Source organism: Echeneis naucrates, chromosome 11 (genome assembly GCF_900963305.1).
Source record: "Echeneis naucrates chromosome 11, fEcheNa1.1, whole genome shotgun sequence".
In the NCBI taxonomy this organism is placed as follows: Eukaryota; Metazoa; Chordata; class Actinopteri; order Carangiformes; family Echeneidae; genus Echeneis; species Echeneis naucrates.
The window spans coordinates 6408369-6478986 of record NC_042521.1 but is presented as its reverse complement, the minus strand read 5'-3'; the positions used below and the strand labels follow the sequence as shown (position 1 = coordinate 6478986).

Below are 70618 nucleotides of genomic sequence, written 5' to 3'. Positions count from 1 at the left end.
GTCTCTCCCTCTCTCTAGCACCTCCCTCCCCCTTCTTGGCCAGGTTCCCTTTTCAACTTGGTTATGTGGCCTCCAGTTCTGTAAAGCTGTTAACTGTTTCATTGCCTGCTGACACACATATCCCTTTAATCCACCATTTATTTGAACAACATCGTCATCATCACCTTCTCTGTAATCATTATAACATTTTTCAGCTAATCCAATTCGACTCAGAAGTCCTTGCCTTCTAATCAGCTCTTTGATTTTGGTATAACAGCACACCTTTCCAGATTGTTTCAGCCAGATTGCTGTTGCTGGCTCAGTGCTTTAATTTAATTGAACATGCTTTTTCGTGCCACATTGGCTCAAATCAGAGAATTATTTAAAGTATGTTTCACCCACATGAATGATTATCTTGGTATTTATCCAATCAGTATGGGTGTTTTTGTGATGCCTCCCATACAAATTGGGGAAGGGTCTTCACAGCGAGCCACAGAAAGAGAATAGTAACTGGTGTGACTGATTACGGGTCAGAGTTCGCTATGTGATGAAGTGGCACAGCCTCTATCAGTCTGTCAGTCATTCTGTCATAGCGGTGGTCCCTGAATACTGGCTGCCATTCAGGCCGGCCCCTCTTCACATTGCCATGGCTCAGCCTCTGGGAAACTCTCATTCTTCCCCCTCCTGTCTTTTCGGTCCCGTTCGCTCCTTCACCAGCTTTTATCTCAACTTTACAAGCTGTCCCTTTTCAGTCTATTATTTCCTCACCTCCAACTCTGGCTCTGGGAAAAGGGGGGAAGGAGGGAAGCATGCTAAGAGGTGTGGAATTTTTCTTTTTTTTTTTTTTTTATCATACTTGGCACCCATGGCAATCCGTCACAAGGCACTTTGCCCTTTCCTTCATGCTCCCCCCCCTCCTCCTTCAGTTGTTTCCTTTAAAGCTTGCTTCTTCTACCTCCTTGTGAAAGGCCACTCTAGTCTTTCTACCAAACCTGTTTCTTTTTCTTCCTCTCTTCCTGGTCCTTTCAACTGTCTGTCCATGTATTCGTCCCTCCTCTTGAGTGTCTTTCTGGAGCAGGGGAAGTGGTCGAACCAATGTGAAAACTTGGGCCATGAAAGGAGAGGAATTTAATTGAGAGGAAAAACAAGCAAACATGTATGTCGGTTAAAGTGTCTGTATGAAGCTCCATGTATGTTCACGTGTATGAAAAATAACATTTGGATAGTCAAATCAGCGGGTGTGATTAGTTGGGTGAAATAAATAAGGGATTTCTGTGATTTTCCAAGTACTCTGAACCGTAGTTACTTTCCAAGAAAAACATTCAAGTTTCTTCACTTCCTAATCCAGCCTTTGCGCTAAACTCCCCCCTACTTGGTCTTTATTCTCTTCTGTAAAGTCTCTTTCCATCGTTCTTCATCGCTTCATCTGTCCATCTTCCCTACTGCCACACTTAATCTGTTTTTGTAATCTGTCTGGTGAATTCAATCTGGGGAAAATACTCCGAGATTGTCAAGCGGATGGTAATCGCTCTTATAGGCTCAATGATCATAGAAGTGTGTCATTGTTTCCTGCCTGTCTGTAAGAGGACTTTAAATCAGTGACAATATTGACAATCTCATTCTCTGCATGCTCAATATTCCCGCTTGTTGTTGCCGTGACAGAGGCAAGGGGGGGTTGTTATTATTGACTGGACTCAATAGTGAATCAGGGCAAAAGTTTGAACTTCCCGAAGGCTTGCTGTTGGTGTTACCAAAGTCTGCACGCTGTCTGCTTTGTGTTTTTCTGTGAAGTGCTGTACTTCCTGGCTATGGCTTTTCCCGGGAAAACAGCGTATCCTGTCTGCACAATAAACAATACAGTTCTCACACACCAACACACGCAAGACCATAAAAGCGTGGACTTGGGGTTTGATTGAATTTCCCAAGCTCATTTGAGAAACGAGTACAATTGAACCCGTAGAATAAGTAGATCAGAGGTGATTAGTAGTAAATGGTTATTTCTATGAGGGATGCACTAACTGTTGAGCCTCTGGGATGATTTGGGCTCCGCCTGTTCGGTTGTCAGATGTCTCCAACTTTATTTAGGATTCTCCCTAGATCAGTGTCGCCCAGGTCAACCCTAATGTGTCCCCTGCCCATCATCTGGCCTCTTCCTTATCTACGCAGCAGACTTCCCCTGTGCCTTCCCACTCTGCACCGCCTCGATCCCACTCTAAAATCATAGAGGAAGAAAAGCTTCATTAGTACACAGATTTTTTTGATGCTAAGTGGAGCTTACATTTTCTCTCATGGCTTGTGTGGGTGAGAGCTACAGTCGTGCACTCCAGACTTCCTTGTCGAACCTTGGTGAAATTCAGCAAACCAGCATCGTACGTGTGTTTGGCCGAGGAAGAATTTTCAACAAAGAGTCAGATATTATCTCTGAAAATGAGCCATTGTGTTTGTTTTGTTGTTTAAATAAGGTTCATTGTGGAACATTTGTGTTTCTCTTGCCCTTTTTTTGTCCAGTTTGTTGAAAGGCTGGATAGTGTGTAAACATGTTTCCACAGGTAGGACTGCTACCCCCTAGAGGTCAGTCTTGTTAGTACCACATGCACTCCCCATCTATCTGTAAGCAACTAATGCTGCTGCTTCCATACTGAAAAATCAAAAAGTGTGGCCTGTATGCACATAAAATATATTCCCAGAGGAATTCATTAAGATAGAAACCTAGACGATATTTGCAGAAAAATAAAATGCAGAGCATGAAAGCTAAATCCAGCTAAATTGATTTTCTTGCGCAGGTATTTGCCTCCTGAGAGATGGGATGTTGTTGGTGACCTTTCTGCTGTGGCCCTTATAAGATACAAATGGCTCAGGGGACAGCATGAGACAGTTGTAAAGAGCATATGTCTTTATCTAAGCCTCCTTTAGTGCAGCGGAATCAGCCAATTATTTTACTGCTGGATTTAAGGCTTTGTCATTTTGCTGTGTGGCCAAAGGAGTTGAGCAAGTTTAGCCAGGAACGCTGACAGAATGACCAATGATTCAGACAGACAAAGGTTGAATGGCAGACATGAGAAAGCTGATTGAGATGGATGACAAAAAAGTCACATGATGCAAAGAATGAAGGCTGGAATATGATGTCAAAGGGGAGGAGCTGAAAGATGGTGATCATATTTGTTTCTATGACGACCACAGTATACCCACGCTGCATTGTGCTCGTAGTTGCATATTTGGAATACCACAAAGACATGTTGTGATTGGTGCAGCAGGTCTGGGTTTGGTGGGGGGGGGGGTGACACAAGGATCTGGTTTGCTTATTGAGTGATGAAAGACAGACAGCGAGTGGGAGGGCACGTCTGACACTGATAGATGAACACACAGACAGATGACACAAAAAGAGTTTAAATCACAACATTAAACAGTCGTGCTTAACCAAATTCATCATGCAGCTCACATTTGCAGTGATGTGCCACCTCCGTCGTGGTGTCACAGGGATTTCATACATATATCTTAAAAGAAACGGCTCCCTTGTGTCTTTCATTACACTGTTAACACCTTTCACTTTCCCCGCTGCAACAATAGACACACTTACACTTACATTCATGGTCAGTGTGTCTTTTTTTTTTTTTCAACTCTGAAACTCCAGTGTAAAGCAATAATACCCCTTCTCTGTGGGACAACAATGGAGAGTAAAAAAAAAAAAAGCTCCACCCTGGCTGTTTCACCCTTTGCTCTGTACCCAGGACCTCGGCCCCTGCTCCGGGCCTCACTGTCCACTCTAAGCCCCTGTATTAAGCAGGGTCTGGTGCTGTTGAATAGACCTCGGCTCAGCCTCTGCTCAACTCAATAATCCAGGCTTCGAAGAGCCGATTAGGTGGTCCCCGCATTCCGGTTCACTCATCTGTGACGTAGGCCAGTTCCCCTTTGGGTCACATCAGCGGTGTGAGTAAAACCTGGGAGGAATATAATAATGTTTATGTGCTTGGGGTGACTGCATGGGCATTTAAAAACTGGCTCAGGTTAAGACTGGAGGTCCTGTTTTCAGTTGGAGTAGTCATACGTGCATAGTTTTTCTCGCTGTCTTTCAAAAGAGTGATTCGTGGCGTCCAACTACAGATTTAAGCATGCACAAGGCTGCTGCTTCTCGCTGACTCTCCGGTGCTGACTTGGCGATTGTCCGACCTTTGATCCACATCGCAGCCTTTTTGCCTCTGAGGTCCGGCATTCCACAGAGCGATAGAGTGCAGACATGAGAGGGTGATGGATGGATGAAAGAAGGGGGTAGAGATGGAGAAGAAAGCAAAACGCTGGTCAGAGAGATTAAAGAAGAGAGATTAGACCCTTGCTCCTGAAGAGGCTCCAATAAATCAGGAATTCCTTCTTATGTGAGAAGGGAGTGTAGCCTGTCTATAGCCTATTTTTCACCAAACTCACTCACACCACTTGGTAGTCCTTAATTGCTATCATCATCATCATCATTCATTATTGGCATTAATTATTTTCCTTATCACAACTGAAACAGACTCCCAGATTCCTCAGCACTCTTCAGAGACACACACATCCAACACAAACAATCGCATGTTTAAATACCAAAGGCTGACGCAGGCACACATGCGCACAACTCTTGCTACATGTCCACCATAACTCCACAAATCATCCTTAACTAGAGAATACAACAACACCTCCACGCTGCTACTTCTGCAGAGGCTCCAAATGTCGCTGTCAAGAGAGCATCATGACACAAAACAATGGGAATAAACCAGCCTATTGACACATAGAGGGAAATAGTCAGCAAGAGAGAAAGAACAGGAGACACACACTGGGTGAGACAAAGGAAAAGTGGATTGTGTCTGCTGAAGTGAAGGTGGCATGATTTGACTTTGTTAGCTAAACCTTTTCACACCGAGACCAAAGCTGTTTTTAAAGTGCGTTCCGCCAATTGGTTAATTAAGTTAATGATCTGGAACGTTTCAATGCTGAGGCGTTTGGGGGGTGCAAAAGGCAGCGGCATTATTAAAACTATTTGCCATCAATAAAAGGTGCTAGCCAGCCTCCCCGGGAGCGTATTCAGCCACAGTCATTTCTGCTAAGTGAGGTATTCCATCAACGCAGGCACAATGTGAATAGAGACACTGTATGAATCAGTGGCATTGATAAAGTAACTGTAGCACTCACACAGAAATACTTAGTGAAAGAAACTTCAAAAGCCATTCCCAACTCAAGCCCTTTGACTCCCCCCCACCCCTCCTCTCCCATGCCTATTCATGCTCCTTGTCTCCCCCCAAGCTCTCAGCCTAAAGGCACGGGGAAGTGGGGAGCAGGAGGGCATAATTACACCCCTCCCGCCCAACTTTAATACCCTTTTTTGTGTTTTAATCGTACCCCCCTTTGACCCTCTTTTGGTGAACACATTGAGACCATACCACAACCGGTTTGTAATCAGGGCTCGGGGTGAGGGTAGGATTGGGTGTAGGGAGTTTGTTTGTGTGTGTTTTCGGTGTTTGCAAGGGGATGATAACTCTGTCAGCCAAAAGCAGACAACAGTGTTTGTTCAATAGTGTTATCGATTCGACTGGAATTGAAAGTGGCAGGGGGAAAAAACACTTTAGCCCCAATCTGGTAAACAGAGCGTGGCAGGCAAACTGCAGATAAGCATTAAGCTGTCTGGACCATGGCAAAATGATAATTATTGCTCTCTGCCCGTAAAAGTTGGCTGCAGCACACTATTATCAGCACAGTTAGATGGAAGTTTCATCAGTATACTAAAAGGTGCCTGTTTTCCAACGACCCCGAGTTGCTGTCGTGATGGTGTTGCCGACTAATCTGTTCATCAGTATTGAGGGAATGCAGTCAGGCGGAGAGGGGGAAATGGGTATGGGGGAGGAGGGAGCAGGAGTTGGGGCCCGGGGTTTGGAGCCACAGTGGCTGTCCTTTTACCAGAGGGTACCAGGGAGACCCCTGGCAACAAACAACAACACCAACTAATGAGCAACGGGGGTCTGTGTCTGTGCACTTTGATCATTAGTCACACACATGGACCTCGTCACCTAAAGTCAAACTCCCCAAATGCTACTTGTTAGATTTAGGGAGCTTTTATGAGAAAACACCAGCTTTCTCAAAGAAAAATCCACTCAAGCTTTTTTTTTTTTTCCCAGGCTAAAGTTGTCAGTTTAGCACCCAGTAGGCCTTGTAAGAACTAAAAACTCCTTGAGATGTGTAGATCTGATTAAATAACAGCCAGCAACTTAACTCACACACTCTGGCTGCCTCTTCTTTAAGCTGCTGAAAGCCAGCCGAGCCATGCAAGTATTCATTGCAAAAGCAACAAAACCCTATATTAGATACACATTCTCCCTCTGTGTTGTGAAAATACTTGGGTCTGTTGAATTTCATCCTTTCTCAGGGAACCCCCTGGTGATCCAGAACAGTAGGAGACAGTAAACTGATAGGCATCACCGGGAAGCTCAGTACCAAGGGAGGAGGAGGTGTGTGTGTTTGTGTTTGTGTTTGTGTGTGTTAGAAGGTTTGGTGGGTGCAAATAGTGGGTAGCTATTGCTTTAGGTTGTTGATAGATGGGAATTACTGGGAAGTGTGTGTGAGTTTGTGTGTGTTGCCAGCGGCCAGCTACCGCTCCGGGCCGGTGATAGATGGCTTTGGCTGAGAAGAGAGCATTAGCTGTGAGCCGCCTTTTGAGAAGTCGCTCAGTCAGGGGGAAAAGGGACAAAGCTGAAATGCCTTTAGTGATGATTCGCTGGAGATAAACTCATAATATGTTTGAAAGAAATTTCAGAAGGGGGAAGAAATTATGGACAGTTGGGATGAGGCCAATTTAGCTTGCCTCAGGGTTGGCAAAACTGTTATTGAAATCATTTTAACTTGGCCTGTGAACTGTGTGTGTGGACTTTGGAAACGGGCTTCAATGCCAAAATCTTTTCCCTGGGTGCTCCTTGACTCAGTCTTAAGAGGAGTAGGAGGACATTTGGTTTACTTAAAGACCATCGTAAAGAGGGTGGAGAGGGCGGAGGAGGGAAGGCAGGGACGTGTGGAGGAATGGAGGGGAGTCAGACAGTCTGACTGTGTCTCTCAGTATTTTGTAATGAGAGGGAATGTGGTGGGAGACGGTTACAGGCCGTCACCAGTCTCATGTAGTATCCGTCTGCCTGTCTGTGTAATGGTGATTGACAGGTCAAAACGTGTGACACGAATTTTTGACCTCGATCCAGTGCTGAGTGTTGAGTTGCATCTGTTCAGGTGAATTAGTAGTTCTGGGCTCTGTAGCTCTGTTTGTGGTGGGTGTGTGTTGTGTGTTCCCCTGCAGATGTCGATACCCATCTCCTGTCTTGGCGGCGTAACTGACTGCTAATGTTTCTCTGTAAACATCATCCAACTCCTGTGGGACATGGGATCAATGTGCACTCAGTGCTAACTCTCAACACAGCAGCCAGAAGCAGCAGCTACACTGGCCTTCCGTTCATCCATATTTATGCACATGTTCTCTGCAAATCACTCTTCCCCTTATTGCGTTTTCCCTCTTCCACTCAATACACACGTACATTTTCGCACACAAACACTCTCACTCTTTCCTGCTCTCTATCTCTCATTCCCAGACCTCTAAGTCTTTCCTCTGATTTCCCTGTTGTACACTGTGAAGCCGATCAATATATAATCACAGGTTTTGAGGCTTATATTTATTACTGCTCCGATGCCATAGCCACAGTTATCAGTCTCCTGCCACTTCCCTAACTGTTCTGCTCTGCCTCGTCCCTGCAGGTTTTTATGGGACGACTACGCTGTGGAGGTGAAGCTCAACGACTATTTGGACATCGTCTGCCCCCATTACCCAGAGGGCGAGGTGCCGTTGCTAGATGCCGAACGATATGTGCTCTACATGGTGGAGCGCGAGGACTACGACACTTGCAAGCCCCAGTCATATGACCAGATGCGTTGGGAGTGTGGCCACCCATTTGCCCCTCATGCCCCCGAGAAGTTCTCTGAAAAGTTCCAGCGTTTCACTCCATTTACTCTGGGAAAAGAGTTTCGTCAGGGAGAAAGCTACTATTATATCTGTAAGTTTCCCCTAAGTGTTCTCTCAGATTTGTTGCTGCTAAGAGTCTGCAGCCACACAGCAGCTCTGAACTAATGTCAAAAATCTAAACGTCTCATTTTAGCACATACACATGCTAACATTTGTGAGTATCAGACACAAAATAGAGACTGACAGCAGTGTCATTCATTTTGTATGCTGGTATATGAACAAATTAAAAGCTGTAGCATGATGATGTCGCTAAATGTAAAGTCAGGTGATCAAGGTGATCAAGAAAGTAGTTACACTCAATGAAAAAGAGGGCATCAAATTTTTCAATTCATAATTTGGGAAGTGTAAATGTGAATAGCTTTCCATCCAATAATGTTTAAGTGTCGGTCCTGGTCAAAGTGACCAACATGTTGTCGTTCCCATCCCCAGAGCCATGTCGTGGCATGAATTAAGCCTCTAAATTTAAAGATGTCAGACTGTGGCTTTTGTGTACTTGTGTATTGTCAATACGGTGGAGTTTGGTGATCAGCCCTCTGAGGCTTTACATGGACCCGAACGAAGGTGTCTGTTCAGTTTGCCAAGTTTACACATTTTCTGCTAGAGTGCGACCGAAAAAAGAAAGCAATGCTGTCACCCTGACCATGGCTGTAATTAGCTAAACGGCAGGACAAGACACACTTTGCCTGGTCACAGATGGCTTCCTAAAGCTTTGTCCCAGGGTCTGTCTGCTGCCAAGTGTTTGTGTCTTTCTGTGTGTGTGTGGGTGTATGTGCGGGTGCGCATGCATGAAGGTAGATTAAGGGGCCAGAATAGGATAAGTGCATTAGTTAAGATGTTGACACCTTTGTTTTGACTTCCCTCTTCCCTGCAGCCAAACCTTTGCACCACCACGGACAGGAGTGCCTCAGGCTCAGGGTGGACGTCGTAGCCGCTGATGGTGAGTTTAACCGCCTCCTGACTCCAAGATGAGCGACACAATCACCTCTAATAGTTGTATTAGACTAATGCAAGTCCCAACACACTAACTGATGGTATTTTTCTTTTCCCTCAGGCTCTCAAGAGGCCAGAGTGTCTAAAGGAGGCACAGGTGGGGCTGGAGTTGGAGCTGGGGGTGGGGCTCACAACCCATCCAACAGACTGCCAGCAGGTATGTTGACCAACCCTGCGTCCTCTCTAATTATCCCTGACCTTAAAACAATTCAGGTACATTCAGGATTACTATGGGGTTTGTGGTAGTAATGTGCCCTCTTTATCTCCCATTTTCAAGCAGATGACCCGGTGGTAATCCTGCCAGAGGTCCAGAAGAGTGTACGGACGAACTCCGCAGTGGCTGCTACATCGCTCTTTATCCTCTCATTGCTCGTGCCGTTTTCGTTACTGCTGCTGTTGTAGTGAGAACATATGAAAGGACTGATGTCGGTCGGAGGTTGTTTTTTTTTTTTTTTTTTTTTTTCTCTTTCTTTCTTTCCCAGAGACCATAATGAAGACAGTCTGTGGAGATAAGACCACTGACTCAAAAAGACATGCCCAGTGCTGGCCACAGGGAGCAAGTTTTGAAGCTTGCGCAGTACAGATGGACTTGCACAACACGTGCTAAGTAAGTTTGGACGAGGTTTGTGTGCTTCGGCCTTTCTTTTTCCTTGGAAAGAGAAAACTCTCCTAGATTTGTATTTTTGCAGCCTTTCTCTAAAACAAATAAAAAACCTGAAGTGGCTGAAGAGAAATGAAAAGCAAAGACACCAACTCTGATTAAAATAATAAAGATACAAATTTAGACGGAATCAATCAGCATGGAAAAGTAATCTCTTACCTTCTGAGCCAAAGATCAGTCATCTCTCCAACTTGTACACTATTCCACCCTTGAGTATTGTGTACTACTTGTTGTATTGTTAAAGTAATGGTATCGAGTGACATTGATGTCCCAACTGATTACTTTGTCTAAATGTAGCAATGACAAACACGGGAGTCGTTCTCATCACATCCATTCCTTTGCAAACGTCACCATGTGCTTATATACTGTAGCACTAATGCACAGTACAGCGACACATCAGTCACACACAGACACACACTTCAGTATGAAACCACACAATACATTGTTACCTGTACATTCTGTGAAGATAATTTATGAAATTTGCAGCTGAGACGTTTTACTGTATATACCATGTGCGTATGAAAGGAAACATTGACTGTTGACAACGGGTAGAGTTAATACTTCTGTTAAAAGAAAAGTGTGTGTGCGTGTTGAAGTGAGAGGGTTCAAAGGATTGCATGCGGCTAAGGAGCGATTGGTTGAAAACACGAGGGGACAAAATGTTTTTCTGCCAAAAGCAAACACTGAGATGTTGTGAGTTTTTGCAGAGAGGCGGGACTTCTCTGTTTGTTGGATCTTGCCCTTATATTGGTTAAACTGTCTTGACATGAAGATCTGGTATCAATTCTTTTTTTACAGCAGCATCCACCCCTGTGTATCATGACGCTTTTATTTTATGTTTCAAATCTGAGGCAGAAAACACACAAAGCAAAAAAAAAAAAAAATCAAAACAAGAAAAAACATTGGATCACAACGTGAAGTAATCGGCTATTCAGGCTTTCAGAAAAACCATCACAGTTGTGGATTTGAAAATGTTTTAATCGCCAGTTTACAAAAGACTAGACACAGCATCAAAGCGAGTTGCCAAGCACATCTTCACCTGACAGGCTGGCTTGATCAACAAGGCACAACAGTTTATGACCATTAAAGTCAAGTCTTTTTTTTTTTTTATTGGAATTATTGTTACCTAATTTTGTACATGTGTAAGTAATAGAAGTGTATAATATGTATATATATGTATAGAAGATTATATAAAACCTGTTTGATAAATATGCTAAATGTGAACATTTCATGTGAAATAAAAAAAAAGATATTTTTGGAAAACCAGAACAGCTCTCTTGTGATTTCAACCTTAAGATGGCTGCCGTGGGTCAAACAAGGCGTAGCCCAGCAACATTGTCAGCATGCCCATCACCAATGGGATCATCTTTTCCTGTTTTTTTTTTTTTTTTTTTTTTTTTTTTTTGTGAGCATAACTTCTCCTGTATTGTGCAATGCCGAAGTCATTTGTGTAGGCAGAGCTATCCGGTGTGTTGGAAGGTTTGGATCAAATTCAGATTTGCCAGTCTGAACAAAGAGGCTTAAAATGAAAGAAAGTTAAATGCAGCTTTTAACCAACAGAAACACTTAAAAAGCAAGTTGTTTTCATGAGTGGATGCATTCAGATTTTCATGGTCACTAAAGGATTTATTCTAATATTTGTTGGCCCACTGACTTTTCCTCTGCTGAACTGCCTCCACGGTTCAGCTCCTCATGATGAATTGATGAATGACACAGGTCCTTTAACTTTCCACATATTGTCCAATATTTTAATACAGCATCTTGAAAAACAGTTTACAAAGTGAATTTACAGATCAGTCAGAGCACACGAGGATGTTTCATAGGAGGAGAAAGCAACATACTCAAAATAATTACTCAAAAAGGAGCATATTCCTATATATATATGCATACACACACACAGACGCAGTCAGGGGAATACAGGGACTATTTAAATAGTATAATAATGATACTAAGATCAGGGGATAAAGGATAACATGGCAAAAAGTAAAAAGAGGGGCTAAAACTAGTATAAAGACAACACCAAATAAAAACAAGTCTATAAAACTTCTTTCAAGAAGTAATTTAGAATGAATCACTGATTCTGCTCACCTTATCTCCTTAGGCAAGTCATTCCAGAGTTAGGGGTCTAATGGAAAAAGTTTGGTCTCCCCTAGATTTAAATTCTGCCCAAGGATCCAAAGCTGCATCGGCACAAACAAGCTTAGTAGTTCAGTAATGAAACTTGGAGCCAGGCCGTGTTAGCTTAAGCATTTAACTCAGGTGTCTGCAATCTGCAGCTCTTCGCACCCTCTGCAGCGGCTCTTTGGCCCCTCTGCAGCGGCTCTTTGGCCCCTCTGCAGCAGCTCTTTGGCCCCTCTGCAGCAGCTCTTTAGCCCCTCTTTAGCCCCTCTGCAGCAGCTCTTTAGCCCCTCTTTGGCCCCTCTGCAGCGGCTCTTTAGCCCCTCTTTGGCCCCTCTGCAGCAGCTCTTTAGCCCCTCTTTGGCCCCTCTGCAGCAGCTCTTTAGCCCCTCTTTGGCCCCTCTTTAGCCCCTCTGCAGCAGCTCTTTAGACCCTCTTTGGCCCCTATGCAGCAGCTCTTTAGCCCCTCTTTGGCCCCTCTGCAGCGGCTCTTTAGCCCCTCTGCAGCAGCTCTTTAGCCCCTCTTTGGCCCCTCTGCAGTGGCTCTTTGGCCCCTCTGCAGTGGCTCTTTAGCCCCTCTGCAGTGGCTCTTTAGACCCTCTGCAGCAGCTCTTTAGCCCCTCTGCAGTGGCTCTTTAGACCCTCTGCAGCGGCTCTTTGGCCCCTCTTTGGCCCCTCTGCAGCAGCTCTTTAGCCCCTCTTTGGCCCCTCTGCAGTGGCTCTTTAGACCCTCTGCAGCAGCTCTTTAGCCCCTCTGCAGTGGCTCTTTAGCCCCTCTGCAGTGGCTCTTTAGACCCTCTGCAGCGGCTCTTTAGCCCTTCGTCAGCCCTTCTGCAGCAGCTCTTTGACCCTTCTTCAGCCCTTCTGCAGCGGCACAAACATGCTTAGTGCTTCAGTAATGAAACTTGGAGCCAGGCTGTGTTAGTTTAAGCATTTAGCTCATGTGTCTGCAACTGGTGGTTTCCTTGCCCCTCTGGAGTGGCTCCTTGGCCCTTCTTCAGTAGCTCTTCAGCCCTTCTGCAGCCACTTTTCAGCCCCTCCGCAGTGGCTCTTTGGCCCCTCTGCAGTGGCTCTTTGGCCCCTCTGCAGTGGCTCTTTAGCCCCTCTGCAGTGTCATTGGTGGCACTAATGACACTTGGAGCCAGGCCATGTTAGCCTAAATATTTAACTCAGGGCCAGACTCCTGATTTAGCTCATTGCAACTTAACACAACGTACAGATTCTTGTTGCCTTCCTAACTTAAATATAACCTTTTCCTTTGCACGTGAAGTGACTGTGCTGCTAAAAAAGTTTTTGGAAAGCCCAACCCATCTCTCATTTTCTCTACAATAGAAACATCCCCACAGAGGAGCCATTAACACAAATAATAGCTCTCACACACTAATGTGACAGGAGTTTAACCGAATCAAGGCCAAGGTGGCCAGAGCCAAGAAAATGCTGCAATGCAAAGATAAAGAGAAAACAAGGAGATGGTTGTGTCTTTTGTGACCATTAGGTTTGCCTTTTGGCATGAAGACTAAGTACGCAGGTGTGATGCCATACTATCTTTACTACCCCCCAACCACCTGCCAAACATCACAAACATGCATGCCCTCTTTCCTCTAACTATGATTCTTTGCTCATCTGCAAGCTGCATGACGAGCCATTGTTCTCCTCTCTCCTTTACTTGTCTGTCTCTTCCCAGGGGAGCTTTACAGCCGTGACAGTAACAACAGCTGTAACACCAAAAACTGGTGCCACAGGGATGGTTGTAAATTAGAAGTGGCAGACAGGCCCCTTTAACCGCCCGACCCTAAGAAGAAACTCCAGAGACAATTCTTTTTATTTACTTGCTTGTTCTGCATACCAGCCTGAGTAAATGTGAGGAGCAAGTGTGAAACCTTTAACACCGGAGTAAATGTTAAGGGCAGTCAGGAGATAACTGGAATGTGGAAATAAAGAACATTTTCTGGACAAAATTTTCTCCAGCCCAAGAAAATGAAAAAGAAAAAAATATGTACATGCTATTTTAAGGTGTCCTTTCATAGCCGGGACAGAGATCATGAATCAAAATCTGTGAATATTGAGATGATTGTTGAAGATGAATGATTCCCTGAGCACAGTCTGCATCACATCTCGTTTCGCTTTGGGCTTCTCATGTATAACTATTACTTTTGAGTCACAGTATTCGATTTTTGAAAAACACAGACAATTGATTTACAACACCCACTACTTCTCTGACTCTGTCTAACCATCTGCAGGAAGAGAACATTTCATCTAGAGCATGATAGAAAAGAATTTAAAACAGCTTCCCGAGTTGGAGTGTATTTTCTTTCCAGGTGAGAATGACATATCTCTTCACTGAACCCCATTCTTATCTCCAGCAGGGAGCTATGTTCCATAAAAATTACTGGATTGATTGGTGCTGGCCTTGAGTGGGACATGGAGGAAGAGGAAAGTACACTTTGAGACCGATTTGGATCATTTACTATGATTTGGATCTTTTCTCTATGATGTGTGGTCTGTGCTGTTTTACATTGGCAGAAGTTTGCATTCTCTGAATGTTCTTCAAGTTCTGCTGGTTTCTCAGCAGGATTGCACAGAAAGTACTGAACCTCTTTGCACCAAAGTTGGTAGATGGATGCAACACGGGGCCAGATAAGAGCCCATTAAATTCTGGTGTGATTCCAGTCAAAGAGGTGATTCAGGAATGTTAAAATTGTAAGCTAGGGCATTTTTCCATCTGGCCTTGATCAAGGTATGCCTTTTCTGCACATTTTGCTTTTATCTATTCAGAACACCAGCCTTATCTAGGGATCATCTGGGTCTTTTAAAGAGTTTTTATTTATGAATTTTTTGAAGCGATATGTCTGTTAGATTAAGGTAATGTCAGACATGAGATGTGAACTGGGGCTATATGATAAATCAAAAATTTTTCAATTTATCAGTTGTTTAACAGGGCAAGAGCTAGGCCAACAGCGTGCTATTCTACAAACTGGGAGGACGCCAAGAGACGCAGCACGAAAAATCCACAGTTCAGAGTAGGTTTGGCATGAGCAGCTGGTCTATCTCTGCATCTCTGGACCGAGTCAGGCATCACTATCAGCAGGATTCATGATTACCAGTCTGTCTGCCTACAAGCGTATGCTCCACTCAGAAGAGCCAGGAGTATCCGTTTTACATTGCCTCTGGGAGGTTACCTAATGTTATGGTAGCTATTTGTAGCATTTATAAGCTTCCATGTCGTCCTTGTATGGGGACCCGGTGTCCCTTTAAGTATCAAAGCAGCTGTTTATTAGCAACAAAATAACAATAGGCTGACCCACGACTGACTTCTGGCCTCTGTTCACATCATTATTATACAGTGATGAGGCACTGCATGTTTGGATTAAACATCATTCCAATGTAACAGCATGTTGGGAAGCCTTTTAACTCCCTCTTCTGCCTTAGTGCCTGTGAAAGCTTTGGAAGACAGCAAGGTCAGACTGGGCTGATGGGAAGGAAACACCTTGGTCATACAGTATAAGTTGGAACCTCTGGACCAGTCGGGGTGCACGTTGGTCCCCTGCCATCACCAGCGGTCGGGGTGTGGTCTTCCCTTCCCTTCCCGAAAGAAGTCTTGTCACACACTCTCAGCCGTCGCCACTGCCAGGGTCATCTGTGTTGTTCCAGCTCATGAGTTGGTTTCCTGTCTGTGTCCGCTTACTCACTGACTTTTTTCAGTTCATTTCTACTTCCTCGCCTTTTTTTGTTCTGCTCCTTTTCTTCATTCACTGTCCCCCCTGTGTTGATATGTGCTCACACCGCTCCGTCTCAAGATGCCATTGCGGTTTAACCTTTCTGTATCTGTATCAAATCTCCATTTCTGGACGTCGATGACCAGCTCCATCTGTCTTTCTGTTGGCTTCCAGATAGGTTTGAGGTTTTGCTGTGAGATGTGTGGGTGGGAAAAAAAGTCTTTTCTGTGCAGAAAAATGATAACCTATCATTTTACAGTCTTGGTTCTCAGCCTGTTGCAATGGATTTGCTCTCAGCAGTGTCACTGTGTGTCTCTAGGAATGGTTTTTTATAGTGTCTCAAGGTCTCAGTGGGGCCATACTGCGGGCACAACCTCATGATCTGCCCAGCTCACTGTCACAATACCCCTTCGGTTTTTTTCTCCTGATTTTTGGCTCTTCTCCCAATTCAATTGTCGTATCTCACCTTTTCACTTTGGAGCAAGAAGTGAGGAACATTCTGTGCACATTCATTATCTTTCTCAGCCACCCTCACTGTCAAAACCCTCCCTTGTTGTAGACAAGCAGACCAATTATGAAATGCTAGGAAGTGTCTCTCACCCCTAAACCCCTGCCAAGAAAAGAATAAATGGGTAGAAATCTTGAGACCAGAAGTAACCACTTAGACATGTTACTTTGCTGAGAGGTTTAAGATTACTTTGAAGTGTGAACTTCCCTTGGCATGACACAAGAAAGAATAGCCATGCCAAAACCATCGCCACATCTTTGACATGAAAAACAACTGATCCTCAGCTGTGGTTTTGTATTTTTTCAGATAAAATACAGGTCACATATTAGCCCTTATTAACCTTTCATCAATTATTTATTCTTTTACTAGTTGAGATGGTCTTCTATACACAACGTACAATATCAGCCAACTTAAATTTAGAAGGGACTCAAATGTACTTTTAATATAACTATTACAACTATCTGCAAAGTTTTCTGAGAAAGAAAAAAAAAAAACAAGAAAGGGCCTGAACCGATAAAGTCACTGAATTTTAAAGCAATGTTAGAAAGTAATCATTGCTTAATTTAAGTTTATTCCCTCCTGTCATTTGGCAGTTAGAATGCAAAAACTCCAGGCTTGTTGCTTCTGTACTGCCAAAATTATGCATCATAATAACAGCTCTTAAAGTCGACGAACCAGGCTCTTTAAATTGTCCATTGAAATGCAAAGCCTGCTCTTTGCAGCTTCCTCACCTCTGGGCCACAAGAGTAGGCAGGCGCAAATAATAAATTAGTTTTCAGTCACTATTATGGATTTTTCTTAGTGTTTCAGGTTACTGTACTCCATTAGGTCCATCTTCTCTTGTGAGTGCTGGCACCAGCCAATCAAAATACAGCGAGGGTGGTATAAGTCACCGCACCTTCACAGCGGTTTAATGCACATGGAGGTTTTGAGATCACCCGTGATGGGTTGACTTTTATATAGATGTCTGTACATCAGATTGCATTCACTTGCATTTGCTCTTATGTAAATGTGATGTATATTATGTAAATGTGACGGGGAATGTCTGGGATGGAGTTTATGTTCTGTAGGTTGGAAATAAGGGATTAAGGGAGAATAATAAGAAAGTAAAAGCAGAGAATGCTTCCACTTTATACGGCAACTTAGATGTTCAGCCTAATCTGATATATACTTGTCTGATATTTCACTCAAAAAACAAGAAACAGATGGATGTCTTCAAAGTTTGATTTGGGAAGAATGATGACAAAGAAAGTGTTCAACTACTTCACATGTGGGTATGTGCAAGGGAGTAAATGTCTACAGTGGGAAGCCTTTGGTGTAATTGCCAAAGTAGAAGACTGGTGAATAACAGGTTGCCTTTCATCCAGTCTGCTCTAGCAACAGCTTGCAGACATTCATGGGGGGTGACGTTGCAAGAGGCAGAGCTTGCACAGAGAACTGCCAACTCTTTTGCATTTGTTCTGAAGTTATAGGAGCTTTTGAAACCCTATAATGATGCCTTTAGCCAGCCTATGCTTTGTTTGTGCACAGCAGGGACTCAGAAAATGAGCATGGGCAGCCTTTTAAGGCGCACACAAACGGCTTGCACTTGCCAGCACTGGATTATTTCAGAATTTAACTTTCTGACTGGAAGTTAGGAAATGCTGTATAATAGATGTGTATTCTGCGTCATTAATTACAAAATGACGGACAAAAGGCGCCTGTCTCGTGCACAGAGGGAGACATTGAGATATTGACATAAAACCCTCAGGCCATGTTGGTTATGCTTGGAACAGGAATGCATCACATACACAAGCACTATGGCATGTACTTACAAAAATTCTGGCCTAAATCTTGACCAACCCACAAACAGAGAAAAACATTTTTTGACTGAAAACATGAAGAAAATAGACTCAGTTTTAATTAAGTCCAAGCTGTAGCCACATAGGCACATCTAAAATTGGACAATGGAATGTACACTATTTTACATACATATATAATCGAGTCCATCTATACTGATAGCATGTCCCAGACACACAAGGCTGACACTGCAGTGCTGTTTTGGAGCTGAGGGAAATTTGAAAGCATCTGACAATGCCCAGGAAAAATGCCATTTTGTTGGATTATTCCAATGTGACCTTTGAATTTCATATATTCAGCGATGCACGACTATAGATGATGATATAGCACACCAGCATTAGAGTGTATTCGGCTGTGTGCAGTCTCTTCATGTGTTAACATCTTTGCTTCTTTAATCTCGTTAAAAGTCTGACAATCACACCAACCACCTTCTGATTTAAATTCCTGCAATCCTCCTCATCTTCAAATAGTAATTTAGCTTCAATCAAATCCTTCAATGGTCAGAAAAATATGTATTTTTCAATAAAATTCCAATTTTTGTCATTTCTAAGTAACCCAGCAAATAATGTGCATGTGCTGAAGGACATCTGATCACTATCTAATCTGGAAGACAATGCCAGTGAGTTAGACGGTAAAGAAAACAAACATTGCTGCAAGATGGGTTGTTGTGACTGATGTCAACATCGAGTCTGCTGGAATCACTAAGGGGGGTGTCTCATTCAATTTCTCTCAAAAGTGTCTACAAAGTCCTTCCTCTTTTACATCTTCAAGCCTTTTTTCCTCAAGTCCTCTCTGGCTTCTTTGATCTGTTCCTGCAGCTCTTTCGCTGCCTCCTCGCAGTCATTGAACGTGGCCACCCTGTATCCCACCGTGGCCAGGGAGTAGCAGCCAAAAGACACCAGCAGGTACAGCGGCATCGGCCAGGCCACCTCCCTGTACGGCTGCGGCAGGCTCAGGTCCAACAGGTCGAAAGTGACCAGAGCCCAAACTGCGACCACCAGCGACACGCCGAAGATCCACTCCAGCAGCTTGGTCATGGCGAGAGGAGGATCCGATGGGAGTTCAGGTGAGCAGCCGGGAAAACAACCTGAAAGATCAAAGTGGTAGCGCAGTTAGCTTAGCTTTAGCACAACCGAGTTAGCTTCGCCGCTGTAACACAAGAGGACGACAGACGGTGAGTCGGCGACACAAATGCCACAGTCGTGTCAAAAATAAAGGATAGAATGGACGCTATCGACATTTTAAGGGCATTTCATTCAGTAATATGTTTTAGAAGTTGTAACCCAGCTTGTTTACCTTCTTGCTAACGCCACCTCAGCCCTGCGCATGTTATAAGCGTAACACGCCGCAAAGACTTATGGGAAGTGTAGTTACGCTACCAACGAAATTGATTATTTACGAAGTTTCTTGCGATTTGTTTTTTTGTAAATTACACACTATTAACATAACGTTACGTGCTTTCATTTTTTTGTATTAAACGTTTTATATTACTTGTACATTCGTGTGGACTCAAATATCAAATAGGAGGAACATGTCAAGTAATGAGACAAAAAATAAATCACCACTTTAGTATGCGTTTTGATAGTGATTGTTTAGTGCACAATCACAGTACTATTTTGTGCATATTTTATTCAGTAGTTTATTATGTACACTCTGGGTGTAAGTTTTATGAAATTCATATTATTGGCTTGTCCTTTTTTCCTGTCTTGATGTAATTATCAGTCTGTGGAGTAGCATAAGAAGTGAGAGTGAGAAGAGGGAAGGAAAGAAAGATGAATTACTGCAGCTCCTCTTATAATCCTCAATAAATCACAATGTTGTAGCTGTCTGTGTTTTTCATTAAAACACTACATTAGGACGTTGTCTGATGTATTAACAGCACCAATGCCCTGTCTGCAGAGAGCGAGAAAACCATCTGTATCAATGAGGCCCCTGTCACACTTTTAACTCACACATCAGACCTCTAACTGTTTCTCTGTGCCATCCTCTTAATTTGGAAAAGCCATTTTAAAAATTAGATTACCATTAGCACTGCCTGAAAGCTATCTATAACCACTAATGTTATTCCAAAGCGAGGAAACGCAACAACAGTTTCATTAGGGGCCAGCGAGAGCTTGCAGTTGTTAGATCTTAATCATGTCTCTCTTGGTGCTGTGGTGCACGTCTGTGCATTCAGTGAATTGAACTGTCCAGGTGCAGAGGGGACAAATCTCCAGAGTGAAATCAGGAGTGGGAGGTGTAAACATCATTCACTTACTTGGGGGGAGGGGCACATTAGCGAGAAACTGAGAAATAAACATTATTCTTAGGGGAAAAATGGAGAGTTATTCTTAGAGTGGTGGTATTTATGTTTGTCTACACCAGTGTTAAGTGTTATTGACGATCAGTGTGCCTCCGAAAGTCCAAGCTGGAAAATAGTCAGGGCTTATCTTATGTTTGCTAAAAAAGTAAATCTTTAAATCCTGAAATAAGCAATTACCTTTCCAAGTTTGCACCGAGAGCGTTTTACCTTGCAAATGGCTTTGTGATTTTTATATGTTATGACCTTTTAAAGAATTATGAATTACACTGTGCCTGTATTTTATTAATATTTTAATAATTATATAATTTAACATCTCAGAAAATAATGAAAGTACTGATAACCCACAGTCCAATGTTACATCTTCACAAAAATCTAAAAACCCAAAGACATTGAGTTTAGTGATATAAAATATGCAGCATGTGTTTGTGTGTTTGAGCAGCTGAAACTGGAGTTTGGAAAATGTCTCCCTGATAAATAGTTGATTAATTATTAAAACTGCAATTAGTTTGTTTTACGATTTAGTAACCAAATGCTTATATAAAAAAGTGAGCATGAAGTAATATAGTGGTAAATGTAAAGGTAGGGATTGTAATATAGTAAAAAATACTCTAGCCAAGAGGTTTTGGCACATAACACGTGAGTGCAAATGTTTTGATTCACAGCCAGGCAGACAGATTCAGACGGACAGTTTCTCTCTTGTATGTCATTCCCTTATTCTAAGTGCCATTTCACGTCTCTCCTTGTTGTCCTGAAATATACCAAAGCTACAAAATTCCCCCCCATCATGACATATATGAATACACATCAGGCTGTCAAGACAGGTTTTTCTTTTGTATATATATTATATGCATGATAGTGTGGTGGTGTATCTTGCCTGTATTGTATCGGTATGAGCAACATAGTGAGCGTGTGTGAAACTCAGTGGGAACAGCCGATATGGCTTTTCTCACTGTGTCTCCCTGCCAGCTCTTGTTCCGTTCCAGTATTCAGGAAACCTGTGCTCTATCCGAAAAGGCCTGGCAGACACAACACAACAGCCTGCGAGCAGGAGGGGCACTGAAACAGAGAGAATGACAGAGAGACATCGAGACAGAAGAGAAGAGACAGGGAGGAGGACACGTAGGGTGAGACAAGAAATGAGACATGGATGTAGAGAACTAGAGTGAGAGGAGTAACGCAGAAGAAGCAGTTATTTTTGATAAAGCAGAGAAGGAGGTGGAGGCAGGGGGGTCGTTATAGCTGACAGGGCAACAGAGAGAAAGCTGAGAGGACCGGGAATGAAAATACGGGGGACTGAGTGTATTTGAACGAAAGAGGAGAGGACAACAGAGAAAAGTGGAGAGGCAGGGAGGGGTGAGAGCAGACAGGGGAGAAAGGTTTAGACGGTGGGGGGGGGGGTGGCGGCAACCGAGGGATTTGCAGGTGCAGCTTGAACAACCAGTAACTTTAATGGTGCATTAAATCCAGCTGTTGCTTATCCAGACTTTTCTTCAATCCCCCTAACACCTTCAACTGCGACACAGACTGCATGCAGCATCTCGGTTCCCACAGCGGGGAGTGAGTAAAGCAGTGTGGGCAGACAGAATAATAAAAAAACACAGAGACAGTGTGTGTGAGGGATTGGCAGAGGCTGAGCGATGGCAGAGAAGATACTCCATCCTAAAGTGCAGAAATAGGAGTGACTGTGTGATTCCATCCAGAAAGAAAAGATAAGAAGCATAGATAAAACAGGAAAGGTAGTAATGGAGAGTTGTGTTTACTCTGTCTCCCTGGCTTTGTCAATATTAGTAGAGTGAAAGGACCAGATAAGAATGTATACCACTAAAGAGCTATATAAGGATCAAGATTTGGATAGATAATTATTGTGTAATATCTCAAGTGTGCAGAGAAAACTGAGGAGACTGAAGGAGAGAGAGTCAGCATATACTGTTGAAATCCTGATAACAATGGAGCTTGGACTCAAAAACAGGAACCCTCTGTTTCCTGAGCCGTGGACCATATCTGTGTGCCGCTTTGCTATTAGATGTGTGTGTAGATGTTTGGGAAAAGGAAAGAGTGACTAAAAGTGCGTCACCGTGTCCAGCTGCCATCAATATCGCTGGTAGAAGAGCGAGAACTGATATTTGTCTGGGAGAGGTGAGTCTGGCAAAAACCAGCTCAAGTCTTTAAACTCAGGTTTTGATGTATGACATTTTGGCCTTGAAAGCGTCTTCTTTACTCAACTGAGCCTGGAAGCTAAACGGTAGAGCAATCAGCAAATCCCGTGGGGCAGTTTGCACGATGAGACAACCTCTCCAAACCCTGAGATCTTTACAGCCTGGGTGGGGGAAACAAAAAAACCAAAAAAACCAAAAACGGCCTTGTTCACAAAGGATAGAGTTCACCACAGATTTATTCAGAAATTCTTTTCAGTGAATAATTCAGAAGAAATTTTAAATAGCGTAGCCGAAAGAAATTCCATTATAGTCTGAAGCATTGAACACTCACTGCTACTTTCAAGCAACAATTGAAGTCTCCAGTCGGAGATGAAACGACAACCTGTTTCCACCTCATAGGGCTGACACTGAGGCAGAAATAATAAAAATAGATTTATTATACCAGAGACTCTACATACAAAATATGCAAGGACAAAATATTATTCCATCACATAAGGAAATGGCCAATAAATATAAAGGAAACAATAATATAAATTCAATAGAATGAAAAACATTGGAGCTGACGATAATAATGTGCATATATCTTATATTATTGCCACTTACAGTACATCAAAATGTGAACGCGTCAAGTCTTTGGAGAGTTAAGTTGGAAATCATTAAAATCCAAGTAAAGACGGTTCTGATTTTTATCGCTCAAGTCTCAAGTTTTGACTATAGTAACTACAACAATTTGTATATGTTGACCCAATCAAGTGGTTTATATCAGTGTCTCTGACCTCTTTAAACATTTTTTTGGGCCTCAACTTACAACTCTGACTGAAGCTACGCTTGAGTTTGTGGGATGACTTTGCAAGTTTAAGCAGAGGCGTCTCAGACAGGTGAGGTGACTGCGTATCAAAATAGAAGCGTGAGGGTGGAGAGCCCGCGAATACTTCTCATCAGGGGTCCCGCTTTCAAAGCAGGGTTCCTGAAAGTTTTGACATAGACGAGCATATTGCTCATAAATATCCTTGAGTCAAGATCATTTAGGGACAGGGAGAGTCTGTATTAAATTGCAGAGATAATAGTTGTGGGACCCTCGTGCTACTTAGGGCCTGCTTAATGAAGTCTCGGGCTGCTCAAATGGGTGTAAGGTCAGAGTGTGGTCGAGTGTGACCAGCCTGAACCATGTGAGAGTAGCACTTGTCTTGCCCTCTGTGCCCTGAGTAAAGAGACACACCTGTTTCAGCTGCTGCTGTGACGGCCATAGTGAAACAGCAGAGGAATGTGACCGCCCCCCCCACCCTCCTTCCATCCTCCTCCCATCCCTTCATCCCCTCTTTCTCTCTCTCCACGCTCTCAATGCTGTCCTAATGAATCTCATCACCCGGCCTGTATTTGTCCCACTAGTGCTTTGTTTGTTGACCTTTATAAATCGTCATTACTTATTATCTTCATGGGTTGTGTGATTCTGCCCAATAACACAACCCCCCTCAACCACATCCATGGCCCACAATATGTGTGTTTGTGTGTGTGTGTGTGTGTGTGTGTGTGTGTCTGATCCAATGCTTCTTGTCAGTGTAACAGCCATTAACAATGAACAACGGGCAAAAGCTTGATGATGTCTCCCTACTCCGACGATCCATCCGCCCCTCTCGCTCCAGAACACAATGTCCTTTAGCATTACTATTATTGACGGTGGAACTAATTGGCACATGCTTATGAAAGTTTCCCTCAGGCCATATTGAAATGGTCTACACAGTTTCCCTCAGCATCTGATAGGCAAGACCATACATGGGACCTGAGGAGGTATTGATAATAAATGTATTAATGTGGGTCAGTGTAGTGTACACAGCGAGGGGTGGATGATGTAGGGCCACTTGTCTAGACTAAAACAAACTGACCTCATCTTGTGTGTACATAAAAGAATGTAATGGGGGGGGGGGGCGGGCGAATTCTACCTTGCAGTCCTATCTGCTCGCCATAGCATTTTCCAATGATAGATTTGTGGATCACAAGTCTTACAGAGAAGTAGCTACCGTACAGGCTCTTAATTGTGATCATTTGTCATACGTAGCTGTTAACCACCAGGAAGCTGTGTATGTCTTGCCTTGCAGACTTTATCGACTCATGTCACCCATGCAGCGATAGATAGCCAAACGGAACATGAACTTACATGCAAAAGCACATCAAGGCCGACTGACTGACTTTACTGACTGCATATAAGAGGTTGTCATTGGTCTCTCATTTCATCAACAATGTCTGTTCTTGTTCCGCCAGATTAGGTTGGGCTTCCCAGGCTGGAGTCGTGTTGCTCTGCATGTTGAGAGAAACCACATGGGACCAGTTTCATCTGGGAGCATGTCAATGTGTTGTCAGTCAATTCCATAAACACATTACATTCCAGTTTCTATTTAAAGCTAAAGACTTAATATTTTGAGAAGAATGTCACATATAATCATGAACACACACTTTAAAGATGGGGCCTGTTATTTATTTTACAGATCAGTTTTGGCTTTGAAATTGCATGCGAAAGCGCTGTAGACTTGTTTCGTGCTATTGTGGCTGTCATTGTCATTATATTGAAAATGCAGAAGGTCAAGGATTCAAGGATTATGGATTTGTGGAGGACATTTGTGGGTAATACCCTGAAAGCTGATTGTGGCCACCTCCATTGGCAACAAATGAAGTTGATTAGGTGAGACTACTGCTCTGTGGTCCTGTTTGTCTCCTGCTTTGGACACAGGCCACATTGTGCTCCCCTACTCACTCATTCCGCCCCAAGCCTGTGACTGCTTGACCTCTCAGAAACCTGACCCTGGGGCTCCTTACTGCTCCTGCAGGCACCTGCCAACCTTTCACCCTTTCACTGGGCGAGCATCTGGAAGGTGAGGAAGGACAGACAAGGAGGCCAGGGTGGGCTGTGTGGAAGTATTGACATGGTAACAGATAGGACCACAAAGTCGCCGGACTTCACAGAGATGTTTAGACTTTTTTTTTTTTCCCCCTTGTTACAGATCAAATACCACCCCTCAATACAACCCCCCTCCTTCTCCAATTCATGTTCTGCGTGCATCTGTCATCTGTCTCCATCTTTACTCTCCCGTCTTCTCTTTCTTTCTTTAACTGTACACACACGATGCAGGCCATGATGTATGCACAGCTGGTCTTGACAGAGCCGTCTAGAAAACGTGTGGTTTACAGATCCCCTGTTGACATTCTGATTTGACTTGCCTTTCACTTTTCAGAGACGTGGAATTTTTAACTGTGCAGGGGTTATTGAGGTCCAACTCAGCATGTTGACCGCGGTGGAAAACCACTCAAAACATTCTACATCCTGACTGACTGAATGGATATGTCACATAGTGCATTAAGTGCAATCAAAAATCACGATTTCTCACCACAAGTGCAACATTCCCGCACCTGCATACACCATTTCATACGGAGAATTTTCTATCATTAGTCTCGCTGAAATGCTATTCCACACCTCGGTTTTATGGAAACAATAATATCCTAGCTGTTAAGTTACAGGCAAAGTGTAAAAACATACAGTATATCTGAAGTTACGCCAGTCTTCAAGTTACCCCTCAGAGCCAAAATCTATGCAATATAGCTTGGTCCACTTATCACACTTGTTCCAGGAGACAGGTTTTTAATGGTTTAAACCAGTGAAGCGTTCCTCAGGGTTCAGAAGGAAATCATTTCTAAAAGAGAGGATATCTACATCTTTGGGTTCAGACTGCAGGTAATCCAGTAATAACTGATATTTTGGCCAACTGGGAGCAGTTTTGATTTATCATCCTCTTTTAAATTGATATCTTGTGATTGTTAGGCCAGAGTTACTTACACATCACAGTCGTGTTTGGGGCTACCACGCAGATTTAAGTCAAATATTCATCATGTTTTGCCTTTACTCTTATTCTCTAAAAACTCCTGAAAGAAATATCTGGCTTCACCAGCTACTCTCTAACTCTGCCATGAAGTGTTGGGCACTTTGTGTATCGTGGGCTTTTAGAGCTTTTCACCAGCAGCAGCTGCCTGCTGTGGCGTGCACTATAAACTATAACACACGATAAAGCTCCAACATGCCGTGGAGAGCAGCAGATGTTGGGCCTAATTAATAATAATAATTACTTAACTGTTTCCATATTGCAATTTGATACATTAAACATTGCACCATGTATCTCACCTTATTCCCCTGTCTTTTGTCTAAATTGTGGGAGTGTAGGTTGGTGTGTGTGTGTGTGTGTGTGTGTGTGTGATTACTGTATTTATTTACTGCTTGATCTACAACAAATTGCCCCCCAGGGATAATGCAGATTACCTTGAATGTTTTCTAAGAATATTAATTAACAAGTGCTTCAAAGCAGAAGAAGCAGATTTGCTTCCTTGTGAAAAGATCAGTTCAGTTAATCTAAAGTCACTGCTTGCAGCCAGTTCACTTAAAATTACGACATGCAGCGTCTAGCCTGCAGTAGAATGACATTTTTTGACCTTTTTCACATTTTTGTTTTTGTGCGGATTTTACATTAGCTGTCTCTCCTTGTCTAAATTATTTACGCTAAGCAACCCCACAGCAGGCTTTAAGTTTAATGGCATGAGTCATATCAACAGAGTCAAACTTTGTGTTCGATGTCACGGGACACTCAAATTGTCTAGTTGTGAACTATATGCGTTACGATGCGTTACAATGCAATAAACCACTCAGTCAGTAATGGCTAAAACATTAATCAGTGAAAAACTAAGTGGAGTATACAAATCGAGTAGAGTGGGACATGCCACTGGAGTGTGAATGTGAAACCGAATTAGCCCTGCGTCTTCTCTCACAACTGAAGTGCACTAGGTTACAGTATGTGGCCATATGGACACTGTCTAGCATTACTGTCACCCCTCATTTATCATCATGAGGGAAGATGGCCCCACTATGGCCCTCAAATCCTCTTAGCCAACATTTAGCTGATTGATTTTTTTCCCCCTTCTACTTCGATTGAGATTATCAATGTGATAAAAGCAGGAAGTTGTATATTATTAATGCCATCCCATCTCATGGGTGGGTGGATGAATGAGAAAAGGAAACATAAATGTTTCAGTAGTAGCCACGTCTGGAAGAATAATATCACCACAATGTTATAGAATTTAAACCAGCACAAACTGAGTATAAGAAATAAATAATGTGAAAGTGATTAAATCCTTTCAACAAATAACCTGTTGCATATGGAGAGGCAGTGGATAGTCAGCGAAATTAGACTTGTCACCTCTTGCGATTGCAATTTAGAAGTTTTTGCATATGAAGATTAATAATTAATCTACTTACTCAATCAAATACAAAAATCCACAGCTACTAAGTGTAGTAGCAGCTGTCAGACACTGAGCTTACAGCACAAGCACATTATATTCATGTTTTTTATTTAACCCCCTGCCAACTTTATTCCTCCATTGCACAGATCCATGATAATTGTTTAGTGCCAGCCAAATAGTATTGAGCAGGTTCTCCATAAACAATGAATTTCATGTCAGGCTACAGAGGCCACGTAGTGCGTTTAACAAACAAAACAAGTCCTTTGAACATGTGGTTTAGCTTCACGTTGTTTAAGATGTTTGTGTTAGCATATTCCAACAGACCCTGTGTTCTCCAGATGGCAGTGCACGCTGCATCTCACAGATTGTATATAGCTCTGAGAGCCTTCATAAATGCTGATGATTTCCCCCCTCAATCCTCTCCCTCTGAACTATACTAAATGATGATCATGGAGATTATGTATTGGTAATTCCTGCCAGGTCTTTAAAAGAATGCCCATGCTGTGCACTTAATACTCAGTGGAGGGATTATCCAGACCCCTACATGTGGTGTTGTGGCTGCATACCTCCAGTCAGACTAAACCCAATCTGTTACAGATTTGGACCAAAGGAGGTGCAGCAAGCACAAGGGGGTGGGTGGCGAGCAGCGCAGTGCTGTATTCATGCTTTACAGTACATTCCACTTCATCTATATCATGGGGGATCGGAGCTAAACCTCCCTTTAGAGGCAGTATTTTTATCTGTGTGCATTAGGACGTTAAAAAAAAGAACCTTGGCTTGTGTCAAGGCTACGCACTGTATTTTCTTTTTTTCTTGATAGTTTTTTTTTTTTTCTACATTTTTATTTTCCTCTGTGGTCGAGGCAAACCCAAATTCCTCTACAGTTTCCCCTTGAATGTGGACCCAATTAAACACATATGTGAATTTTCATACTAAAGCTCATAAAAGGTAAACTCCAGCGATTTACATTACATTTACATAAGGAATGCTAAGTACCTTCACATGTGAGATGTTGATATCTCTATCAAAAGCAGATGGTCATCACTATTCATTACACTCTCCAAAGGTGTTTCACTGGGCAGGAACCCCAGGGCCGGACATGATTTTTGTTACGTGATGATGATTTCCGATCAGGACAAGCCCAAAACGTTAACATTTGGAGGTATCAGAAAGGTCTGCTCTGTTTTCATTTTAAATTACAACTAACTAATAAGGGCCGTCCTCTGCACTTTACAGAGGTGAATTCATATTCGGTGTATCTGAGGCCATGTGGGACTAAAGGACGTTAGTTTTATATCTGCTATTCTGTTAACCTTTTGTCGCATGTGTGTAAACAGTAAAGTTTGATTTACAGGTAAAATCTACTCAGCCCCTCAAACACATAAATCCATATCTTCAGCACTGACACTATTCATATCATACCTTTAATAGTGCCATGTAAGCAGAGCCACACATGGAAATGAAATAACAAAAGAGACACTTCATGCAAACACCATCAAATCAAGAAATCTGGATAATGGAGACATTTGTTTTGTTTCCAGTTTTTAACAGTGCATTTCAATTTTTTGTTGCCAGTTTCCTCTAACAAACTATTATTCTTTTTTTTTTTTATGGAAAATGGATGCTATTATCAATCTTCCCAAAAGAAACCATGACAGTATCTGCAGTGTGTGAAAGAAATCCCTCTTCCACTATGTCTTGCTGCCCCCCAGTGGTGAGATGACAGTGATTATTCTTCTGCTCTGGAGTGCTCATGTTGGAAAATTAGATGAAGCAGATTTAATAACTAAATAGAAATTACGTGAAAGGGAAGCAGAAGGTATTGTTGTAATTTAAACAATTTTTATTTATTCTGTGTTTATTTCCATAATCCATTTTCTTTTGCAAACAATCTGCCAGCAGGTGAAGTTTACATGGATTTAATCTGCTAATTGTTTTATAAGAAGCGCTGCTCATTAACTTACAATCAAGCAAGGCTGAAAAAGGAAAAAAAAAAAAAAAAAAAGCAAAAGTACTGTTTGCAAGAAAACAACTTTTCGTTTGCCAATGAATCAGTTCTGTTATCAGTCTACCCACACACACCCATGCACAAAGGGAAGTAAACACACACAAGCACACACAGAAGTAAACGCATCAGACTCGTGTAGCTGAAATACAAAATAGCAATGCATAAACAAAACTGTGGAAACTAGTGATTAGCTGCGCAGCAGAGGTATAATTGGAGCTTCTAATTACAGTATTGCCTCATTGTTCCTGTCTACCTCTAATTTACCACATTTACATCCCAGAAAAACATTAACTTTGGTTGGGATATATTGTGGGTGACCAACTGGAAAGTTTTCACCAAGTTACAGATGCGATGAAACATTTGCAACCTTTTTTTTCTACTCACATAATCATCGAATTTCTAGAACAAAATATATGTTAAGCTTTAAGAATGAAGGGCATGATATGCGTACAAGCTTCTACTGGAGAAAACAACATTGTGTGGTGCTATATCTATATTAGCTTTATAAATGTATGCAATATAGCCTGGCTACAAGTGCAAGCATCAGATATAATTACACGTTAAGTGCTGGATATACCAGACACTATTTAAGCAATAATTCTTGCAAAACTGCATATAACAAAAATGTAAGAAACTTAATTACATTGCATATTTGTTGCTATAGAAACATTTTCTCATATAAAGAAAATTAAATACAAAACAAAATCGCTGAGATGTCTAACTTTTTGCTCTAGCTGAGTAAATACTTGACAATTACCAATTACATTCCAAAAGACCGTATAACTTCAGATCAGGCTTCAGTTGTTGTTCAAATTAGAAACACGGGGTTGAATGGTTACCCTTCTAACTGGAGTCTGATCTGCGTTGCGATTGGCTACCAGCTCCTGGAGCTGTAGCGCCCCTCCACCAATGAAACAGAACGCCGGACACACGGGGCCAGAGCAATCTACGTGACCTTCCCACAGAGGTCGCAGAGAGTGGGCGTCATAGAAGGTGACCCGACCCTTCTCAAAGTCAAGGCACACACCGAGCCGGGGCGGCAGCGGGTAGGTGAGGCCGGAGGGCGAGGAGGGGCTGTTGCCGTTGGCAATGGGGTCTCGGTTCCCATGGCTACTCTGGTGGTGGTTGCTGTGCTGAGGCAGGTAGATTTTACCCATCCCCATAGTGAGGAAGCAAAAAGGCGGAGCAGAGTCCAAGGCGTCCTCTGCCCCACTGTCATGGCCGCTGTCTGGGTCGTAGCTGCAAAGAAAAATGTGGACAGCAGCTATAAAAGAGTTCATTATTTACAGTGCTGAGGCTTCCTGAGGTCCCCCTCACACAACATGCCTCTTTTAGTGGCAGTAGCTGGATGTTTCAAACATTTATCTTTCCATTTTGACTTCATTCTCTTACTAAACTACTTTCAGCACACACTTAATCAGGATGCATTACAAATGGGAGCCATGTCCTGTTTCAGCTGGTTAGCTATTGTGTCAATTACAGTCTTAAAGCTCAGTATCAAATCAATTTGTCTTATTTGGAACTTTGCCACACAACATTGTGTTTACTTAATATCAAATAATAATTTAAGCTTCAAACTAACCGAGGTACTCTGCAGTCTTTCCAAAAACACAGCCTGATTCAGGGAGACCACACACACCACTACTTTAACATATCCACTCACCGTGGACTGGCCATGTCTTGTGGAAGGTGAAACCATTCCTGTAGTTTGGATTCTAGACCAACCCCCACCTGTGCAAAGGAGAGAAAAGCAATTAACTTAGCATTTTATTTGTGTGTGTGTGTGTGTGTGTGTGTGTCTGTGTGTGTATACGTCATATATCGCATACTTCATGGGCCATTACCTCCACAAATTACAAGTAGGAATCATCTCTGTCTAATTTTTTCATGTCAACAGAGAAGTAATTGTCTATTTGTTGGATAGTTTAAACTAAGGATGGTAATGTTAAGGCTGGGAGCGACAGAGAGTTACAACCAACCAAAGATTTGATTGATTCTCATTTCCTTGTGGATATCCTGTTAGAGGAGAAATAGCTATGGCTAAAATTCAAGTATTTCAAGTATTTCTTGGCAAATTTGGGTATCACAGAGTTGTCTGTTTGCAAATGCCAGAACCTTCTCACTGCAGCATGATTTAAAAAAAAAAAAAAAAAAGTTTACAACTTGAATTCACTTGCCTTCACTAAGTAAGACCCAGGCTCTACTGAGCATGCCCAGTAGTGTCGTCCCTGTGTAATGGCTACATCCCCAACCAGGAGGTCCGAAGTCAGGTGACAGGAAGTGAGGGCGTGGTCAGCAGCCTGCAGCAAAGAGAGACCAGGCACACTGCGAGCACAACGCTGCTCTTTACTGACCACCAGCCGGTCAGCGTGAAGACCCCAGCGAGAGTCCAGGTAGAAGTTGAGCACTAGAATAGAGGAAAGAACAAAAAACAAGGAAATGGACAGAAAATAGATAGACATGGGAGGGAAAACGTGGAGAAAGAGAAAGGGACAGACTGTTGGGGTTAAGAAGTAACAGGAGAAAATTTGGGATGCAACAAGGGGGAGGTGGTACATATTTACTCCCAGAAAGCAGCAAGGAAAAGAAAAATAAGGAGAGTAATAAACAATTAGGAGACGAAGGGGCGGTGAACAGAGAGCAGGCATGCACCTTCACCCACCAGCACTGGAAGAGAAAAGGCCATCGATCCATACATTGATAACTCAGGGAGCAAAGTAGAAAAGGTTTTGCAAGGAAGTTCTTTCTGCCAGGGATTGCAAATATTTCCAGTACAACTTACAAAGGGAATGTACGCAACAGCAGGAAGGAAAAAGAGCTTCCAGTACAGGGACACAAGGAATTCACCAGTCACTCAACTCCACCATTAAAAAGCCCTGGATCTGAATCTGATCCATGTTGTTAAGTCTCAGGTCTTAACAAACTGCAAACCTCATCATCAGTGCTTGGACTCTTGCTATAGAAGGCAGAGTGGGAGCCAGACAGATGACTGGGTGTCTAGATGGGGGTGGGATCGGAAGAACGGAGGATGCATGGGATGATCACAAAGAGAGAAAGGAGGAAATAATCACACTGCATGGGTTAAAGAGGGGTGGTCAAGAGATATATGCATTTCTTACGTTCCCGAGGAGGCATGTAGGCTGACAGCGTGGAAGTAGCGCAGAAGAGGGTGACAAGTACAAAGCTGTGTAATGGAAATGACAAAAGACGGGGAAAGATAGAAGAAAATGAGGATGTGCTGTGAGCAGACACTGGAGTGGAAAACTGGGAAAAGGAGATGGGAATGGGTTGAAAAGAAAGAGAATGAATTATTAAGTCTTTCACCATGGTAAGCACCCTTATGCTTTTATTGTGACTGATAAATAATTGTAGGTGTGAAGAGATGAATGGCTCCTGGATGACAGCAACTGCAGCTTGCTGTATGGCTGTAATGAAATTTGGTTGCGGCTGTGTCACTGATTTAAGTGACTCTAAGTCATGAACCAAAAATAGCAGAAAGCCTCTTTCAAGATTTAAAGACATGTTACATATAAAAAACATTTCTGGATACTTTATGAATGTGAGGGATGGACCATCTGACAGACTCATCCTTAGCACTAACAGGTGAAAGGATAATTCCAGTTTATTACATAATTTACATAAATATTACATAATTGCTGGTAACTTTGCAATATCTCTTGTTTTTCATCAGCCAAAAATTCAAGTTAGCTCAACTTATTTGGGAAAGCAAAAAAGATGATCCAAACCATCCACTGGAATCATCCACGCGAGTTCACATATTAACTTTAAAGGGAGTCATTTGCAAGTTTAGCAATTGCCACATGGCCAGCATTAGCAGTGACAGCTTTTACTTTACCAGTCCTTTCAAAAGCTTCAGCTATTTTGGCATTTACTAGATAATTTATAATCCAGCTATGAAGATTACAGAAGGCTGAATCAGCCTGGTAAATATTAAATTAGTGATATTTTCAAGGGTTTGGTCTTTAAATCACACTTAATATAAATAAAACATTTATTAAATGCTCTGCTAAGATGCTGATCATAGTTGGAGACGTCTGTTGTTGGAGATAGTGAATTGTCAACAAGTTACTGTGTTGTAAACTTTACAGTTAGTAATGTGTAAGTTTAAGTAAATGCCTATAATAATAGTAGACAGATTTTATTGACCAATATGACCGTAATTCATTTGGCAGTTTTCTGGCTTAGAATAAACTTTTCTTGAGCATAACTGTGGCGCTGTGCTTGGAACAGAGGACCAAAGGAATATATAACAGCTGATGTCAGATTTAAAGAGAGTTAGAAAGAACATTGATGGAATTTGCTTGTCAGGTGTACCTTATTGTTTTGGACTATGATACTGGAACATTATGTATGCGACAGAACACAAAGAAAAGCATCATAGGTTGCCTTTAATATTTCATGTATCGCATGCATGAGATGTCTAAACAGACACTTGCTTACTTGGAGTACTGCCAAAGTCAGGCACAGCTTGACAGTTCTTTGTCCACCTCAGTTCTCTGGATGCAGTCAAAGTCTCTCTATTTGCTTGTCAATGAGGATGATTGAAAGGTTCAGTGTGTAGTCTTACCTGGCGCTGGCGGAGTGTGCAGGTACACCTCCTCGCTGTACTCCCCGTAGCCCGCCTTGTTGCAGCCTCTCACCCGCAGCACGTACACGCTGTCCATCTCCAACCTGTCAATCACGGCGCTGCTTGCACTCACTTCGTCTAATCGCTGCCAGCCCCATCGGGCGGCAGCCAGTCCTCCTCTGAGCCCACCACGGGATGCTCCTCCTGGCACCACACCCCGACGGCGATACTCAACGGAAAAATGCCAGGCTGTTGCAGAATCTTGGGGCAGTCGCCAGCACAGAAATAGCTGGTCGTAGGCCAAAGTCCGCTGGGTGTCAATCACTGGAGCCAAGGGGGCTGTGATAGTTGTTTAAATTAGTAGAAAGCAGGAGTGTAGAGATTTATCATGCCGTATTTGTACTTCCATGTTTGCCTCTATCATTGGCTCACATTCATCTTCTATATTTGATGGCATCTCATCTTTATTTCATGTACTGAATGAGATTAGAAAGTCATCAAAAATCCTCCATCTTGTCTTCCTCTTCACTCCCTTCCTTCCTTATCTTATTATTCCTTCCACTATCTATCTGCACCCATTCCGATCCCCTCCCTTTCTCACCTTGGATGAAGTTCAGTTCTGTCAGGAGTTTGAGTTCTTTGGAGACGTCCAGCTGGAAGTGTCTGAAGGATGGATCTGCAGCCAGAGTGAAATGCTGTAGATTCTCAATGGCTTTACTCAACCTGGTATTGAAAAAGAAAGACAGCAGTGTTGGAAGGATGAAGGAGGCGGGTGTTTGCATGATGCATCCTTCAAGTTGTATGGGAGGATGCGACAGACTGACAGGGAGGGAGCGGTGTATGATCATTTCTGAAGATTAAGTTGGCATCACATTATATTTTCTTAGTGTGAACAAATCCCAAGGACCAAAACCAACCATTCATTAGTCTGTCTCCTGATAACTTCCAACTCTCGTACCTTGGCTGTGCCTTTGCCAAGCTTGCATTGAATTCTCGTTGGAATAGGTTATAAAAATATGGTTTTATTTGTAAAAACAAGATAACAGATAATATAACTGTTTTGGTGTAAGTGACCTTACAAAAGTCTGTTTTTGCCCATAACTCACAAATCTATGATCTATGACAGAATTCAACTGAAATGTAAATGAAGATCTTTTATATCCAAAAGGTCAAAGGACAGCTTTGACATCTTAATGTCCTGCAAAAACACCTTTGGCCATTATTCAATGCTGTAACTTAGGAAAGGGACACATGAGCCATTAATTCTAGTTCCTCCAGCAAACTGTTTTCTGCTGAAACTCACAAAGAAAACCAGAACTAATCTAAGACATTTATTAACTGTTTTGATTAAAAACAAAGATAAAGAAAATACTTTTTTTTTTCTCTCTCTCTCTCTAGTGTAAAACCTGTTATGAGTTTGGCGCGAAGCCTGCACAAAGCAGGGCTGGTCCGTCTCCTTCAGCAGCTCCTGGGTAAAGGCCATGAGTCCTGCGTGTTCCATCAGTCCCCGTCTCTCGGCCACTTGTGCAGCTAAGGCCTCGCCTCGCTTCTGCCTTGCCACCTCCAGAGCCTGGGTGAGGGAGGAGTGGCGCTCAGCCAGAGCCGCCGTTAGATCCCTGATGCTCTGAGCCAGCTGCTCTCTGGCTGAAACGCTGTTTACCTGTTGATGAACAACACAGACTGACAGCTTCAGACATCTGTCATCCAACGCCCAACTAATGCTAACTGCCAACGCTTTTAGGGCAGGTTGATTAATAACGCCTGTTCTGTTCGTGAGCTTATATGAATTAGTCGCGTCATGTTAGCTCGAGTCCAAAAAAGCCAAACTTTTATGAGGTGCATTACATCATTGCTTACAGTGTGTGCCTGTTTATATTTGGGAACAAAATTGAGTGTAGAACAGACTCAGACAAGTTAGATGACAGAAACCAAACAAACAATTAATTTAATTAACTGGCTGAAAGTGGATTTGTGTTTTTGCATTATCTGTTGGATTATGACAACAGCAACTGTTAATGTTTCTATTAAGGATTTCTAAATTGAATACACAAAACTATTTTTGTGTTAATTATTCTAATTTATCAGCAAATAGGCTCTAAGCTCCCTGTGAAGTGGATGGAATCATTATTTATGGCAAGAGACAGTTTATTTAAGCGGTATATTTACTGAAGGTACAGACTCTCTTCATAGTTTTTACATAAAGAGTAGTAAGCAGTAAATTAATATTGATTTGCGATTGTGATTACAGCTATTTTTCATTGTCATCTGTTTGTGTTCACCCAATTAATAACAATTAAATGTCTGCCAAACTACTCTAACAACAAACTACCGGCTTCACACGAGGAACCTCTGCAGTTTAGTTGGGCTGTCGATGCTGCTTGGAGTTCCACATTCAGCAACATTTTGTTTGTCCTCAGAAAAAAAAAAAGAAAAAAAGGTCACCTCAGTCTGAGTGATGGCGCTCTCCAGCTGGGTAATCTGAGCCAGAACTGTGTCCTGGTTGGACAGAATGTAGTTCATCTCCTTTGAAATCTTCTCCTGTGAAATAGAATATTTCACAGGATAGAAGTTTAAATGTAACTCTCTGCATTGGCCCATTTAAAGTGCTGCTTTATAGTTCCATAGAGTGGAAGTCAATTCACGTCAAAATATAAATATCTAAATTCATAGAGAGGCAACTATCAAGAATGAAAGTGAAAGTGCTTTATTCAGAAAAAAATGTATGCATTGAATTGAGCATTGAATCTTTCATTTCACGGAACATTTAGAGAAAACTAGTTCAGGTTGTGTCGGGTCCGGGATCGTACCTTCAGAGCCTGGTAAGCCTGGGCCACTGGGAGGATTTTGTGTCCCGTGTGGATGCGGCGCAGTTTGCAGAGTGGGCAGAGCAGCCGCTGACAGGACCTACAGTAGAACTGTAGCTTCTCTTGGTCGTGTTCTGGACAAGTCAGAACCTGAGGACATTTAACAGGGCAGAGGACACAACAGAACATTTTAATATATGTGCGGATTTATTTTCTCCTTTTGACAAAGGAAGGAAACCAAAAGCAGCCACAAGATCTCCGAAAGCACAAACGCAAAACAAAATGTCTTTTTTATATCTAACTGGTATACAGATATATAATTCACATAGTAATTTAGAACAATATATCCCATATCATCTGAAAATATTAGACTTTGCTTTTGAGTTTCTTAATCTGAAAGTTAAATCTGTGCCACAAATGCTTCATGAATAACAAACACTCAGTTGATCCCCCTTAGATAAATGGCAGTGCACCAAGAAAAACAGCCCAGTCACCAGCCGTTATTAATAACAATGGAGTATTCCTTCCAGATACATCTTTTATTAGACTAGTGCCTCTTTTGGGAAACACTGACTGCTGACTACATTTTGAAAAGACGGCCTTTGTGTTGTTTTTATTGTATTAATTGGTTTAAATTGGTGTGGCGTAGATGGTCAAGCCTCTCAAAGTCTTACCTTTGGTCTGAAGTTGAGAGTAGGTAGAATATGTTCATGTTGTGCCCGCGGTGTCCCCCATGGGTGGTACAGTTTGAAACACTCATTACAGAAATTGGCCCTGCAGTCAGCACAGCCCTTGGTGGCTTCCAGAGCCTGAGGAGGCTTACAGAACTGGCACATAACAGCCACGCTGCCCAGACTCACCGTGTGTCTGTACCTGGGGCAGTGTGGAGAGGATCACAGAAATATACAGAAAAATGTTTTTAAATAAAACTATAGTCAGTGCACTCAACAATTATGAGAAAAGCATTAAGCATTACGGTGAATGAGAGAATGAGACAAATGTCATTGAGCCAGAGCACAGTACATTCCCACATCTTCTGCTTCTCATTCCTTTACACCCAAACTTCATAAACACTGAAGGACGACATCGCTGAGAGCATTTGTGCATATTTTTGGTGTGTTTTGGTGTACGGGTGTGTGCGCATCGTACCGACCTCTCCACTATACGCTCCAAAGTAAGGTTGCGCAGGCAGTCAGTAAGCCCCTTCTCCCCCAGCTCCACGTCTCGGCCACAGGGGACACAGGGGAACATCATCACAAGGGGAGGACCCTCCTTCCGGCGTCGCCCTGGATATGTCCCATATCCCGGAGACCGAGGCATGGATGGCGAAGGCGGGTGGGGACCTCGAAGGAGGAGCCAAATAACGTTACGAAAGGAAAGTGTCACCTTTTCAGATACGAATATAGTTTGACAGTGAAAGTTTACATCGCATGGTTTCTGTTTCTTTTCCACAGCTTTCAGAAATGTGAATCAAAGCCCTCGCAGCAAAAAGGTATGTGCTTGTGAAAGCTTATGCTGTTCCCTTCTCAGATTAGATTGAAGAATTACTCCACACCTGATCGCAGCACACGGTCGATGGGCCGCTGCTCAGCTTTAGGCGTGGGCCTACGAGCCTGGCGAGGCGAGCGGGTGTTGGGTGTAGAGGCTGGAGAGTTTGGCTCCGGGGGAAGATCTGGAGGTGGGTATCCACTCGCCACTAAGACCTCCGAGGCACACATGAGGCAGACGCTGTGCTGGCATGGCAGGACCACGGGCTGCTTGACTATTTCTTTACACACCGGGCAGTGCAGCTCATGCTCCAGGCTTTTCATGTTAGACTGTCAGAGGCAAAGAGGGGACAAGTTGGTTCAGCCACGTTTAACCCCAAAAATAAATAAAGTATGGGAAGATGTCACATATACCAACACAAGCACAATCAGCCTCAAACCCGATTGCATGGATGGAATTTTAAATGTCACGAATTAAAAATGACACCGTCAACAAACATCGTTTCAAAGCTCAATGTGCCGTAACCAAAGCAGCTGGAGGTCAGAAAAAAAAATCATTATTATATAATCAAAAGTATTCCACATGAGATTTTTATTGACATTGGACCAAGTTTATTGGTAATCTTTTTTTTTAAATGCTCTTTGAGGTTTGATGCCCCGGGCCTGTTGGTTGATGTACCACTGAGGAGGGAGAGATAAATTGAGAGGGGAAACAGGGCAAACGTGTGCGAGGCCATGGTGACATTGAGCCACATTCTTCTTAAATATGGATAAAGACCAGGCATTCATTACTCAACCACTGTCCATTTTTCAGCCGCAGCCATGCTAATAAGCATAAGCACCTTGGCCAGAAGCCACGTCTATGTCTTTATGACGCTTGGTGAGAGATCCTGACAAGATCCGCCATCCTTTGTTTTACACACATATTTCAGTATTTCTGTTAGTTCGCTGCTGTTTGCAGTGCAGCACATGTTACATTTTCATTCATCTTGCCAGTTCAGCTGGGCTGCTTTAGTTTGCCACATGAATGCCCTTGAACACACAACCTCAACCTACAACCAACACTGTTGCAGAGCCAGCAGCAGCACATCTACATCACTGACACCTCGAATTCACTTCAGGAATCGGGACAATGGAGACCGACTGGCTGTGCTGCATAAGGGCTTTGGCGATTCTGTCACTGTGATGGGATGCAGCATCAGGAGAACTCATAACAGCACATCATCAATTATCATGGGCAGTCTGCAGGGAGGCCCACTTGGTTTCATGAAGGCCAAGCTTTCACACATCACTCTGCAGCTGGATGGCAAAAACTAACGCGTATAGCTGATTAGGTAAGGGTTGCCTTCCTGTGTCCAGAGTTTTCTGCAGGCCAATTCCCGGAGGAATCAGGTAGAATGAGGCTGCTGCAAACAAAACTAGGAGCCCCGCGCCAACGCCTCAGGTCGGATTACCGGAGCCTACTTTCCTCCACAGGCCACCTCAGCCTCTCCGTGTCATTCTCCAATGTCAGCGCTGCCTCTCTCTTTTTATCAGCCCCCCATCCTGCAGTTCAGCCCGTCGCATTTTCAGGCTGTAGCAGCAGCAGCAGCATCCGTCTAAACGCCGAGGAGTGAAACGGCCGCAGTCTTACCTTCACCTGGAAGCGAGGCGCCATGGCAGGAGGATCTACGTGCGCATCCCCAGAAACAAGAGCGCGCCGGCAGCATCTCAGAGAGACCCGCCCCTCTGCCCCCCCCCCCCCCCCCCCGCGCCGGCAAAATGACCGACTCCACTGCTGCTCGTTCATTCTCATTTCATTTTTTTTTTTCAACCTGATTCTCCTGTGTCTTAAGGTGTGCACCCCCCCCCCCCCATGCAAATAACCATATAAATGCTGCAACCAGCATTGCAGCATCCCCCCCCCGCCTCAGTAGTAGCAGCATCCGAGGATCCAGCATCTCGTTCCCATGGAAACCACCATTCTGTGCCCCCCACCCACCCAACCCTCCAAAAAAGCACCCATGCTTTCCTTTTTTATATTTGTCACATTTCAAAACACTCAAAAAAAAAAAAAAAAAACTAAAACACACATTTATTTACGGTAGCGAAGAAGATCGTCGCCGGATTCAGACCTCCTTTAACGCGAGCTGCTGCATCCGGGAAATGTAACGACCTCACCACGACTGATTTTTAAAAATTTTTTATTTCTTCCTTTCTTTTTTTTCCCATACCAAATAGGCATATCCCTTATTTGAGTCGGACCTGTATTTCTTTTTGGCCTTTTATTCTGGCTGTAGACAATAAGGCCCGTTTTCCGTTAACGCTCCGGAAGATAAAACATGGAGACGTACAGGTCCATCATCGTCGTCAGTTCACTTAAATTATATTATATCTAAAAAAAAAAAAAAATCAGGCTGCACTTCAAATAAAAAAAAAGGCCCCTGGTGGCCTTTTTCAACACAAACCACAGAGACATACTCACACTGATACGAACCAGAGCTTCCATCGTGGATGTGGCTGTTTTTAAATCCATCTCTGCCATCTTATGGAAATAGCTGCCCCCTCTTCTCATCATCTGGACAGTAACCTCGATGTATGCAGGCCCTCGGCCATGTGGTACATATCTACTACTCAAAAATGTCTACCCTCCAGAAAATGCAAATTGATGTCCGTTTTGTGGGCAGTAAGATTTTAAAGGACAGTCGATCCGGGCATTATTGGCATCAAAAAAAAAAAAAGAAAAAAAAAAGGCAGCTATAAATATCAGCTGCTGAGTAAAAATAAATAAATAAATAAATAAAAGAAGTACAAAAAAGCTTAAGTGTAGACAACGATTCCTAAAATGGTTGTGAACGTCAGTCCATATCTAGGCTGAATAACAGATGCCTGTAGCTGTTCCTCACCCAGACATCCCGCCCCCCACCCTTCAGCATCCCTCACTAGATACCTGCAGCAGGGTGAGAGCTTAATGTCACCAAGTAGAATGAAAAAAACGAAACAAAACATACCCTCACGTTAGGTACATTTATCTAAAATACAAAATACAAGTAAATGGTATTTCATACATTCCATCACTGCAATTTAAATAGAAAAAGATAATAGTGGTAATTCCACTGTTTTAGTGTTCAGCTGAATGGAATGAGCAGGTTTTGGGGTTTGTTTTTGTTTTATTCCCGGAAAACCTAGTTAAATAAACTAACAATGTGTTTATTAGAGGTGCAGTACCTCGAGGTGTCCATAAGATGGTGCATGTAAGACCTTTTTTCTTTTTTAGCCATCTGCTCAATCGGTTGTGTTAGGATTGGAAACTTATTAATGTTTGTATCTCAGAGCCAGCCTAAACATCAAATGTTGCACAAATAATCATGAACGATTGGCCTTTTTGGAGAAAAACATCCCTTTGTCAGCTTTGTCAGCTTTCACTTTACACACACCAACAGGAATCCGTCTCCTCAAAGCTTAAGGTGCTGACATTGACATTGAAAACCACATAAAGTGTGATGTGTTATTGACATTGCACTTAGTTTGTCAGTTCTAACTCATGACAGTCAATCAATTTGTAAGACTGTATTTCCACCACAAGATGGCCCTCAGTTCAAACTTCCCTGCAGAGCCAAGCAGGATCAGAACAGTAAAGACGACCGTGTAATGATGAGAAACCTGAAAAACATTACAAAACAAAATGGTAAGACAACAGAACCTGATATGTTCTGTTTAGTCCCCTCACAGTAAGACTATTATTCTGTAAACTCAGTAAAGGTATGTACAATATTAATGATGTTACTCTATCCAGTTTGTTTTAGACTTCATGCAAACACTTAATTGCATATTTTCGTAATCACTCAGTCAATAAAAGGAAGGAGATCTTTTGTAGTGAGGTCATCTTGAATTGATTACCTTTGTGTCTGGTTACAGAGTCCAACTCCTTAAAAATCTCCATAAGAAAAAAACTATCATTCTTATTGTCCATCTGGTTCCCCTCTTTGTTTGTGATGAATCTTCCTCACATTAATTTGCTCAGGACTCAGTAATAAACAGAGTGAGTGTTTATTTGGGAGGCCTTTAGGTGCAGTACCAATGTGTGTTCATCAGATGGTGCATTTAATGTCCTTGTCAGCCATCTGCTCAATCACTTGTAGCATAAGTGGGAACTTATTGATACTTGCATCTCAGACTGAACCTCAAAGTCTGTCACATACGGCACCAAAATAACCATATTTGACAGACTTTCATGTAGAAACACATCCAACTCAATATACACACACTCAGAATCAGGAATTCAGTAGTTAACATGCAAACAAAGGAAGAGGAGTATCTATCAGTCATAGTTAACATAGTTAAATGTAAACTGAAAAACACGCCACGGGACGGTGTCACCTCTCAGATTAATAATCATATTATAGTCACACTTCAGACATAGTCTATTCCCTCCATATCAAGATTGGACTCAAAATGTGCTGTACTGTTGCAACTGTCACAACTTCAACATTGTCATAATTTCATTGATGAACAAACTGAAGTTAGCACATATTCAAAAGCGTATGTAAAGTTTATTAGTTCAGTATTTGGTTACCACCCACAGCAACTGTGATGAGCCACAGCTACAGCCATCCGCTGACCGCTTGACTCACTGCACAGCAGCCGGGGCGTCGCCTGCCTATAAAATCTCTGCAGCTCAGTCCAACTTCTCAACATTGCCACCTCCTCCCTGCTTCACACAGCCTGCACGGTAAGAACTAACTCACCGCTATTCTCTCCTTTTGCTGTCTAGGAAGGATTTTTTTTTTTTTTCATAAACCCCTTAATGCCTGAAGGTATTATGTTTTGGGTGTGGAAGGAATCAAAGATTAACCAGCTACAGTTTGTGTGGCTGTAGACACAAAGAGTCTGTGGTTATAGTTGATGTTGTGCACATTTCTTTGCTGTTAAAGTAGCCTGCAACTTTTAGCCTATTTTGTTAAAGTTGCTGTAAGTAAAAAAGTTTTTTGTTCAATTCAGACTTTGATTATTTTTAGGAGTTACACAGTATTCATCAAGCTAATACATTAAGCATCTACTAGATAGTAGGTACAAATGTTTTTTTTGTCTCATTCATCAGATCTCACACACATTCTGGAGTGAGGACTGTGTACACTGTGGATAAAGGGTGTGGTTGAACTGTAGGCATATACACGCGTTCTTTTGCAGAAGTTTCCATGGTCTTTTTTTTTTTTCCTGAAATTCCTCCATTCTGGGTCTGGGTAGATTTTTTTCATTCAGCTTCAGTTTTCCATTCCAGTAGATCTCTTTTCCCCTCCCTCTTCTCCTTTTTAAAAGTTGAAACACCACAGCACCAAGTGCAAGTGTGTCCAAAGCTCTTCCAGTTCTGTGTATTTGCAGTAATATCCCTAGCTGCCGTTTCCTAACAACTTAATGATAGCCTCTGACTGCTCATGAACATTACTCATCAGTGGGAAGGGTGCTGGAACAAGGGCCATGTCTTGCTTCCTCTTCATTAGGTTGCTTCACATCTACCAACAGAGCAGAACAATCCTCCTTCGCAGGACTAAGGCTGACTTTTATTACTCCAGAAGACAAACAATCAAGCAAATACTCTGCCAGAGCTCAGTCTGGTTTGTTCGTATTTGATTTGATTTGCACTATTAAAAAGCAAGCCCTGCTGTTTGTCCTGAGAGGATTAGCTTGTTGAACGCCCCCTGAAATCTTCAGATAAGATCATCAGAAGCACATTACTTCATGAAAGTCATTTGAAGTCTTAGATATCAGAGTTAAAGCAAGCTTTTATTACATATTATTTTCCATAATATCTTCAGAGTTTGTGGAAGCCTTGTTTAATTATTTATTTATTTATTTATTTATTTATTTATTTATTTATTTATTTATTTATTTATTTATTTATTTATTTATTTATTAGCATTGAAGCTAAACTGCATGTATTACGCCTATGTTTTTCAGTCAATACACACTCCAGCCACCATGCCTTCAGAACTGGAAAACGCCATGGAGTCACTCATCAAGGTGTTCCACCGTTATGCCTCTAAGGAGGGTCGGACCGGCACGCTCAACCGGCGAGAACTCAGAGAGTTGATGGAGAATGAGCTGTCCAACTTCCTGAAGGTGAGAGGAGGCCAGTGTGTATACAGTAGTGCCTTTAGACAGTGTCCTGAAATGTGAATACAATCCATCATATATCACAAGCAGTGTAACCCAAAGTTGTCTTTTTGATGCCCCCCCCCGTCAGTCTCAGAAGGACCCTGCTGCTGTAGACAAGATCATGAAGGACCTGGACACCAATGGTGACGGGCAGGTGGACTTTGAAGAGTTTGTTTCGTTGGTTGTTGGACTCTCCATTGCCTGTGAGCAGTGCTATCAGATGCACATGAAGAAAGCAGGAAAGAAGTAAAAAAAAAAAAAAAAAAAAGAAGAGACCAAAAAGCATTTCAGTTTTTGTAAAAATAGTTGTGTTCATTAAAAATAATTAAGAATTTCAAACCTTTTGTGTCTAGTGGGTATTGTGTGTGTTTGTATGTGTAAGTAACGGCATATTTTGGCCTATGTGTTTTATCCACAATTGATCCTATATTTCATTTCACTACATTTAAATAAGAAATCACTTGGGCCCCTTTGACTTTTATCTATACAGATATTGAAAGTTAACAGAAATAATTTCTTAGCCAGTGGTTTGTCTTAATTTGACACCCTAGTAGAGCTAATTACAAAGATCACTGTCTACTGTGCCAACAAAACTAAGCATGATGCAATTCCCACCAGTATCTTATGCTTCTTTAAGATTGAAAGGGCAGACAATCCTCTCCCTCTCTGTTCGATAAAGTCCTTCTTATCAGTGCGCTGAGGAATTTGCTGAATGTTCTGATCGCAGCCACACCTCTCTTAAACCGATGGTGCAACTCTGTCATGTGTGGTGTATAATGACAGAGAAATGACACAGGGTGCTTTGTAACTCAGTGAAGTTTTAGTCATTCAACAGTCAGTCAGGCAGGCATGGGCTCTGGGAGGTAATGTGGAGGGCCTGAGTCACAGGACACAGAACATCAGCACTCTGCTGTTTTTCCACGAAATTCTTCTCATTGTGTTTCATGTCTGGTCAAAGTGGAATAACACTAGAGCGTTGAACAGGATAACCCTCCGCCTCCGGACACTCCCAAGCTACTTTTTTTTTTTTTTTTTTTTTTTTGTACAAAAACCTTGTCTCTCAGGCAGCAGTGCTTCACAGGCTTTGCAATGACACTGACAAGCTCCGCCAACCAAATGTTTCCATCATGGATGTACAGGAAAGGGATTCTGTGGCTTTAGGTTGGAGGCTGTGGGTTCTGGTGGTGCTCTACCAAACCCAGAGAAATAAGCAGAACTTGCCTGCTTTGGGAATGCATGCCTTGCAGACTTAACTTAGGGGAAAAGAGTATCACGATTTGAGCACACACCTCCTTGGACAGGGCCCAACAGTGTGGCCTACCAGTATTCATGGTTACAGGGCAAACACTGAAGTTGCTAGGATACAATACTCAGTGTGTATATGTGTGTCTGTGTGTGTGTTGCTTCACCCCTCGGCTTACACCACACCCATGTCACCCACAGCTGAACCGGGAATTCCTACTTTACTGACTATTTTCTCAATGTGCCTTTTCTGTAGCTGGTGTATATTCTGATATAAACAGATCATTGCACTCACAGGGGTTGGAGCTGCACTGGATTCATCACGCCATGCTGCCTGTTTATCACGTGGCCCAGAACAATACATTCATCATATGTGCAGATGACTCACTGTCCACGTTAAATCTTCTTCCCCAAGAGAAGAAATGCATTCATAATGAGAGTAGTTTTTGTGTCAGCTGCAATAACCCTGAATCCTCAGTTTTTTGATCTTCCAAGTCACTCTCTGTGGAGGTGTGTCTCACTGTGAAAGCAAAGATTAGGCAGATAGGCTGACAGACTAGTACCCCCAGTAGATCATTTACTCACATCATCAGTGCTCTGATCGTATCACTTTCTGTACATCTGGTTTTCTGTTGCTGCCCTCGGAGATCACCTCATACTATTGTGATCTTATTATAGCTGATGATGTAGGCCGAGTTCATTAATAATGCTGCTCAGTGTTTTGTTTTGTTGTTTTTTTGCTGAACACAATCACAGCTGAAAGGATGTGTAAACCTCTTTTTTTCCAACCTACATTAAACAGTTCAAATTGCCATCCTTTCCTATTCTAGCTTCAAGCCAGAAGTATAAATGGTAGTTTTTTGTCTGCTTGCTGTGTGTCTCTAAAATATGCTATTTTCCCTCACTAGAGGGCAGAAGAGGATAATTCTGATTATAATGCTGGTCAAGCTGCCCAGCCTCTTCTGGAGATAGTCTGTATGAATCACAGATGGAAGTAAAATGGTATTTGGTTTCCATGGATACGCTCTCCCCCCTAATTTGACTGGGTAAAATGAGAAAGGAAGACAAAAGGAAAAAAGCTTGACTAATGTTTTCCAGTCACTGAGAAAGTGCAGTGAAATATTGCATTCTAACTCCATCTGCGGAAGATATGCGTGGTGTGAGGGACTTAACTTCTCATCTAGGATCTGTATTTTACTCCACTTTGATTTAAGTTGTTAATTAGAGACTAAAAAGAATCGCTCCCTGACCACAGGGAAAGAGACAGCGAAAGACCTTTGATAATTTACTCAAAGTCACACAACAGACCGCACACCAGCAAACACCATAGTGTTAGGGTTTTGTTTTGTTTAGTTTTTTCGGTTCCTCTGTCCTGGCCCCTGCAGTGTGACTCATAAGTTTGAGGGACATGACTGTGAGTCACAACCCTCACCACAAAATCGCAAGGAAGACTAGATCCATTTGAGACCATAACAATCAACACTCACTGAGTCAGTGCGCCCAAGGTTTTCATTTTAGGATCATGAGCATCTCAAACAATTAAATAAAAATAGAAAAAAAAAAAAACTCAATTACACACACACAAGCACTAGAAATTAGTTAGCGTAACACACAGTTTACGTGCAATCTGATGCACTAGTGCATGGTTAAAAACCCAGATGTATAAAATATAAAATATGCCATCTTTGGCTTGGAATGTACAAGGTAGCTATGTCTCTAAAGAAGAGCTGGAGAAATGTGGCCTTATCTTAAAAAAAAAAAAAAAATCTGAGAAACAAAGAGATTTTGTACAGGCAAACTGAAAAAGAGAAGCACACTTGAGATTATGAATTGAAATATACATGAAGTTCAACATGATGTCTGAAAGTTGTCTATAGACCAAGCTTTAATCTTTGTTTTTTGTTGCACAAACAGCTCTGGAATATGCATCCTGAAGATTTGTCTTTTCAAGGATGAAAAATGTTACCTCTCAAAGGAAAGCTTGTGCGTACCTCCATCATCACAAAAAGTGAGTGATTTCATATAAGATAATAATTGTTTCATCACCTTGAAAAAAATGTTTTCATTGTGCAATGGACAAGACAAAATAAATGAAGAAAGTCTCACAGAAGGATGGACTTGCATCAGAGATTATAAAACTATTATATAACTAAACTGGCTTTAATTATATTGTAGCTGAATGTGCAACTTTGCGTTGAAAAAGTTATTCATCCTACTGTCATAGTCTCACATTGTCTGCTGCATATTAAAGAAACCGTGTGGCACTCACATCAGATTTAAATGCAGTCATAAGATTATTAAATTAAAGTTATTGCGACAAAAAACAGTTGGAAAAATGTTTTTCTGCATGAATATACTGATGATGTTATAGACATGAAGCATAAAATGATTCACACCAGAACCCCTGACAACTAGCACGGGTGGTTATTAGGTGTTGTTTATTATTTTCTAGGCAACAACACATAAATCTGGTGTTGCTTAAAGACTCACTTGGGAAATGAAAAAGTTTCGGGACAGGGGGATACAAGGAGTAGGAGTGGCTGAAGATGAAAGGGGAAGCTACGAAGAGGAGGGTTAACGGGTGTGGTGATGTATAAAGTATCCTCTCTGTTTATTTCCCCACCACTGCAACTCCCTCAAGATTGACTCTCGGATCTGCTTAAATCCCAACCTTGGTGAGTGGAAAACCCTAACAATGTCATTTTGCATGTTTGGTTTTTGTTTAGTTTACTTCGACTTAAGAAATCTTGCACCAGAACATTTTGCAAAGAATTTCTTCTGAATGCATCAAAATTCAGGTAATCTTAGCCAGGTTTGTTTGTGTGAATTTCAGAAGTAGCATATGACTCTTCTCAAACTATAACATTAACGGTGTATATTTTGTCTGACTAACTGTGACTCAATTCCATTGTTCATGAAGCTTGCAACGTTGCAACCAATAACACTAATTTTGTTCTGATGGCAAATGCTTATCCATTTAACGAGTGCATTGCTTATTTCGAAGTTGGCAAAACTTTATTATTATTATTTTTAATGATTTTACTTGCATCCTCAAGTAAAAAAGCCACAAAATCTAAACAGATAATTGGAATGTTATTTGCCTTGTGGGCTCTTTTTCCATAAGCACCGTCTGTTTACAAACCTTCTGATACCATAGTTTCCTCGTGGTACCACATCCCAGAGAAGGAGTGGCACCATGTGAGTCAGACTGCAACCTCTTGGGTTTTTGGAGTCAGTGGAAAAAAGCTTTTCACCAAACAGAACAGACATCTGGTATCATCTACAGGGACTTTACTCAAGCCATGACCTGCTCCTTTATCTAGTTCTGCTCTCATCGGGAGAGATTCAGCTGTTGCCATAACAATGTCCCCTGTCACTCGGCAAACGTGCTGTGTTAGAGACCAGTCACATGGAGAAATACAGGTGGTTGGGCCCCTGTGGAAGCCCTGGGTTTATTTTCATCCTGCACAATGGAAGATCCAGAGAAAAACACAGAGTGACGTTAGCCACTGCTTGATGCTTCAAAGTTCCTAATGAATGGAATTAGTAGGCATTAACTTAAGTATATACTTTGGTACTTCATGTATTTTGTTTCTATAGGTATATAATTAAATTCGCAATCATTAACACTGTAGCTGGGTGAAAGGCAAAGAAGCAAGTGTCCATCACAGCATAATAGATGCAGCATTTCATAACACAATGCCTGACGCAAGAAATAAATGAATAAATTAGGAAGTCCATTCAGTGATTGTTCTACCACACAGTCCCTGTACTCCTCTTCTATCTTTCCCCTGCAACCACTCCTTCAAACTGTGGATATGAACTATGTCCTTTGTTAGCATTTCACATTTGACCACAATGTCACATGACAAAGTTAACAGACCTAGATTCAGCCACTAGATGGAGTCAAAGCAGCTTTAAAATAAGAGCATGAGTCGAAAGCAACTTCATCAGTTAGTCCATCTAATGAATTATAACAGATACAATCAGCACAAAATGCTATGTGTCACTATTTAACAAATGTTTTCTCCTCTATCCTTGAACCAGCAATCATCATGTCAGACGTCCAGAACGCTATGACCCTCCTCATCAAAGCCTTTGATAAATACTCTGGCAAGGAGGGGGACAAATACACCCTGAGTAAGGCGGAGCTGAAGGAGCTGCTTCAGAATGAATTTGGAGAGGTGCTGGGGGTGAGTAACCTCTGACCTCTCTCTGTCTCAGTCCTGCAGACTCAGATGGATGCATGACTACACTGACTGAGCTTTATATGTAGAACGTGGTAAACCCTCAATTATTCCAAAGTGGTTTGTGTATCTTAAAAGATCCATATGCATAATGGTGTCATGTTTATGGCAGAATATTGGTTATCGTCAGTCTATATGTTTCTGATCTGCAGAAAGCCAATGACAAGGTGGCATTAGACCGCATCTTCAAGGATCTGGACACAAATAAGGACAACAGTGTGGATTTCCGTGAGTTTGTCTCTCTGGTGTCCTGCCTCACTCAAATGTGCCACGAGTACTTCATCCGCCAGAAGTAGGGATCCAAGCGCCACCTTGGGACCAACATAAAGAGGTGCCTGAGACAGAGAAAAGTTTTTTAGTCAAGGAATGAGGATTTACTACTGTTCAAAGGCACAAACAAAAAATATATATAAGGTTTCATCCAAAATGAAATAAACTTTTTTGGGCTCTTTGAAACTTTTGATTTCTTCACTTTGTGTGCTAATGCATAATATAATCTTGGACAATTGCAGTGAAATGTCAACACCATCATCTGAGTCAGTTTATGTTACTGTTGATGTTTATCTGAACAACACGAGTAGTTAATTTTGTAGACAATGCATTTTATGATGGATTAACTTCGGGAAGTGGAACAAAGGCAGCTGAGCACTTTTAGTTAAGCACTATATTAGAAGCCAAAGTGTGGAACACAATCTTCATCTTGCATATGAAATACTACAATTCATTGCTTTTACTGTAAAATGATTCAATTATTGACAATATGTTGTTTAAGTGGCATGATCATTTTTGCTATTAGCATAATTTTAGCATTCATGTTTAATAATTGCAATTCATCCATTTAAAATTAGTAGTTACGAGTCGTGAACGAATCACTCATTTCTCTACTGAGCCTGCACAGCAGCCATGTGGCATGTGAACAAGAGTCTCTGACCTGAAGACCCTATTTTATGAGTTGTGAAGGAAACAGCCATTCCTGCACAGAGAATATGTGGCAGAAAGGCCTGTTCGTGAACAAATCAAACCTGTGGTGTGCATGCATGCCAGGAAAAACAGAATGAATGCCCCACCAAGATGACCCTGGAGAAAAATCAAGCAAATCAGGAGTGCTGCTCAGCTCCTCAATAGGTCAGATACACTTTGGCTGCAACCCTTTCGCTGGAGCATACATGAATGCATCCCTGGGAGTTAGAGAAAAATAGCACTGCATTTACATCATTTGCGAAATAAAGACAACTAAAGTCCAACTTGCAAAAGTACTTTCAAAAGAAAGTTGTCGAGCGGTGGTTTCAGAGGATGAGCAGTGGTTTCGAAAACTCAGGAGGAGAAACCAAACAAAACAGTTGTGGAGGGCAAAGGGATGCCACCATTTTACTGCTGATGACTCAAGAAACAAAGTCATACTGATGAAACCAAGTGCGAGGTTTGTGGCAGTAACAGAAATCAGTCGAGGAAATCAAAGTGTGCCAAAGTGTGGTGGGAATATTCAAGACTGGGTTTGTTTTCCTACTCTACCTGCACCACACTGACTAGAGACCTTAAATCCACTTAATCCTTCTAAGACAGCCGGTCTGCATCTTTGTGGTGAGGGATTTACACTGCAGCTGGATAATAACCACAAACACACCTTAAAGCTTTGTGTTTATATTAGTATTATATTTCAAACAAATGCAAAACAGTCTAAACTTGGCTAGTGGTCTCAGATGTTTGGACCCCACTACATATTTTACATACAATAAAATGAATGATAAATGGATGAATTGAAATGAAGTTTTAAATTAGAGAAAAACACAATAACTGAATTATTTATGGGTTGTTGGTTTTGTTTTGTTTTTTTACGTTTTATTATGTTTCACTTCTATAAAATATTTCTTCCTGTCTGTAGAGACATTGCGTTAAACCGAAAAGATGTCGAAAATTATTGAGACAAATATGCTGATGGAATAAACCCTTTTTTTTTTACAGTGCAAATCGATAAAACTTCTTCTGCTATTTTTGGCGTTCACACATTACGTGCGTGATATTAAAGTGAGACATCACTTTCGCTCCCAGAAGCCGCCGGAGTTTCGGTGACGCCTCCGGGAGGTCACGTTGTGCGGCCGTGTCTTGTGACGCTTCCTGGGGGCGGGTTGTCAACAAGAGTCGGTCTGTGGAGCTGTCGTTACGGAGGGACAGAGCCCGAGTGTTGTTTTGAATTAGCCAGAAGACACCGACAGGAGGAAAGCGGGGTGGGGGGGTAATCGGGCCTGTGGATAAGATGGCGGATGTGGGAGGCGATGAAACTCGGTCGGCTCTCCCTTCGGCATCCCGTAACGGTCCGCTCGTCGGCTCGTTGTCGTCGGCGGCGGCGGGCACCGCGGCCCACGGCGCCGCCACCACCACCACCACCACCACCACGGTAACGTCCGGTCCCCGGGTGGTGAGGATCGTCAAGTCGGAGTCCGGCTACGGGTTCAATGTCCGCGGTCAAGTTAGCGAAGGAGGGCAGCTTCGGAGCATCAACGGGGAGCTGTACGCTCCTCTCCAGCATGTCAGCGCCGTTTTGCCCGGAGGCGCGGCGGACCGAGCCGGGATAGCAAAGGGTGACCGGATCCTGGAGGTGTAAGTCAGGCTTGTGTCCTTTAGCAAACCGAGCTAAACTGTCGAGTTTAGTCTGTGTGGGTCCAGTTTGTGATAACATGTGTTAACATTAGCCGTGTCCTGGAGGGGATAACGCGACGTCACTTGTGTGTTATGACAACAGAAGTGGCCGTTTCCGTAGCTAACTAGTTGCTGGTTATTTTTTTATTATTATTCTTTTGTTACGGGCATTTATCTCTAAATTAATCGGCTAAGAGCTTTAGTTTCACATGCTAACGCTAGTCAGTCAGCGGAAAGGCTAACCAGCTTACATAAGTTGGACAACAGGCTGTGCATGTTGATTAGCTTTAGCTTCGGCTAGCTAGCCAAGCAGGTGGCTAACGTCCCGTTTGGCTAGCTCTCCTTTGGCCGGCACAGCGCGGAGGGCAGGTCTGGGTTTAAACCTCAGCTTTGTTGCACACTTTGTTTGGGTTGTGTGTTTGGAGGTGGCGGTGTTGTTGGTCCACGTTCAGCCTCATACTGTGTGTGTGTGTGTGTTTGCCCTTCTTGTCTCAGAGGAGAAACCTCAGCCGTGCTCTTTACATGGCTCAGTTTTGACTGCTGTCACTTTGGCCTTGTTCTTCATCAGATGTTTTGGTTAAATCTGTTGGCTCTTTCAAACATCTAGTACATAAGTTGTTGTTGTTTTGTTTTGTTTTTTTGGTCAAATTCTTCTTTTCGTACCAGAAAATGTCAGGGGGAAGTGAGCTGTCAGCAAGTACATACAATATACTTTTCAGAGTTTGCTGTAGCCTTTAACATTTAGCACTTGTTTAATAGATATTTATGTCTATTATGAATTTATGTCCCCACAAAGCCTCTATTATTGCTGGCAGCACTCTAATACAAATTAACTATCAGTGACCCCCCCCACCCCCCCTTTGTAATCCTTTGTTCTAACAATACAGGCAAATGCTGTCAGGTGTTGAAGAGGATAAAGAGATTAAATATTAATAGTAAATAATTATGTACAAGTATTCCAATTTATAAATTTCCTAGAAATCCTTATGCATTTGTGGCAACCAGATAAGCCTTAAATTCAGGATTTTAGCTGGAAAAAACCCATTTAGGTATTTTGGGGAACTTTACCAGAGGCTTAGTTTCGAATAAAGGAGAAGAGAAATGGAAAAGGAGGAACAAATAGCCTCGCTGCTATGTGTTTAAGCATCACAAAGGTTATGCTCAGCTTGTGCATTCTCAGTTTTAACTTATTGGTCATATGATGGGGCTATTTGTTGTCATGTGACTTATTAACCAGCTTGGCTATTATGCAAAATCTCACAAGATTCATCTGGTTAAGTAGGTCATACGCAGACCTTTCATGTCTAAGGTAAGCAAATGGTTTGCTATTCTATTATCAGACTATTATCAGAATGTAGTTTGTGTAAAACATAAGATGTTTAGCTGTCCTGAGAGTTTACACAAGGGGAAAATGTTACAAAGTTTCCACTTTAGTTCATTGTTTCTCTACCCACTCACAATTTACCAGTCTGTGATATTACACTGATACTGTACAGTCGCTATCAGTGACACATGACCCAAAGTGAACAGACCTATGCTTTTGGTCTTGCTTGCACCCTCCTTTCATGTGCCTGTCCCTCTGTTGTTCATTGGAAGATTAGCAGAGACACCTGATGCTGGTGCCATCTGTGTTCAGCAAAGCCAAGACAGTAGGTGTCTCACAGCATGAAAGGAAAGAGACGTTAGAGCTGACTAGGGTACTCGCCATCCCTAATTTTTTTAAATCCACAGAGGACAACATACAAGACATTATCACATTATAATAAAACAATGTTCAGGAAGCATTTTTGCAGCATTGATGCAATGTTTTAGAATCGTGTGTTGCATGTCTGGGATCTGGTGCTGTTAGTTGGGATGCGTAAATCTGTATGGTGGCCAACAGTGACCCTGTTAAGTGGATTGCTTTATTGATTGTGACACAACCAATCTGCTTTAAATACGGTTTCTTTATCAGAGACATTGTAAAATTCAGTGTATCCACATGTAGTGACATTAATTCAGTTACAGCGGACCAATAACTGAGTTTTTAGTGCCAGCTCCTGGCCTCAAGTTACCTTATGTAAAACTAGTTAATCCTTGTGGAGTAATGTGAGGAAATGAGAGCATCAGTAACAGGTCAGAATTTGATATAGGGTGATACCAAAAAGCTTAACAGTTTTATTTATAGGGTACTTTGCATATCCCACATAATACAAGCATGGCAAATGTCTTGTCTAACTCAGCTGGTTCTCCAAAAACTCCTCGCCTACTTTCTTTTCAACTTTTCTTTCTTTTTCTCTTTGTTTTGCTCTAATTTTTCTCCAGTAATGGGGTGAGCGTTGAGGGTGCCACCCATAAGCAGGTAGTGGATCTGATCCGAGCAGGGGAGAAGGAGCTGGTTCTGGCTGTTCTCTCCGTTCCACCTCAGGAGGCCGATGGATTGGAAGGAGGAGAGGATATCCAACCCAACTATGACTATAGCGACAAGCAGGCTGTGCCCATTTCCATTCCCACATATAAACATGTAGAGCAGCACTCGGAGAGGTTTGTGGTGAGTACTGTTTGGACATGACTGTATATTTTTTTTATACTTGTATTAGCCTCTTTTGGCTCAGCTCTAAACTTCACCCATGGGGAAAATGTGCAATTACATAAAGAGAATATTCACTAAGGGTTATTTTCTTTCAATGGCCATAGGTGTACAATGTGTACATGTCAGGTAGACAGCTGTGCTCAAAGCGCTACCGAGAGTTTGCCATCCTGCATCAGAACCTAAAGAGGGAGTTTTCTAATTTCAACTTTCCTAAGCTTCCTGGGAAATGGCCCTTCTCTCTCTCTGAACAACAATTGGATGCTCGGCGCAGAGGCCTGGAGGAATATCTTGAGCGAGGTAGGCTGGTCAAAAATGTAGGGGGGGAAAAAACCTCTGCTTGTGTTTTCGTCTTGAGCATGAGCAAAAATATGGAATTGGAAAAGGTTGATGTCTAAGTGTGAATATGTATTTAGACCAATCAGAACAGTTCAGAGGCATACATAACAAGACAGGAATCACCTACCAAGATAGAAAAAACAAGTGAAAAATTAGTTCCATGATGTGTAATGTAATTTGTCTTCATGTTAAAATAAACTTCTGTTTGTTTGTTTTTTTTGGTCTGTAGTTTGCTCTGTACGAGTGATCGGGGAGAGTGACATCATGCAGGAGTTTCTGTCTGAATCAGATGAGGTATGAATTATATTATATTATAAAATCTAATGTCTTTCAAAATTGGAATAGATCTGTCTTGCAATGTGGCATGAGGTGATGATGATTGAACGAATTTGGGTTTGTGTTGATTTAGATTTGTCTAGTCTAGCTGCCACTTGTGTTGGCAAAACTGTATGTTGGGCTGGAAATTTGTCTGAGAGGTAATTCTATTGTCACTAGTGTTTTGAGAAATTATGGTAGCAAAGCAAAAATACTGCGACTGATAATATTTCTGTTTTTCATTATCTCTTGCTACATTTTTTTTTTAAAGTCCAGAAGTGCGTATCAGTAATTCAAAACAAACACGTCACATGCTTGCACACGCTGTTGTTAACACACATGAATTAATCAAGCCTACAGCTGTGCTCATTTTCCTCATTTGGCAGAACTACAATGGAGTGACAGATGTAGAACTGCGCATAGCCCTGCCAGACAAGACAACCATCTCTGTCAGAGTCCGTAAGAACAGCACAACTGATCAGGTTTACCAGGTAGGACCACATGACATCTGCTGGGAGATTCTGAGATCCAGCTTTATTGTATAGATTGCATTCAGATGTTAATTATGCTTGACACTGAGGAAGTCAAATTGTGTCGTCATTGAATGTATTCTGCTGCAGGTGTCAAATGCATGTTTGTAATGCAGCAAAAAAGAAGTATATTTTATTAAAGATAAACATTCATGTTATGGGGTCAAAGAAATTTTTACAATATTTTTTATTCATAATTGACTCTGTTCTGCTCTTCTTTTAGGCGTTAGTGATGAAGGTTGGAATGGACAGTATTATGGCAAGCTACTTTGCCCTTTTTGAAGTTATCAACCACTCCTTTGGTAAGAACACTAAATTTGCTGTTTATCAGTATTTAACAGAGAAATGCTGCATCGTATTTTGTCATACTGTCAGGTGTTTAATTTAAAAGCCCTCCATGGGCCATCTTCATCACATGACTGATAGTTTTTTAAAGAGCTGTATCATCCCACGTGTGAGTTTCATTCATTTGGCCGTTTCAGTCTGTGTGTAGTTTTGGGCAGCAAATGCAAATAATTTGAAAGTTTTGTTTTGGATTTTTTTATTTTATTTTATTTTTTACACACACACACACAACCTAAACCCTCATTGCATTTCATCACCATCATCATCCCTCTCCTCTCTATATTTTTAATTTTGCAGTACGAAAGCTGGCACCTAATGAGTTTCCCCACAAGCTTTATGTACAGAACTACACGTCAGCAGTGCCAGGGACTTGTTTGGCGCTCCGCAAATGGTTGTTCAGCTTCCAGGAGGAGGAGTTGCTCAGAGACAACCCACTGGCACTGCACTACTGCTTTCACCAGGTAATGACAATAATTGAATCCCACTTTAAACATACAGGAACTCAGCACAGTTGACAGTTTTTTTTTTTTTTTTAAGTTTATTGTCAGAAATTTCAGAATTTTTAATGATGGATGATTCAGCCCTAATTGGGATTATTTCATGTATAAATAATAACTATTAATTACTTATGCTGGTCTCAGAATCACCCAGTTTTGTAGCCAGTTAATTATTGCAGTTAAAAAAATGACCTTGCTTTTGAAACTATCTACAACCTGTGAAAACACATATACTCATTGAGGATCATTGTCAATACATTATTTTATCCAGCCAGCACAATAAGATCATACTGTATCTCATCATTACAACATTTATTAGACTCAAAATGTAACAATTTCATAGTTGTCTTGGTGTCTGTATTGTTACTTTTCCAGGTTTTGCTTTGAAATCACAGCTAGAAAAACATGGCCGGTCGGAGTAGTAGATTGTTGCTACCTTGGAGTGTGTTGGCAAATAATCATGTAAATTACCTGTTTTCTGCAATGAACACAGAGGTTTAATGTTAAAGGCAACTGATATTGTAAGTGACATTTAGACAAAGTGTCAAGCAACTATCAGGGAGTCTTAAAAATGGTACCTTGGATTGAAAAACAATAAGCTTAGTAAACAGGAGTTGTGCTATTGAAAAGCAAGTTGTGAGCTAGATCTCATAGTTAACATGGCAGACCTTTTTAGAAGGCTCATATATTTTCACGTCTAACATTTACAAGTAAAATTATCATCTCTGAATGTGATTTGTGTTTGTGACAATCTGGTGAATGCAGAACTTGTGTTCACCTTCTCTTGTTCTGTTTTTGGTCTCTACCAGTTACTAAAGGAAATACCCATAGTCATTGTCCTCAGGTAGTTGCTACCTGTGTCTGTCTATTGTTTTGTGCTGTGAAAATGATGTGTAGCAAAAAATGTTTGCTGTGATAGTGAACCAGGCAAATTAATTTAATCAGAAAGTGAAACAATAAGTTGGAATTTTATCAAGTTTCAGATTTGAAGAATAACTCTCTCATTGTCACAATTTTTTCTAATTGTTATTTGAAACACTCTCTTTTAGCTGCTGGTTATTTCAGTGGATAATCATTTTAGCTCTGTGACCCTAATAATTAATGTTTTTGTATCTCTTTGTGCAACCCCAAAACTACCCGCCCCCGCCCCTCTCGTCTGGGTGTCTAGGCACTGGATGATGTGAAGAAGGGATTCATAAAAACAGAGGACAAATCCTACCAGCTGCAGAAACTGGCAGAGCAGCGAAAGATGGCCACGGTCAGTCCTACAAACCAGTCTTTGTTCAGGGAGTGGATGGGGATGAGTGTGCTTTTTGCCTGCTGACCAGAGCCATCACCAAAACATTACCAAAATATAAATGGACAGAAAAGTCAGAGTTCTTTAGTCAGAACAGGGCTCTGTTTGGTATAATCAGAGCCACAGAATTAACATTGAATTATGAATTAAAAGTGGCATGTTTGAGAGCCTCTGTGCCAATTCAAACCACATTCAAAGCTATGTTGCCACCCAGTACACCATTTCTAAGCTTGTAAACACAAACCTTAAATAAATGAAAACGAGAGCAACACTTATTTACATGTGCGTCAGCAAGCTGATTGGTGATGGAGGCTGAATTTGCATAAAAAAGACACAACACAGTGTATGTAATGGTACCACATTGTGGTAGATTGAAATGGTAACAATAACTGGGTGTGCATCTTATTCACATTCATTCATTCACATTGTTAGTCATAAATTCAAATAAAGATATGGAACAAATATTAGAATACAGAAAAAGGGAGAGCACATGCAACAAAGACTTCTATGCCAGAGTTGTTCCTGGAAACAAGGGAGCTGTTGGGCTCTATTCAGAATGACAGCCGCATCACATATACTCCCCCTTGTCTGTCAGATGTAATGCATCTAACCTGACCCTTATTAGTTGTGAATTCTTTTTCAGCAAGACATATCCCATCTAGATTTCTAATACGTACTTATCCAACTAAAGCCAGTCTAGAAATTCGATCTGACGTTTTAGGGGATGTAACAAGCCTCCTGCTGGTGAGACAGTGTGTGCTGTCATTCGAGAGTAGTCTTTATTCTCAGCTAGCTCTTTGGTAGTTTCTCACTGGCTCCAATCCCCATAATTTAATGAAATATATTCTAATTTATTTTAGAACAGAAAATTTGATTCAAAGGTGAAATATATTTGTAACTTGTCTGAAGATAAAGCTAAATTCATGTTAAATAAATTTTATTGTTGACATTGAGCTTCTTATTTGTGGAGCTTAAATTTCGGGTGTCAGTGGAAACTCTGCAACTTTCTTAACGGAATATTTAACCATTTATTGTGGTTACAGACAGTAACAGTGACTTATGTGCATGCTCTGTAATACTTGTCTGTTAGTACCTGAGCTTGTTGCGGACATGTGAGGGCTACAATGAGGTGATATTCCCCCACTGCTCCTGCGACTCCAGGAGGAAGGGACACGTTATAACAGCTATCAGCATCCATCACTTTAAGCTGCACGCTTGCACTGAGGATGGCACACTGGAGGTGAGTGTTTGTCTGTGCTAGGTCCTACTTTTTTTTTTTTTTTTTTTATTGTAAAAGTTTCATATTGGATGTTTTCCTAAAGAGATTTTGAAGATACTAAATTGTGAATCAAACTTGTGTTACCTTAAATGTTGTGTACCATGTATGCACAAGGATTACCAACTGCAAATTCTCCCTCAGAACCAGGTAATAGCTTTTGAGTGGGGGGAGATGCAGCGATGGGACACTGACGAGGAGGGGATGGCTTTCTGCTTTGAATATGCCAGAGGGGAGAAGAAACCTCGCTGGGTCAAGATCTTCACTCCATATGTGAGTATAAATATGCTGCTGTCTTACTGACCAATGTCTTGTGTGGGCATTTTAGACCACTTTTAAAGTAGCTGATTTTGTTTTGGTGTTTTTGGTTGTGGGGTTTGTTTGTTTGTTTTGTTCTTTGAGGAGTTGTATAACTAGTACATATATTATTTATTTGTCAATGTGTTCATATTTACTCAAAGCTGCAGTACAGCTGAAGCATAATGTAATAAAGCCTAACTTGTGCCTGTGACTTTGCAGCCTGAATATGGTGTATCGGTAGAGTGAACAATTCTGTTTGCTTTTGTTTCCCAGTTTAACTACATGCATGAGTGCTTTGAACGGGTCTTTTGTGAGCTGAAGTGGAGGAAACAGGTAAAGACCCTCCTTTCCTCCTTCCTTCTGGGACGCACTCATCTCCATGCCAAGTTTGAAATTCTAAACTTACATTTTTATTTTCATTTTTTATTTATTTATTGTTTAGAAATAAGCCACTTACACATTTTCATCTATAATTTAAAATGTTGGCTATCTTTTTAAAATATATCATAATGTTGGTTTTTCTGTACTGATTTCTTTGCTGTCAGGTTGAGGAAGAGGCATCTGACAAAGACAACAAAAACTGCAGTAACAATGGTAAGCAGCAAAGTATTTATTTTCTCCTAAATGCAAACCAATAATACATTTTTAGCACCAACAATGAGCAGTAAGAGACTAGACCATGTGAAGCACAAATCATAAAGAAATAAAATGTATGGATTCAGATGTGGTACTATGGGACACTTGGAAAGAGCGAACCCATCTTGCTCTATGAATTATGCAGAAATTCCTTGTCTAGCAAAAAGTAAAAGTGCAAGGGGGGCAGGAGGATTTCAAATACTATATGCCACCTCTTTTTATTCCTGTGTTAAAGGCAAAAACATATCTGAATGCTATACTCCTTCATAAGTAACTTAAATTCAAAGCAATAAATTACATTCATCCTTTAATTGGGTGCATTTATGTTGTATTTCATTATAAGGAAGTGAACAAAGTGAAAGGGAATCTGCAGCAGAGATTTTTATAGACAATGGAGTAGAGCTTTACAATACACTTAAAAACTTTTTCCTCGGGGGATTGCTGAGAGAAGACGTTTCACATTTGTAAGCAGGATGACAAAAAGTACTCCTAACATTTGCATGTGGAGATGTGACTTGCTATCAAAGCCCCATTCCAGAGAATTTGAAACCACTTGGCCCACATGACAGGGAACGAGATGAGCGAGACAAGTATGTGGCCAAACAACTGCAAGTTGTGAAGATGAGTGAAGTTCCAGGAACAGAGACAGATAATAAAAAGATAAAAAAGATAAAGAAGGTTGAGGGAAGCAGAAACAAATACATAATATGTGGGAAAGGTATCAGAACTTTACAGAGGGGCAGTAGAGGTTACAGCCTGCCCCAGTGACAGAGACTGACATCTGTGTTGTGTTGTTGTAGCATTTTCATAAGTCACATGATATTCTAAAACAGCCCATCATTCAGACTTGTCCCCCCTGAATCATCCCTCTGTTTCAGAGTTTCTGTCTCCTCTTGAGACACAGCAGAAGGGATGGCGCCACCTAGGGGGGGAGATTGCAACTTCCTAAAACCATTGCTCATCACTTAAATTAGGACTGGCCCACTTGCATCATCACAGCTGCCCCTGAGAGTGCCCATCAACAAACACACAGAATTGAGTGACGAACTGCCCTCCATGCCCTGAAAACTAACTGGAAGTGACCAATATGGGAAATTGGAACTGTCACATTTAACCATACCCAGGGATACGCAGAGCAAGAAGAGCAATGAAGGAAAATCAACAAGAGCCTACTTCCATGTCATTTACTCAACCTCCGTAGCTTGTTTGTTATTTTCCTCCATACATCCGCCCTGTGATGTTGGCAGGGCACAAGCAAAATCTTACCACTGGTTGAGATGTAACACATATCTACAATGTGTGACTGGTCAGAGTTACCACAGCACTCGCAGCACTGTTTGCGCAAAGGGAGCACCTTGAGGAAACGCCACTTGACGAGGCAGCCGACATCTGGCGTGGGATCCTGGTGGTCTCACAACACAACTCTGAAGCCCTCAGCGTGGCCCTCGGCTGCTGAACTGAGCTATGATGATGGAGAGAGAAATAAAAAGGGAGGGATACAGAAAAAAGTTTTTTTTGTTTTTTGTTTTTTTTTAACACTTCTTTCATTTTGAGATAAAGAAAGCAGAATCATGCTTTACACTGATGCTGGACATTAACACAAACATTATGTTCTCTATCTGAAGTCAGAAGTTAATGTCAAAAAGTATTGGCAACACAAATGTAACTAACTGAATATGGATGTGGGAGGACTTGATCATAATTATGTGTCTGTTTAACAATCTTCTGATGGAATATAGATTAATGTAAGACAATTAATGTGTTTCTTGATCTAACACAGTGAAGCTCTAACTGAATTGCATTGAAATGCTCTTACTAATTTCCATTTACCAGAATGTCTTCTGGTCTAAACAGCACCACTTCAGAAGAACCTCTGTTGGTAGTCATCCGGTCGAGTCAATATATTTTATTGTGGTGATGTAACAGAGCGTGGGAGCTAAAACAAAAGGCTTTCATTCTCAGCTCTGTACAGAAATAATCTCCTTATGTTGGGCCAACATTAATGTTTTTGAAATGTCATATGTTCCACACAACAAATCTGATCATCAGCTTATAATTAATGACAGTATGTGAGAGTTTTGAGTATTCCTCTTTAGCTGCCGTTTTCTCTTTTGGCAGCAGAGGGCAGCACAACACAAGACTACAAATTTTTGAAGAAAGGAAGAAAATCTTGTCAGAGCCTCTGTTCAGAGCTGTCCCCTGGGTGCTGTAATTCACCCAAAAGTCTCCCTTCTCTGCAGTTTGTCCATTAACCGTGTCAGGAGGACAGATGGTGTGTGTGTGTGTGTGTGTGTGCTGAACAGAGCAGAGTTAAAGGATGAAGTTGGAAGGACCGCAGCCACAGCCATCAGCATACATAAGGCAGGTTTCTGCCTCTTATTTCACCTAAATTGAAAACTGATACAGTATCGTGTGTGTGTCACAGTAATGATATTCACAGCTATATTTTGAAGCTGCATTTTTATTTTTTTCCAAACAAATAGAAATGGTTAAATAGTTTTTTTTTTTTTTTCCTGAGTGGAGACTGTGTATTAATGAACTAAATTTATGTGAATGCAATACTTTTGTTTCTCTAACTAAGGGCTAGAAAAAAACCCAAACCAATTCATTTATTGGCTTGGTCTCTAACCTTCACTTGCTGCGTGGCAGCAACCAAAAACCTGAAACTGAGAGCAATGGTTCTGTCCTATTAACTCTGACTTTAGAGCAGGTTCAATCCAATTTTAGTCTTTCTTTTTTTTTTTTTTTTTTTTTTTTTACAGTGGAATATGGCGTTGTTTTTATTAATATGTATATTTCTTGTTTAGTCTCCTAGGAGCAGAATGTGCAGGCGTTCTGAGTTTGTGTGTGTCCTCTGTGTTTATCATTGACATTGCTGATAAGCTTTTAGGCTCTGATTGGATGTGTCTGATGAGCTGTTGGTGCGAGAGCCGACGAATGAAGATGAGGTTTTTGTTTTTATAAGACAGCAGAGACACCAGACAGATGGAGACAAATGGTATTGTCTAAGATTTGCAAGCAGACACATGGTTTTTCAGCATAACACACACAAACACAAATACGTACATTTAGCTCCTACTTTGTGTGTGATTTGACAAAACTGATAAGTGTGACTACAAGCTATTTTATTATTCTGACTTCTTAGGACATGTGTTGGTTATATAAACGCCGATAGCAATACATCCCACACTGTAGTAGCGTGCTGTGTGATTTACACATGCCCCAGCGAGAGAATGAAAGAAACTGCAATGTGCAGACTGCTGGATGGTCATTCTGACAAGTAAAGTAATAGTCAATTTAGAGATAGATGACAAAAGAATTAAGGCTGTTCAACCATGATGTGTTTTTTCCTTTCTAAGCTGTAGGGAGAGAGGCAGACAGATGGAGGTTTTTTGATTGTGAGTTGGCCTGTCTGTCCTCTGCTCTTACTCTGTCCAGGTTGGTCTCCCATCATCACAGGGGGATATGGTTGCCGTGGCAGCACCACGTTGGCTCAGCATGCTCGGTGCAGCCTTTCTTTTATTCCTGTCAGCGAACTGTCTAACTCCTCCCAATAATGTATTTGAAGCAGTGTTTTTTTACTGTGATGTTTGTTCTATGTCCCCGTGGCTTGTACTGCTGTGAATACGCTTTTTTTTTTTTTTTTTTTTTTTTTTTGGGGTTTTGTTTTGTCAGCACCAGGTGCCATCTGTCTGTCATTTACTAGCAGATGTCCATATTGTCAGTCGTCGTCCAATTTGGTCACTTGTGTGATAAATGTCATAGTAGCAGTATTTAGGTGAAAACTGGAGGTGACAGGAATGTTAAGAAGCACGTCTTTGTATGGTCAGCCTGTGCTTGGTGGTTTTTGTTCTTTGGCGTGCGCTCTGCTGTGGGCCACCTGTGTTTTTATTTGAGATGCTGGACAGCCTGAGCTTGAAAGTCAATGGGTATTTACAAAAAGGGTTGAATTTCACACAGCCTTTTTCAGAGAAAAAGAATATTATATGACACGGCAAACATGGTGGCAGTGGGAAAAAAAAAAAGGATTTCACATGGAGCTCAGAAAGTTTGTGTGCTGCCCCGAAAAGGCTCATGTAAATGATGCAGTTGCTATGGTAACACACCAGTTTGCTGAGTCCCAGGTGCCAAGTCAGCACTGATTTCCTTAACATCATTCAGTGGATGATATGGTATCAGATCAGACTCCAATATTGTGAGTGAATGAGTGGCATCCCCGAGGCTGCTCGGTCAGTCAGTCTGAGTTCATTCAGAGCCACCATGTTAGTCCCATCATCAGTGCTTCTGTGCACACTTGATGTTTGTCGACCTTTCTGCTCGGAGGGGGTTGGCCGTTGGCCTTTCCATTTCAGCCAACTTGCCCTTCCTATGACTAACTGCAGGGTGGATGTAAGTGCTGTTTTATAAAGTGTTAACCTTTGTGTAGTTAATTTCAGTTCATTGCTTTAAAACACAGGGCTTTCCCATGACAAATAGTCAGCAGCGTTAATTATTAAAAACCTAAGCCTCGTTTGTCTTTAGCATAAGCTGTAAATAGCTGTTTTAAAAAAGATAGTATCGTTTGGACAAAATGCACTCTTATTTCTCCAATGCAAAACATTTATTTATTTAAGCAGAAATTCTAAGGATTGGGGAAATTATAGTGTACAAAGAGCTACTGTTGGTTATTTTTGTGCGTGGCCAGGGGGTGTATGGAGGATTAGCTGACGACACAATGAATTGAACTGTTTAAAAGTGAAGTAGTGTTACATTTAATTAATAAAAGTGTCGAAAGACATCGATTAACACCTGATGCAGAGCAAGACTACAGACTGAGTTTTATATCTAAGAAACACACAAAGGTTTACTAATCATGATAGGAAAAAGGACAAAGAGGCTTGAAAATGTGTAAAGTAATAAATTGTAACAATATTTTAAATAAAGATATATATTGGGAAAAATTCTGCTGGGTTGTTCATCTTCCTTTGGGCACTAAATGAACCACAGGCCCTTTATCCATGTTAGTAGGAATTTGAATGATCTCCCGAAGGATTTTTAGCAGCTGTTAAATGATAAAGCTCTCAGCTTGTGTATGGATCAATATATGGATCCTCTTCCTCTCCACTGAGACCTGGCCAGTGCCATGGCTGTAAAGACACGGAGTGATAAAGCAGCAGCAGTGTTCATCTGGGAACAATTAACTTCCCGAAGCATAAAGATGAGTTCACCTTATGAGGCTTTGATATCTTTAAATTTGAATTGATCCAAAAATGTTAAAGCCAATGCAGAGTATATTTCTGTAATTATTTTTTCCTTTTGTGGCTTGCCAAGCAAGGTGATGACCCCCAACTCAATAACACTTTCTGGATGGTCCGCCTACAGAGTTTAAAATTTCACGTTTCCAAAGGTTATTAGTTGAGATTCAACACTGACACTGCTCTGCTCACCCTTATCTCATAACTGTTACATGGTTTACTAACTGTTGATCAAATATTTTGCACCGTTGAACATAAGTGGTGCGTCCAATCGTTAACAAAGATTGATGGTCTTTCACGCAGAGCATCAAATAAAAACCGAGAGCTTATTTTTTTGGACACAGCTCATATTGAGCCACAGGTGGTAATTGTTGTGAGCAATATAGTTTGCCAGAGAATGACTGAGTTAAGGGGTTGAAGCCGATTTGACAGAGATTTGTGTTTTTCCTCAACACTCCTAACTGCACTGCTCAGCCTGCTGGATGAGAAGTGAAGGCAGGCTGATCATGACAAGGAGCAGATGTGGCAGCTTGCTGGCAGGAAACATTTCAGCCGCTTACGGAGGTCTAAAATTAATAGAAATGTAAAACATCACCACTCTTTGGAGCTAGAGCCGTAGACATCTATTTTATTATTGGCTTTTGCTACAATCATCGTCGGTGTCATTTTTTTGAAATTTCACATTCCTTGCCTGCAAACAGCCTTGGGCCTGCAGGAAAGAATACAGAACAGGTCTCATCGCATGGACCACAGTTGCTAATAAAAAGTCCACAGGCACATTATTCCAGTTAGAGGAACAGGCACAGTGACAGTTTGATGGTCACCTGCCGCACAGACCGTTTTCAGTATTCACTGTGCTCAACGGGAGCTGCGGTGACGTGGTGGGAGTAAGAGTGGAGGCATTATTCAAACCAAAAATACAGGGCCTCTTAATGTACCCTGTGAAACTGAGCCCATAAAATGCTGTGTGCATTGGCACTGCTGATGTGAAAATACTCATCTCATTAGAGCTGTTTCACGTGGACACTATAGTATCCTGACAGCAGGCTGCCACCCGCCCTTACTTTCATCTTTAATGTCCGACTCAGAGAGTACAGGAAATTTCAACTCTGCAGCGTTAGCACTGTCATATGTGTTGCTTTTCCTTCATCTTTATTAAGGCTCTACATCAGCACATTAATCATTGTGCCTGTCTGTAGCCAACATTTGTAGCTGTACAGGTTATTTAATAATAACCGCACAGCCTTGCTACCTATAACTATGAATTCATCTTGACTTTATTGTAAAATTGAGGATTACATATTAATTTACATATTTTGTTACATCTAAAATTTTACAGCAGGACATAAAACAGAATTTGCTCCACTTAGCCTGCTATAACCTTAAAATGCATATCTATATAATTCCATATATATTTATCACACAAAATGTGTTATATAAACATATGAAAATTAAATAATACTTTTTTAGCTCTGTGAACACATTCATCATGTAATTAGGACCTATTTTCTACAGATACTGAGTCATTGGAATAGATTTTATAAATGCTTAAAGATATTCAGCCTTTAACTAAATTTAAGATGTTTCGAATCCAAAAGTCTTTTGCCTGGAAAATTAACAAATTAGGGGCATAATTAGATAATCAGAATGCAGTGAACTAAGACATTCACCATAAACGGGCAAAATAAAGCGAGACCGGAGAGATCAGGTATACAATCACTCTTTCTTAGAGTTGTGTGGTGTCGTGTCGCAGCGGGAGCAGGACAGAGTGGACCCACTTATTGTTTGAGCAGTCGACTGATCTTAACTGTCTGGCTGGAATAATGTCCTCAGACCTGCAGAATAGCTGCTTAGCCGGCGGTCACACCTGAGGGAAACTCGGTTCAGTCCACTTACTGTCCACTTGTGCCGAGGCTTCAGTGAAAACTGTGTCTCCAGTGAGCCATTTTCATTTTAACACTCAGCTGGCTATGGTGGTATTTTTCTGCTTGATTCATTCTTTTTTTTTGGTCTTGTGCGTTTATTGGCAGATAAACACAGTAAAGTAAAGAGCAGTCAATTGCTTTTTTTTTTTCCTTTCTTTTTTTAAATAGTTCCTTCTCATAACAGAAGAACTTACCTTAAATCTCCAACAACATTATATAAGAGAACTTTTTCGATGTATAATTAAAAGTTTCAAAGGAAGATCTCTGGCACCTTGTACTCACAGATTCTCTGGATCATCTGTTTGTTTTTCTTCATTTTGAAACCATTTGAGCTGCTCTGAATTGAAACATTCTCCAGAGAGGGGCGACTGCAGATGGGTTATAAATATGTCCCACAAACTGCAGCGTGTCAGCAGATACATTTCTCAACACTTTTTTTTGCAGCAGCACAAGATGCACTTTGAGGTAAACGGTAAAATTAAAAAATTAATTTCCTTCCTTTGCTTTATCGTGTTTCAGTTCCAGATCCCTGACAGGACTTACTGTGGCTGTGTGACGGTGAGGGAAACGTGTGGAGATACGCTCAGGCTGCATTATGACTCTAACCTCAGTGCACATTACCAGACAGATACATCATGACAGTGAAGGCTCTGCTGACATGACATTTCTGCACTCCTTCTGGTTCCATCAGTGGACCTTGACTCTGCTTAGTAAAAAAGTAATGAACACGAGTTAGCTCATTATTCACAGTGAAAGTGTCATTAATAAAACCTCATTGATCCCCTTAGGTTGGAAAATGAGTTTAAAAAAAAAAAAAAAAGCTGATTAACTTAAAATATATGCCTTTGCCAATTCTTGTATGTTATCAGGGTCGCTGAGTAAAAATGTGATGAAAGGAAACTGACATGTATCTTAGTTTGTTATGGGTGGATGTATTTTATCGTAATATCTGTCACCAGTTATGTCGTGAACTCAGTGAACTACTGTAGAGACCAACCAGCCTCCTTTGACTTATTGGTTAGGAGTCCTGTGTTCCTCGGGGCGAACACCTTGTGTCCACTTAACCTCGAGACCACGGCGGCCTGGGCCGGTTAGACGGCGGTCTGCAAAGTGAATGAATGCAGCCTGGCAGGATTAATCAAGTCTAACGACACATCTGTAGGTAGGCAAGCTGAGAGGAGCGAGCATCAATCACAGCCTGTACCATCTCTCTCTCTCCCTGCCTCTGCCCCCACCCCCACCCTCTCTCTCTCTCTCTCTCTCTCTCTCTCGCTCCCCCCCCCCCTGCTTCTCGTCAGCTCTATCGACCAGTGCTTTGGGCCCTTGGTAATTAAAAGGCATTGATCGGCATCAGCCTCTAGATGGTGGGACGCTGCTCAGCAGACCCGGACCCTCAGAGAGAACAGGTGTGCGTGCATTTGAATTAGCTTAAATATCATCATGTATGTAACTGCTGTGCAATGCAGATGTTTCATTTGCGTAATGAATGTGTGTTTTTGTTGAGTGTGTTTGCCTTGTGTTATAGTTCTCCCAGGTGTGTTTAGCCTTTCTGAGGTTGGATTTTATTTCTGGTTCATTTGTATGCTTCGCAGTGACTGCATCTTTTTAGCTTACATATTGCCAGCCCATTTACACACTCATGGAGTTGTGTGAGTCCTAATGTGCCTCCAGTGAGATTCAGCTGAATTTCAAATCTGGTAAAATATCCGGGGCCTGGGAGAAAGCTATAGGTCTCTTATTAAATGAGAATTGGATGGGGAGAAAACAACAACAACTGATTGATTATGTGCATATGCAAACCCAGAGCCTCGGCTTCCCCATGGACACACACACACACACTCGCTCACACACACATTCTTTGTCTTCTTTTATTCCATCTGAGTGAACACAGTAAATCCAAGTGCAGCTAGATTGCCAACGCTGCACATTTTTCGCCCTCGGACAGAGAGGGAGAGTTAGCCTGTCAAACAGGGAGCCTAGCCAGGGCTGAATAAGGACCCCAATACTACTATAAATACACCCGGACTCTTCACTCCGTCTGACACACTGACTGAGTGACACAGTAAAGGCCACCGTCGACACATAACACCCACACTTGAGGTAGAAATAGTCTGTCTCTGATTTGTGTTTATTTACATGGTATATATTTTCCCCTGCGTTGTGATTTATTATAGTGGCCTTTCATTTAATGTCTGTGACTGAGTTATGCGTGTCTGAACACCCGTCTCTCCTGCCTCTGGTCTATATAAATTCCGATGAATTACCCAGTATGCCCCCTCTTTCCCCTATTAACCCTCCCCCGTCTTCTTCTCATCATTCCCCCACCGTCATCTCTCCTTCCTGAACAAGTGATCAATTAAACCCCTGTCTACCTCGTAGGGCGCGTCAGCATTTTCTCTCCTCCTCTTATTTCCTCTCTGTGTCCTTTTCTCTTGGTGGGGAAGTGGTAAGGCCACCATCTACACAGGAAAGATAGGGAGTGGAGCAGACCAGACAAAGGTGGTATAGAAAAAAAAAAAGGAGAATTCTTTATTTTCAGGATGAGAAAGGCTCTGTACAGATGTGAGTGTTCACATGTCAATATGTGCTGGAAGGAAAACATCCTTCTGTAAACCCCACCGCAGGTAGCTCACTTTCCACC

At 41.7% G+C, this 70618-nt stretch overlaps 6 protein-coding genes across 7 annotated transcripts in view; 4 read left to right on the top strand and 2 right to left on the bottom strand.

The window, feature by feature from the left end:
* Window positions 1-10598, top strand: part of efna1a (ephrin-A1a) — a 13534-nt gene extending 2936 nt beyond the window's left edge. The window contains exons 2-5 of one of the 2 annotated variants that reach the window (XM_029514949.1): window positions 7735-8030; window positions 8871-8936; window positions 9051-9146; window positions 9270-10598. In XM_029514949.1, coding sequence (XP_029370809.1) covers window positions 7735-8030; window positions 8871-8936; window positions 9051-9146; window positions 9270-9391 — 580 coding nt within the window. In that variant the 3' untranslated portion in view covers window positions 9392-10598. Of the gene's footprint in view, window positions 1-7734; window positions 8031-8870; window positions 8937-9050; window positions 9147-9266 lie in introns of both variants that reach the window. The other variant, XM_029514948.1, reaches the window with a different exon arrangement.
* Window positions 10599-17870: 7272 nt separating this feature from the next.
* dpm3 (dolichyl-phosphate mannosyltransferase subunit 3, regulatory) lies at window positions 17871-19168 on the bottom strand. The gene is made up of 2 exons (XM_029514480.1): window positions 19128-19168; window positions 17871-18918 (listed from the first exon to the last, which is right to left on the bottom strand). Exon 2 carries the CDS (start codon window positions 18866-18868, stop codon window positions 18590-18592), a length of 279 nt encoding a protein of 92 aa, XP_029370340.1. The 5' UTR covers window positions 18869-18918; window positions 19128-19168; the 3' UTR covers window positions 17871-18589.
* An 11203-nt stretch (window positions 19169-30371) lies between these two features.
* trim46b (tripartite motif containing 46b) lies at window positions 30372-41010 on the bottom strand. The gene is made up of 12 exons (XM_029514493.1): window positions 40918-41010; window positions 38522-38783; window positions 38120-38309; window positions 37641-37839; window positions 36970-37116; window positions 36605-36700; window positions 35569-35822; window positions 34764-34885; window positions 34163-34501; window positions 31752-31981; window positions 31238-31305; window positions 30372-30813 (listed from the first exon to the last, which is right to left on the bottom strand). The coding sequence occupies exons 1-12, from the start codon at window positions 41008-41010 to the stop codon at window positions 30372-30374; spliced, it is 2442 nt and encodes an 813-aa protein (XP_029370353.1).
* Window positions 41011-43031: 2021 nt separating this feature from the next.
* Window positions 43032-44893, top strand: LOC115050931 (protein S100-A1-like). The gene is made up of 3 exons (XM_029514087.1): window positions 43032-43164; window positions 44391-44552; window positions 44677-44893. The coding sequence occupies exons 2-3, from the start codon at window positions 44412-44414 to the stop codon at window positions 44836-44838; spliced, it is 303 nt and encodes a 100-aa protein (XP_029369947.1). The 5' UTR covers window positions 43032-43164; window positions 44391-44411; the 3' UTR covers window positions 44839-44893.
* Window positions 44894-48396: 3503 nt separating this feature from the next.
* Window positions 48397-50533, top strand: LOC115051000 (ictacalcin-like). Its single transcript, XM_029514224.1, has 3 exons — window positions 48397-48505; window positions 49878-50023; window positions 50230-50533. Exons 2-3 carry the CDS (start codon window positions 49886-49888, stop codon window positions 50371-50373), a joined length of 282 nt encoding a protein of 93 aa, XP_029370084.1. The 5' UTR covers window positions 48397-48505; window positions 49878-49885; the 3' UTR covers window positions 50374-50533.
* A 1745-nt stretch (window positions 50534-52278) lies between these two features.
* snx27a (sorting nexin 27a) lies at window positions 52279-64843 on the top strand. The gene is made up of 13 exons (XM_029514629.1): window positions 52279-52675; window positions 55019-55244; window positions 55391-55583; window positions 55852-55916; window positions 56324-56428; window positions 56691-56769; window positions 57110-57273; window positions 58478-58567; window positions 59697-59846; window positions 60027-60155; window positions 60456-60515; window positions 60728-60776; window positions 61697-64843. Exons 1-13 carry the CDS (start codon window positions 52332-52334, stop codon window positions 61765-61767), a joined length of 1725 nt encoding a protein of 574 aa, XP_029370489.1. The 5' UTR covers window positions 52279-52331; the 3' UTR covers window positions 61768-64843.
* The last annotated feature ends 5775 nt before the right edge of the window (window positions 64844-70618 follow it).

Bases quoted from the DNA above. Each gene is read 5' to 3' on its own strand.
- trim46b (XM_029514493.1), bottom strand. From the start codon at position 41,010: ATGATGAGAAGAGGGGGCAGCTATTTCCATAAGATGGCAGAGATGGAT. The intron at 35,823-36,604 runs GTGACCTTTTTT...GTTCATCAACAG, and splicing joins GCGCCATCACTCAGACTGAG to GTAAACAGCGTTTCAGCCAG. The intron at 34,502-34,763 runs GTGAGAAAGGGA...CAACTATCACAG, and splicing joins AGAACTGAACTTCATCCAAG to CCCCCTTGGCTCCAGTGATT.
- snx27a (XM_029514629.1), top strand. From the start codon at position 52,332: ATGGCGGATGTGGGAGGCGATGAAACTCGGTCGGCTCTCCCTTCGGCA. The intron at 55,245-55,390 runs GTGAGTACTGTT...CAATGGCCATAG, and splicing joins AGCACTCGGAGAGGTTTGTG to GTGTACAATGTGTACATGTC. The intron at 60,156-60,455 runs GTGAGTATAAAT...TTTGTTTCCCAG, and splicing joins TCAAGATCTTCACTCCATAT to TTTAACTACATGCATGAGTG.
- LOC115051000 (XM_029514224.1), top strand. From the start codon at position 49,886: ATGTCAGACGTCCAGAACGCTATGACCCTCCTCATCAAAGCCTTTGAT. The intron at 50,024-50,229 runs GTGAGTAACCTC...TCTGATCTGCAG, and splicing joins AATTTGGAGAGGTGCTGGGG to AAAGCCAATGACAAGGTGGC.
- LOC115050931 (XM_029514087.1), top strand. From the start codon at position 44,412: ATGCCTTCAGAACTGGAAAACGCCATGGAGTCACTCATCAAGGTGTTC. The intron at 44,553-44,676 runs GTGAGAGGAGGC...CCCCCCCGTCAG, and splicing joins AGCTGTCCAACTTCCTGAAG to TCTCAGAAGGACCCTGCTGC.
- dpm3 (XM_029514480.1), bottom strand. From the start codon at position 18,868: ATGACCAAGCTGCTGGAGTGGATCTTCGGCGTGTCGCTGGTGGTCGCA.